The sequence below is a fragment of the Ascidiella aspersa genome, chromosome 8, assembly GCF_963924565.1.
Source record: "Ascidiella aspersa chromosome 8, kaAscAspe10.2, whole genome shotgun sequence".
Classification (NCBI taxonomy): domain Eukaryota; kingdom Metazoa; phylum Chordata; class Ascidiacea; order Phlebobranchia; family Ascidiidae; genus Ascidiella; species Ascidiella aspersa.
The window spans coordinates 18,794,919-18,855,866 of NC_139454.1; the positions used below are offsets into that span (position 1 = coordinate 18,794,919).

Genomic DNA, 60,948 nt, shown 5'->3' on the forward strand with positions numbered 1-60,948 from the left:
GGAAAACTCGGTTGGAAGATCATTAATGATGCTTGCCGTGCTCAAAGTATGGATTTATGTGTGCCCTCTAGTACATTGTTGTAGTGACTTAAGTCACTGTTTTTAAATGATCTGACTTGAACATGATTTTAGTCGTGTCACCAAAAAGACTTGACTTGGAGGTCAGTCATTTTGTCAAATAATTCAGGTTAAAATTAAGCGTTTTCATTCAATATTTGGAAATAAAATGGGGTTATTTGTCCTTTTTTTTGTACGTGAAACAATTTTAATGCAGTATACGGTATAGGCTATAGGGTTTTTGTTATTTTTAGTGGAATTATTGCTCAAATAATCGGACGAATTTGCCAATTAATAGTTTAACATTTTCTTTTTAAGTCAGTGTCTTGATTTGAAGTTTACTCCCCCCTGACTGGGACTTGACTTGGAATAGCATATGGTTGTCCATTTTTATAAAATTCGTTTTAACCCAAAGGCGTTATACGCTCTATGGCAACATCTAAAAAAATAATTTGGGCTTGAACGCGATGTAAAGGCTTTGGGCGCTTTGCGCGATTCATAATTTGTATTAAAAGTAAAACCTTTCCAATCTTTAACAAACTTAACGAACTGTGCGGCGTTTATAAGGTTACTTTTTACAACTTCAGGTTTAGATGTAAGTTTGTTACGTCACGGTACGACGCAACTTTGTGACGTCATCTCTGAATAACAATTGTCTTGGCTCTCCCCCCCCCAAAAAAAAATTCCTTGATACGAGCCTGATTGTTGGATTTTGTGTTTAGATGATCGTCGTAACCTACGAAATCGTAGAATTTCGACGCGGAAAAAAGGATAATGAATCGCCGAGTAAATGTGCTTTCGGCGTTCTTTCGCTTGAAAAGGAACCTAGCACTTTTGACCTAATTTGCTACATGACCCAACCCTTTGGCCTCTTTACAGGTGAAACTATAAAATTTCTTAAATATATTACGACATTTATTTTTTCACATACTTGAGGCTGACTTGGGCTAATTTACAAATTACATATATGTGATTCAAAAGTTTTTAAAATCACAATTTTTCAACACTACTTATCATTATTGAAGACCGATAATAATATACCGGATTGACGCTGATACCCTATGTCAAATGTTAGTATCGGTTCTCGTCCGATACTAGAGTGTTATCGGTGCCGATCTGATACGAAATTCATATATGTATGTTAGTCCTGATTTGTTACCCAAAGTAGCAATTGTCACCTTGTTATATCCAACAAAAATTATAGGAAAACAACTGATGGTAATTAAATTTGTTAGAACCACAGAAAATCTAGACGTCACAACCTGAAAAAAAAACGTTTTAATTTTAACTATTTTATTTGTTTAAGCATAGGTATGACGTCATTGGTATCAGATCGGATCGCGATTCTTCGTGTTTAAAATATCAATATAGGATTGAAACGTATGTGTTACACAAAATCTTACACTTTTTTTGAAAAAAAGAAGATTAGGTTGAAAATAAGCTAAATGACCTAAATAGTCGATATGCTCAAGTCTTGTTGCATATTCGGAAATTTTTAGATCATTATTGCGAACATCAAAACCTAGAAGACATTTCAAAAGTGCTATTTATCTGACGGAATATAATCGGCTATAATTTTAACTTTGAATAATTTAAAGCAGTTCACTTTGTTGTTGTAATGAAATTCAATGAATAAACCATATTTTACAGGTAGTTAAATCGTTGTTTTTTTAATTTTTAAATTAAGTACTAGCGCATTTTAAAATATATTCAAATCAAAGCGTTTTTTGCTGTAAAAATTTATATAGTTTTTTGTTTTAATTTTACAAAAAAAAAAATTATTTAAAAAAATTAAGGGTATTTTTCGAAATTTTAAGTTTGTGATAAAATTAAAAGTGTTAAAAGATTAGTAAAAAAAAACATTTTTGTTCGATTTTTTGACAGTAACAAAAGTCAGATCGGTATCGGATTGAAATGTTAAGTATCGGACATTATTATCTATTATCATAAGCCGTTACGTATTTCTGCAGGGCCTATTTGCAAGTATAGGACGTACAGCGACATGCTGAAACAGCAGAACTACGCACCACTGGGAAAGCGCGCCATAAACTGCCTGTTAAAGTTTCTGTTAATTTTGATGACCTTTCTCTACCTAATGCAGTACCGGACATACTTTACCAGCCAGCGTTTCTTCACCGATCCACTTTTAACCAGGTGACTGACTATAGGGCACAAGTACATCTGATAGCCGTGTTGTGTGTGGACAGGGCTGTTAAGTCGGTTAAAAATAACCGAGTCCAGATTCCGACTCCCAAAAATTTGCGATTTCGTCGTGTCCCGAGTCCGGCTCCGACTCTGCAGCCTGTATTCCACCTATTTACGTAACGAAAAAAACGGACTCGGGACTCGGGTAGTTTTACGCAGTCTTACTCGATTCCCGAGTCCAACTCCAGCAAAACAAACCGACTCCGTCGATGTTAGAGTTCGACTGCGAGCCCCTGGCCGTGAACAATTATTTTTTGAAATGACTTGAGTTACAGTACAGGTCATTGCTAAAGCAAGTCAATTCCAAATTAAATCAGAGATACTGTATCTAAAAACAATGTTGGGATAGTAAAAGCAGTAAAATCTTTCTAAAGACTATTTTGCCTGGCAAACACGTATTAGTTTCCCCTGTAGTCGAACTTAAATAGATAGCCAAAAAAAATAAAAATAAAAGTTTAAATTGGGCCAAGAATTAGTTATGCTTAAAGCGCTCATTAACTATATCTTGGAATTATCTTAGAAGTTTTTTACCGAGGGAACATAATACCTAACCTGTAAGAATAAGTCAAAAACAAGAAAAGAACAAAACCTAAATGGCCTAACAAAACACCAAAAACTGGTAGGTAGAGGGCATGCGACGATTGGGGGCCGTTTGTCTGGCACCGGCAGTTTCGCTACCTGAGGCACTGTTGTTTTGACCCCGGACGGGTTTGCTTGCCTCTGCGTTGGGTTAGGTTTAGGGGTTTGTAGGCCTAATGTGTGGGCTAGAATTTTTTTTTGTCATATCTTCTGGCCGTTTAGGTCCCTTTATTTATTATTGCTAATCCGCTGCTCCGGACCTTATCGCGCATGATTTTTCTTGCGTGAACAGAAAATAAACAATACTCGTTTACTTTTTCAGACTACTCTACGTTTATCTGGTTGGTCTTCATTACCAAACTTTGTTTGCCACTGCCTGGCTTTTCTCTGAACTCATATGCACCGTTATTGGTCTGGGGACGTATCCGGCAAGCAGCAATCCACAGCCTATGCAAGGACCAACTGTGGAATTCAGGTAGTATGACAAACCCTTTCTCTTAAATGCAAGTTTGGTATACTCGTTTATGGAAATTCGCGTTGTGTTTTCTGTGCCCATAACTGTTCCCACTTTTGTTGTAGTTTCAGGCACAAACTAAGCTGATAACCAAAGTAGAACACGACTTAAATCGTCAATAAATCTTGCATTTGTAAAAGAGTCTTTACCGCTATTTACAGACAAAGCTGTTGATAAAAATGAAATGAAAAACTTGGCTTGTTAAGTATATGTAGTGACTCCATTACTCGCAAGTAATTACTCTATAGAAGAGAGTTATAGGCTACTACAAAAACCTTGATCGCAGTTTTTAAATGACTTGATTTGGTAAACTTATTCGACTATAATCAGTAATCCAACTAAAAATAACACAAAACGCAACGTATAGCAAGCAAATTGTTTTATATGCAAACTTAAGCTAAATAACCCAACTTTATTATAAAAAATGCTTAGACTGGAACTTGTATTTCCATTTTTGAAACGACTTGACTTGACTGGGGTTTTACAACACTGAAGTATGAAGAAGATATTGGAATATTAACAAATTGTCGTAGATTCGCACTTTAATCATAAGTGCCACTTGTTTCTTTTTCTCAAACACAGAAAGCCGAAGCAAAATGAAAGCCTTTGTGATAGCGAAGAAGAAATGGATTTCACGACGGTGAGAAACATCGAACCGATGGAATTGCTTAACCCTTCGTTTAGCCGCTCTATCCAGTACTGGAACATGTGTGTGCAATGGTGGCTGGTACATTTCGTCTACAGAAGTGACCTGATTCCTAGACGCATGAAACTTTTGAGGTATTGTGAAACGGGCAAAAAGTTGTTAACCCTCAACCAGGGGTCAGCAATTTTTTTCACAAAGGGTAGCATAACTGTAAGGTCTGGCCACCGCGGGCCGGATAAATATAAGGTATGACCATCTCGGGCCGGATAACTGCAAGGTCTGGCCACCGCGGACCGGATAACTACTGTAAGATCTGACCATCTCGGGACGGATAACAACTATAAGGTATGACCATCGCGGGCCGGATGACTGTAAGGTCTGGCCACCGCGGGCCGGATAAATATAAGGTATGACCATCTCGGGCCGGATAACAACTATAAGGTATGACCATCGCGGGCCGGATGACTGTAAGGTCTGGCCACCGCGGGCCGGATAAATATAAGAGGTATGACCATCTCGGGCCGGATAACTGTAAGATCTGACCATCTCGGGCCGGATAACAACTATAAGGTATGACCATCGCGGGCCGGATGACTGTAAGGTCTGGCCACCGCGGGCCGGATAAATATAAGGTATGACCATCTCGGGCCGGATAACTGTAAGATCTGACCATCTCGGGCCGGATAACAACTATAAGGTATGACCATCGCGGGCCGGATGACTGTAAGGTCTGGCCACCGCGGGCCGGATAAATTTAAGGTATGACCATCTCGGGCCGGATAACAACTATAAGGTATGACCATCGCGGGCCGGATAACTGTAAGATCTGACCATCTCGGGCCGGATAACAACTATAAGATCTGACCATCGCGGGCCGGATGACTGTAAGGTCTGGCCACCGCGGGCCGCATAAATATAAGGTATAACCATCTCGGGCCGGATAACTGTAAGATCTGACCATCTCGGGCCGGATAACAACTATAAGGTATGACCATCGCCGGATAACTGTAAGATCTGGCCACCGCGGGCCGGATAACAACTATAAGGTATGACCATCGCGGGCCGGATGACTGTAAGGTCTGGCCACCGCGGGCCGGATAAATATAAGGTATGACCATCTCGGGCCGGATAACAACTATAAGGTATGACCATCGCGGGCCGGATGACTGTAAGGTCTGGCCACCGCGGGCCGGATAAATATAAGGTATGACCATATCGGGCTAGATAACTATAAGGTCAGGCAATTGCGGACGGGATAAGTGTAAGGATTTACAATTGCGGGCTGGATATTAAAATTTGTGTCTAAATTTACTAGCATAATTAACGCTATACGAAGGAAATTAAAAAAACATGCAGTGATAAATGTGGTGAGCATTAATAAATTGTCGTACAGTTTACAATTTCATCAAAATTTAGTTTAAAACAACATTTTAAATATACTTCATGTTAATTAAGGGAATATGTCGCGGTATTTGACCCAGCTGGCCGTAGTTTGGTGACCACTTTCGGAAACTATTACATTACTGTTTTTTATCCGGTTGTTTTTCTCATTTTTATAATGTAAAAGTTCGTCAAAATTTATATCGAGCTCTTATGAAATTGCCGTTATGTTATTTTTTCAGAACTTAACTTAGTTTTGTATTCAACAAACGATTTGCCTGTTAACATATAAACAACTGAATATTAGGATCACATAAAGCCGGAAGAATTAAACCGTTGGGACGTAATTTGTTGGTTTCTGGTATAAACCTTAACAATATTATTTTTAAAGTGAAAATAAGTTATTCTGGTATTTATTTGTTTACCGACGTGTCGGCTACCTATATCCAGGATGCCTTTATCTATGTATATAACAACACCACACAAAATAAAACGACACAAATGTTGTTACATTCCCTGATGAAGGCATCCTGGATAGGTTGCTGAAACGCCAGTCAAACAAATGCTTACCGGAAGAACTCCTTTACAGTATGCACTATGCTAGGCCTACCATATGTCCTCTTTTTTAGACGGATTTGTCCTCTTTTCTCAAGAAAACTGAATGGTCCTCCGAGGACGCTCAAAAATGCCCGAATGCCCTCTTTTTTTCGCATTTCAAATTAGTTGCTTATACTTTTAACAAGACTTTTAGGCGAGACGTTGTACTTATTTCCAAAAAATACTGTAGCCATGAAACATGCCGAATAGCTGGTTTAAAACTAGTAAAAAAATGCTCTACCAGCTCTACCTTCTTGATTGTTATTATAAAAGTGCGACCGAAAAATGGCAACAGAACCTCACATTTAAAAAGGCCCAATAATAATAAAGCATGGTGTGTTTTGTAGGCTTAGCCTACTATCAGTGTTACTGTACGACAGGCTATGTTCTTATTTTTTACAGAAGCTAGTCTAGTTAGTCTATAGCAGAGGTTCTCAACAGGGGGCGCCCCACAATTGTACTTTTGTTTTACTTGCAGGCAAAAAATGTCCTTAAATTTGGGTGCTGAAAATATTGTAGCCCTATCTAAGCCTCGTAAAGCAATATCACAATTAATATTTTTATCTTGTGGTTTAGATTTTTGTTGGTGTTTTTTGTGAGCGCCCTTTGGCACGGTCTAACCCCTGGATTCTTTTGGGTGATGTTGCAGTTGCCATTCGTAATGGCAATGGACGAAGCTTGCATATCTGTGCAGCAAAACTGCATCTCTGGATACTGGAAGAAACGACTGTACTTGGCGTAAGTGTTCTAGACTAGTGTTATGCCTTATGTTGAGGGGGACTATAATAAGATCTTTGAGACTCCTTATAAATGATTTTATCTATCAGAGCTTGCTAAAGTCGTTAAAACACTACTTGATTATGTCCCCGGTTTAAATAACACTCAAAGCCGCACCTTGAAACATGGCTGGACTTGTCTGTGACTTAGCGGCAAAGATTAGCGCCAATTTGTGAAATCATACGCCAAAAAAAGATATCAGTTAGGCCAGTGGTCTCCAAACTGTTGGCCACAAGACTTTTTTAAGTGGGCCATACAGCTCTTGAAAATATTGCGACTATATATGTTGTCTTACTAAATTAGTCGTTGGCATTTATAAAATGTCTTGTTAGTATCATATCGATACTACTAGGAAACTGGGAGGTATTAGCGCAGACTCGAAGGTAAACAGACTTGAACATTGCAACCATGGTTTGCGATCTAATGTATAGTTTTCTGCTTTCAAAGAAGAATTTTACAGAAATATTTACATTAAAGGAGATAAGTAAGCTTAAGAACGTAAATATACTTTAACCTTATGAAGCACGGTTGTGCGAAAGTTTTTCAAGAATTCAATACAATTTGTTTGTATACAGTGCCAGCTGATTCCTTTATTTAAAATTATACAAATACGTCCATTTACAACTGGGGTGACGAACACGTGGCCCGCAAAAGAATTTTTTGTGGCCCGCGAAGCATTCCGGTGAGAAGCCAGTCTTAAAGTTTCTTTGACCCGCTTCTACTCTTTGCGATGTGATATCAAAAGCCGATAGCCGAATAACGCGTATATCATGCACTGTTGTTTAAATCCATACAGTAACCATCACTTCATTCAGGATTCAACTGTTTATTCATTGTTGTGTCATAAAATATACTATTTTAACACAATGAGCCTGTTGCTGCTTCAATACAATGTAGTGGTAACTAGTTGAGTGTAAGTAAGCTTAGCTTGCCTTACAGGTATTGAATACACAAGCTTGCAGTTTTATTTAAAGGTTTTATAAGATGTTATTCGTCATTCTGTTTTTTTAAGCAAAAATTGCCGTTTATTTCGATGTCTTCAGCAAAGAAAAGAAAGATTGTAGATAAAAGAAGGTTATTTCAAAAAGAATGGACAGACATGTTTTTCTTTATCGAGAAAGCAGGAAAGCCGTGCTGTTTAAAGTGCAAAAGGTCGCTAGAGTTATGAAAAAAGAACATTTAAAGCGTCACTACGAGACCAACCATCCTGAGCTTAAAAACTTCGATGGAGATATCAGAAAAATGAAAATAGATGAATTAAAAAACGGTTTGTACGCACCACAAAATGTCACGACTTCCTTTTGCAGTACAAATGACGATGTTCTCACTGTGAGCTATGAAGTGTCTGAATTGATCGCTAAAAAGCTTAAGCCGTATGAAGATGGGGCATGGGCCAAGGAAATACTTGTTAAAGCTGCTGAAAAGTTGGCTCCCAAGTCAGTTCATTTGTACCAGAAGCTGAGTTTTTCCCGACCCACTATTTGTTTACGCATAAAAGAAATGGGTCAAGACATCGAAGATAATCTCAAAAAATGAGATGAGAATTTCGTAAACTTCTCCGTCTGTCTCGATGAAACAACGGACACCAAGAATACTGCGCAGGTGGCAATATATTTTCGAGGCATTACATCAGATTTTCAAATTGATGAAAACTTGCTGTCTCTTGAATCAATGCACGAAACTACTCGCGGAGAAGATGTGCTTCAAAAACTCCTTCAAGCCCTAAACAAGTTCAATCTGCCGTTAGATAAGCTGTATGGTGTTGCTACTGATGGCGCACCAGCTATGGTCGGAAAACATAAACGGATGGTATCTTTGTTGAAGAAGGAAGTGGATGCAAGAGGAATTAGTAATGATAAGTTGGTATTTTTTCATTGTATTGATCACCAGCAAAGCCTCTGTGCAAAATCTGTGAAGTTTGATCATGTAATATCGGTGGTTACAGGCTGTATTAACTATACTAAAAAAAGAGACCTAAACCACCGCATATTCAAGCAAGTTCTCAAAGACTTTGACGCTGATTATGATGATGATCTTCTTTACTTCTGTGCTGTTCGTTGGACAATTTGTGGGAATATGCTTGGACGCTTTCATTCTCTTTTGCCAGAAATTATTGAGTTTAGAAGTTTGAAGAAATGTCCTTTGACTGAGCTTGGAGATAAAAACTGGTTGTGCGACTTAGGATTTATGGTAGATATCACAAAATATTTAAACGACTTGGACCAGATCAACTACTGCACTTGATGTTTTCTAAGATCAAATCTTTCACGTCAATGCTGAGCCTCTGGGGAAATCAGTTGAAAGACAACGATTGCACTCATTTTCCCACCTTGAAAAAATACGATCCAACCTCTTATGCCCAATTTGCTTTGGAATGTTCTATTCTATTGGAAAGCTTTAATGCTAGATTTCAGGATATCAAAAGCAAACAGTTAGCACTTGACATCTTTTCTATCCCCTTCAATGTAAAATCTGCTTCTGCACCCTCTGAGCTTCAAATCGAACTCATAAAACTACAAAGTGATGACACGCTGAAGGCTATGTATTTAAACAAGCCGTTGCTTGAATTTTATCGCGTTTATGTGACAAAGGAAGAGTTTCCAAACTTAAGAGCTAGCGCACTCAAATTAAGAGCTAGCGCACTCAAATGGTCATCTGTTTTTGGAAGCAAATATCTATGCGAACAATTTTTTTCTAAAATGAACTTCACAAAAAGTCGTTACAGGTCAAGGCTAACAGACGAAAATCTTAGTATGCAGTTGAGAGTTGCCACATCGACAGTTCGTCCTAATATCAAGCGCTTAGTAAAGCAAAAATGTTTCCAAATTTCTCATTGAGCAAACAATTCCATTAAATGTTTATTTGTTGTTTTTTATTATTTCATCTTTCAATATTGCGCTAAATAATGTCAGCTGTATGGTTCGCATGGGTTTTGATTAGTTTCGTTTAATAAACAATTGTTTATGATTTTAACAGGTTTTATAGTATGAGTGAAAAGTTGTGTGGCCCGCTTACTGCACGGTAACTGACAAAGTGGCCCGCGACAGCAAATAGGTTCGTCACCCCTGATTTACAAAGAACGTAAAAAAGTAAGCTTAAAGAACATAAAATGTAGACAAAAAACAAGAAAATCAATACCATTGCACCTATTAATTATAACAATCTTTGTTAGTTGGCAATGGTAATGACGTCATTTGTGTCGTATCGCAGTACATTTTGTACTAAAAAAAAGACTTCCTTATGTCAGTAGTGGTCAATGCAGATGTTTTTTTAAACTTAAATTAAATGTTAAATATAATTAGGTCTCGTATTTTCAGCTTTCACTTGATTTTCTTCAAGACGTTCGGCCACCATTACTTCATATCAGCTTTCCTATTGGTGAGAGTGGACGACCAAAGCGTGTGGAACTTCTTCCGTCTAACGTACTTTGCCGGGATCCTTGTTCCCTTGGCCATTACGCTCATGTGCGGCGTTATTCGACTTTTCAGCCCCCGTCGGAATTAGAACGTGAACTAAGTGCAATGCAGTCCCTAAGCCAGGGATGTCCAACCTTTTAGCAGAATGGGCCGCATTGCCACTTTAAAAATTTCGATGGTCCGCAAAACCTCTCAAATTAAAAGGTGACGTCATAAAACAACCTAACTTATAAGCACCCGCTCTTCGAGAGTAAACTCGTGCGCAAATATGCAAGTAATCTCGACCTTATTTGATTTAATTTGAGTTTTCACATGTTTGGGCTGACATATTTCCTTAAAACGGTCCGGAAAAAACACACATTTAGAAAAAGTAAAATTTGTAAAAATCTTAATGAAACCACTTCATTTTAACCCGAGCCATTTCTCCAAAAGACTTGCCTAAAAGATTAAGTCAAGTAAAGTAATTTTCCCAAAAGACTTAAGTCAAGTCATTTAAAAACAGTATCTTAAGTGATCGCTTCACTGACGTGCGCCCTGTACCGTGCGAATAAAAAAAACTTAAGAACTTTTTTTTCAAGCGAGTCGCAAACGAATATTGTGTTTGTGATTATTCCGTGTTTTTCTTGTGTTTTTCCTTTATGCGTTTAAAATACGTGTGAAGATTAATGTTCAACAATATTAACGAATTTGCTTTTGTCATGCCTTGGTATTAAAATTGGTCACGATGAAAAAAAATGGTTTAAAATGTAATGTTAAATGTTATAACTTTTTATTTGTGGCTTCTTTTAAATAAGACTCCCATATAAAACTGCTGTTCTTATATAGAATGTTCGTCTTTTATGTGGGATGTAAGTCGTAACGCCAGTATGACGCCTGCAAAGTTTAACTGTAGCCCTGCTATGGTTGAATATTTATAAATAGGTCACAAGCCTCGGCATCTTTAAGTATCCTACTTTTAATACCAACCAACGCGTTTTAACGTTGTAAAAACAACAATCCTTGTCTTTACGTATTTAATCCGACTATTATCTCAATTAAAGTTTTTTTCCATTCAACTCTATGTTTTTCATATAACTGTAACTTTTGTTCGTTTTAGAAGTTATTAGATACGAGCCCGTTCGTTACTGCAGCTAATTGTATGTCTGCCTGTACCGTGCGTTCTTAAAGTTTAGCCGTACAAAATAAAAAAAATACAAATTTGATTCACGATAATATACTTATAATCAGGGCCTTTTTTACAATGTTTAGAATTTCTTGTATTTTTGTATCGTGTTGAAGCGTGTTGTCACATAATTTAATTGCAGCCTTTAGTGTAAAGTATTCAAGTGATGTCAATTTATGTGAAAACCAGCAGTCTCATAAACTTTTAACTTGTGGAGTTCTGATCGCGTACGTTATGGAGGTGAATTATAATTGAAGGTATCGTAAGGACTTGTAAGTACTGATTGGTGTTCGTTTATTTGCGATAAATATTATTTCATTGTGGTCATAAGCAGGGCTTTGGAGCAGTCGTAAATGTTAAACGGCTCCCTCCAGCTCCATTTAAATTTCACGTAGAGCTCCGGCTCCAAAGCCCTGGTCATAAGCCACACAACCCACTTCTGTATGGGCTTTGTTATTCCTACTACTTCTTACTACAACCTCTAACCATTATGCTCCAACGATGGACTATAGTTTCAGTACTTTCGGATCCCCTTAAAATATTGTCAACCCTTTTGCTCTGGCTCAAAGCAGTCCATAATACCCCTTATAATTGGGTCTCAAACCAAAACAAAAAATCCATCGTAGGAACAAAAAGGATTTAAGAAATGGAAGTTCCGCTTATGCATAAAATAAGCGTTCTTATAAGTAGCCACCGAACATTTTAAAGTATAACTTTAGAAAATGTATTTAGCAACAGGGTGGCGAAAATGCCCTAATTTATGAAACATAAACGGTAATATTTTGCTTCAGTTTGGAGTGATACAAAAAGCACTCGGTGTATAGTTTGATTCCGAGAGGCAGACAATGTAATACAAGCTCTGCTTAAAGCATTGAACGTTTTATCTGACACTGGTTCCCGAAAACACTTTAGGAGCAGAACAAATTAATAACTGTAATGTTAATTATTTTCAGGGTAACTCTAAAAGGAAACGACAAACGTATACCATTAGGAATGACAAATATAACCATAAATACTATTGCGAATAATAATTTATGATTTAAACATGTTGTCAAAAGTTAAGTAGTAAAATCCATTGCCCCAAACTATTGAAACTTTTTAGTGTGAAAGCACCAAGCAATTGACCTTTTCAATTACTAGCTTTTCTTATTAAAGTGGAATCATGTATTGTAGGTGAACACGGTACCTTTTTAACCAATAATTATTGATAATCTTTCTCCTGAATCTCAGGCAATCCCACGCAAACGACTTCCCTGACATTAGCCCCTTCAACAACTGGTGGATCTTCACAAATACAAGTGACTTGGACGGCTGTTACCGGTGTGACGGGTTACAGGGTAAACTGGAATGATGGTAGTGCTCAGCAAAGAGACGTTAACTCTAGTACAACTACAACCACCATCCCTCTGCTTACATTTTCGGAAATAACGTCGTTAAATGTCACTACGGAAGTTTTTGCTTTTTAAAATGGGAGCAAGAAGTTTTTTAGATGATGCATTCGGAATGTAGTACACCAGACTCACCGTTTCGGTTTGACCTTCATTGGCATAAGTAAAATTTATGATTTGATTCTATACCAAATGATTTTTATGGTATTAAACCGAATTAATTTTAAAATAAGCCTATTTATGTTCAATGTTCAGTGTAACATTTTCCATAAAATTTACCATTGAAACTCTGCGTTAGATCACAAAACATGGCTGCAATGTACAAAATACGGTATCGGATCAGAACCGATACTATCATTTGACATCGGGAAACGGCTCCAATCCGATCCGATATTACCATACATTTCTAATATATAATATATTAATTTGTTTCCATACCTGATTAGGTTAAAAATATTGTTCCGCTTTGCCACTTGAAGTCGTTTCCATCACGTTCCCCACCGATAAAAGCGTCTGGTAAAGCAAAAATAAAAAGTATATTTAGCTTTAAAAATATTCAACCAGTTACGTCACAGTGACGTTTCCATATACTTACAAATTGTCAATTTCATTTAAATTTATTTTAGCACATTGCTGTTTTCTGATACTTACAGACGTTTAGACCTCCAGTCCACCCGTTTCCAACCTTGCTATAGTTGCGAGAGTGCTGAGGTGGTTTTGTGTTGCTTCGTCAGGAATACTTGCCAAGTTACCACCTCCATTAATTCAAGCTGACTTGGCTATAGCTTGATTTACCTTGGTGCTTGAAAGCACGAAGTTTCTTCCTCGGCATAATGCAGCGTCTACCAATAGGTAAAGAAGTCTATTTTCACTTTGTCTACAAATTATTTTTGTCACAAAACATGGCGTCAACGTTTTCTATGGTAAATAATAACACAAAAAAGCCTAGGTTGTGGGTAATTTTTATTTTAAATTAATATGGAAGTATTTTTCAAAATCGTATATCCAGAAAACCATAAGTGGCGGGTATGGGATACTATGGGTGATTCAGACCTAGCCGAGCTTCAAAAACTGTATTAGGAAGCTGTGGACATATGTTTTATGGATAATAATATTTTCAAACAACGAGTATCTCTGGGCGTCTATTTTGGGTGACCTATTTAAAGCTCTTTAACAAAGACGAATCCAAGAAGGGGTCACATCGCCAACCCCCAAAAGTGTATTTTTGTCTGTTTAACTTAGTAAAAAAATTGCAAAATATTTTCGCCCTAGGTGCGAATCTAATTATGTTGCTAAAATATCTTACTTGAATTTGATACAATCAATTTAATACCCAACGGCGTCATGCGTCTCATCGCAACATCAATAATAAGAGTTTTAACAAAAAAACAAATAAAACGATATAAAGGCGTTGTTCGCTTTGCGCGAATCGATTACATCTCTGTAACTTTTGCATTGAAATAACACTACTCCAATCTACAACTAACCAAATAAACGAACTGTGTGATGTTTCAAAAAGGAACTTTAACGACGTAACCTTTAGATGTAACTTTGTGACGTCACATGATGACGTATGACGTAATTTTGTAACGTCATCGCTAAAAAATTGCCTTCCCCCAAAAAAATTACCAGATCCCAGCTTACTCTTCAACTCTTCCGTCGTTTCTGGCCCGTTCAAGCGTCATTTAAACTGGCCAAAAATTTTTGATGTTGTCAAATTCGTTGCAGAGAAAATCGGCTTTGGACTTGTCCCCCCTGGGGGTTAGGACACTTTTATGAGAGATTGCGTCACATAATCGCTTCGTACGGTAACGTCACAACAAAAAACAACAAAGGAGCAAATTTTTAACAATCGGGATAAATAGCGGACTTTTAAGATAAAATGTTTTACAAAAACATTTAATTTCAACCCAAGCTATTTAACTCAATGACTCATATTCAAGTCAAGTTATTTGACCCTATAGAATTAAGTCAAGTTAATTCAATTTACGGAAGGACTGAGGTAAAGTAAATTCATTTGAAAACGGCCAGGTCATTGCCAAGTCACTACAACATTAGTTGTCAACCCCGGTTATATAGCTTATTAGTTAATAGGCGTTTGTCTTACAAATTTATGGAAAAGTTGTTTCTGTTGTCTAAAATTGACATACAACAAAGACAACAAAACTACGAATCTAAACATTTAGCTTTGCTTAACCGCCACTATACGATTAAACAGTTTAAATGCGCCAACTTGTAAAACTAATGTGGTCGAACAAAAGTACAGTTAAGGTATAAAGTATACAGTGGCCACATAAAGATTATAGCTGAGTAAGGAAGTCGGCAGTGGTGGGATATGTTTGTGTTATTCTAGACTCATGCCCACCATATTTGGAATTACACAAACACAGCAAGTTAAAAACATACACGGCTTGTATCCCATACTTTTATGTATAGGGGCCAAGATTGTTGTTTGGGTGGCCATGAAAATGTTGAGAGGTGGGATTAAAAGTTATATTCCAACGTGACGTCATAACACTAGAAAGTACAATTATTATCAAAAAACTCTAGCGCATATATGCAATGTAGGTTTAGTCGCATAAAGCGTGAAAAAAAAATAGTTGCGCTTATTTGCTCGAAATTGGCAACTTGTTTATTTAAAATCCGACTTCAGCTTTCAATTAAAAAGAGAACATTTTTTAATGTAATAGCAAAACTCTTCTTGCTTGAACGAAAGTTTGAATTCGTCTGACTTATTTCACCTTCACAAAAGCACCTACTGTTATATTAATATGAGGGTTCTACGACGTCAGAAGGACAGATTTGCTCAGTTGACTAATAAACGGTACGTTTGGCTTGCAATTAACCCGATGGTGGGTTAAAGTAAAAGTTGAGTATGACTTTATTTTCTAGAATAGAGTTTAACTTAAGAGTCGGACTCGACTTTATTTTCCAAACAAGAGTTGACTTGAAAGTCGGACTCGACTTTATTTTTCTAATAAAGAATCTGACTTAAGATTCGGACTAGACTTTATTATTTAGAATAGAGTCTGGCTTGAAAGTCGGACTCGTCTTTATTTTTCTAATAAAGAGTCTGTGACTTAAGAATCGGACAAGACTTTATTATTTAGAAAAGAGTCTGGCTTCAAAGTCGGACTCGACTTTATTTTCTAAACAAGAGTTCGATTTAAGATTCGAACTCGACTTTATTATTTAGAAAAGAGCCTGGCTTGAAAGTCGGACTCGACTTTAGTTTCTAAACAAGAGTTCGATTTAAGATTCGAACTCGACTTTATTATTTAGAAAAGAGTCTGGCTTGAAAGTCGGACTCGACTTTATTTTTCTAGTAAAGAGTCTGACTTGAAAGTCGGACTCGACTTTATTATTTAGAAAAGAGTCTGGCTTGAAAGTCGGACGCGTCTTTATTTTCTAAACAAGAGTTTGACTTGAAAGTCGGACTCGACTTTAGTTTCTAGAATAGAGTCTGGCTTGAAAGTCGGACTCGACTTTATTTTTCTAGTAAAGAGTCTGACTTAAGATTCGGACAAGACTTTATTATTTAGAAAAGAGTCTGGCTTGAAAGTCGGACTCGACTTTATTTTCTAAACAAAGTTCTATTTAAGATTCGGACTAGACTTTATTATTTAGAAAAGAGTCTGGCTTGAAAGTCGGACTCGACTTTATTATTTAGAAAAGAGTCTGGCTTGAAAGTCGGACGCGTCTTTATTTTCTAAACAAGAGTTTGACTTGAAAGTCGGACTCGACTTTAGTTTCTAGAATAGAGTCTGGCTTGAAAGTCGGACTCGACTTTATTTTTCTAGTAAAGAGTCTGACTTAAGATTCGGACAAGACTTTATTATTTAGAAAAGAGTCTGGCTTGAAAGTCGGACTCGACTTTATTTTCTAAACAAGAGTTCGATTTAAGATTCGGACTAGACTTTATTATTTAGAAAAGAGTCTGGCTTGAAAGTCGGACTCGACTTTAGTTTCTAGAATAGAGTCTGGCTTGAAAGTCGGACTCGACTTTATTTTTCTAGTAAAGAGTCTGACTTAAGATTCGGACAAGACTTTATTATTTAGAAAAGAGTCTGGCTTGAAAGTCGGACTCGACTTTATTTTTCTAGTAAAGAGTCTGTCTGACTTGAAAGTCGGACTTGACTTTATTTTTCTAGTAAAGAGTCTGGCTTAAAAGTCGGACTCGACTTTATTTTTCTAGTAAAGAGTCTGACTTAAGATTCGGACAAGACTTTATTATTTAGAAAAGAGTCTGGCTTGAAAGTCGGACTCGACTTTATTTTTCTAGTAAAGAGTCTGACTTAAGATTCGGACTAGACTTTATTGTTTAGAAAAGAGTCAAGTTATAAAGCGTGTCAAAATGAAGCGCCAACCAAATTTTGTCACTGTTTTATTTTCAGTTAATACAGTCTTTTAAATGTTGTGAAATCTTGTCAAACCTCGTGTAAAATGTTAAAATTTATGCAAAGTGCATACCTTTTAATGTTGGAACATATTTATCGCTTACTTTGTCCAGTTAACTTGTGGTGTTGGGAAGCCGCAGGATGTGCAGTTGATTTGTTGCTCTGTTCACCGTCTGTGAGGGAAATTGTTGCGGACGAACGAGAATTAATAACAAGGATCGCAATCGTGTTCCATTGGGTTTTCTCTTGTTTGGCTGCTATATATATTTATTTGCCCTGTCCAAGTTCAAAAAGTTTTCAAAAGAATCTATAATACACATAACTTTATAACGCTAAAAAACATCGATGTAAAATGCAATACAAATACTTACATAAAACTTGGTTTGACAAAACAAGTGGCACAGTAGACTAATCGTGTGTTTTAAGTTAACAAGCAAGTTTGATAAAACACGGTTGTGCGAAAGCTGGTCAACAGTAACATACAATTTGTCTACAGTGCCACTAAAAATATTTATTTAGTTCGCCCAATCAATAAAAATACGTCGCTTACGTTTACCGTAATCCTCTTAAAATAACCAACAATACTAAGTTTAAAGCAGCAGTTAAACAAAACTGTTACATCTTGTTCTGTACTAAACGTGTGTTTTTAGTCTACCAATGGCAGAAAAACGTTTAATGCTTAAAGCTAGTGGTCATAAAACTTTTTTTATCGCCACCCTTTTTTATCGAAAGTACTCATTTCAGAGCAATTGAAGGTCCACTACGAAAAAGTGGCGGGTTCAGTTGAGCTTTGGCGTGGTCCACTAGAACATGGAAAATTCCATCCCACCATGGTAATAAGCAATCCTAACGATGGGAATTCAAGGCATGGAATTTTCCATCTTATATGCTTTCCACCTTTAACGATGGGTTTGGCCAACCCCCTTTTTTGATAGTGATATGCGTGGAATTTAACTTTTTCATCTTTGTCAATCGATTTTGGCTGTCACTCCTGTTTGATATTCCCACGCATATAATAATACCGCTGTGATGTTTATTGAAAGAAAAAGTTAAAAAGAGTAGGCTACAGTATGAAAAACGAATAGCAATTTCAGGTGACAATAAATAGGTAGTTTTTAGAGGTGAAAAAGCAAAAGACAAATGTACGATGAAGAAATAAATGCAAACATGTAAATATACTGTATATACTTCACAAAATTATATATTTTATACAGTCATATCTTTGTTTTTTAAGTAAATTACTTAACTACGACAAAGGAAACTGATACCAAACGACAATATAGCATCATATAACTTTGGTTGCGTAATGTGCAGAGCCAACAGCTTGGCTTGTAAACTGAAGTAAGAAAGTACCAGGTGTCACATGTGTCATCACTGAGTGTGTACCCTGAAAAACATTTAAACACAATTTAATAAAATTTGCCAACAAAGGGAATCTTGGCCTTCTCATTTACATTAATATATAGGTGGTACTGGATACTAATAAACAAAAATTTAAAATCATGATTAGTATTTAATGCCAGTGGTTCCCAAAGTTGTATTGCATATCTAAATCTTAACATAATTTTCAGTAGTTTAAGATGTTTAAAAAAACTGTAGCTGTACTCCTCTTTTAAACAGTTTAACCAGTTAAAAGGAAAATTACATGCCTGTAAATTGTTTTACAACGGTTCTGGTGTTTAAATTTGGTTACAAAGTTTTAGAACTTTTAGTATATACATATTGGAAAGTTTGGCCTGCGTTGCATACTCATCCGAAAAGTGAAATCAGCAAATGCACAAAAATTTTAGCCATTGCTTACAGTTTTTTGGTATTTATAGAGCAATGCAAATTAACTTTATTACAACAGCACAATTTAAGACTGCTTTAAAGATTTCTCTTGTGCAATTAAGTTTCTAATCTAACCAGTATAAACATTTTAAAATAATTTTATTTTTTATAATATAAAAATAATAATAGTTAACAAAATCAACACAAAATAAATAAAGGTTTAAAAAACATACGTTTGTGATAGAAGGCTCTTTTTTTCAAGTCAAAATTGCAGAAGCTAAACTGATGCTTGATGAAACTCAAAAAAAAAATATACTTTTAAATTCTGATTAAATATATAGCACATTGATTTTTTTTGGTTCTTGCGACCTCCTTTTCATTTTTCTAAAATTTGCGCGACCCCCCAATTTTGTGTATGATACCTATAATCTAGAGTCAATTGAAATTCAAATCAAACTTTTTATTATTAGTTTTATTAGATCAGTGTATTCCAACGACCACAGGACAGGTTGGAATGCACTGATCTAATTAAGCCTCAATTTTCAATATTTAATAGAAGTAAAACAAAATGCAAAACAAGACGCTTATAATTATTCAACCGAGCGAAGAATTGCTTTAAAAAAGTCATGGATGTTGTTTACCTGCTATCAGTGACGTGCGGTGACGTTCCTAGATGGTGAGGCACTAATTTTTTCAAGCCACGCTTTTCTTTAACAATCACAAAAACGGTATCGTACTAACAAAGATAAAAAAATTAGCGGCATGCTTTTGTGGGGCGCAGCCACAATGCTTAAATTCTTTCTTTAATGTTTACATTCTTTCATTGTGGCTGCGCCCCACACTTTTTACGTTTATTATATAAATGAAAATAAGAAACAGGGAAAGACAAAAGGCGATATTTTTAAAGCACAGCCACCAGTAGCGTAGCCAGCCAAAAATTTAGGAAGGTGGGGTCTGGGCAAAAAAGCTTTTGCCATTGTATGAACTGCGTATCGAACACAAATAAATACGCGAGCAAACCGTTTCGAGCAGCAACTTACCGAGTTTTAGCGCAATACTAAAAAATCATTCACAGAGCAAAAACAAAATGACTAAAAAGTAAAACTACACCAATAAGTAACCTATAGCGAATTTAATAATAACTAAATCGTTTATGACGTAACAGTGCATGACAATTGAAGTTCTGGCATGCCTGTGATCGACTTTTGTGGTACTGCAAAACAAATATTATTTAGAGTTAACAACAGTGACGTGCGGTGACGTTCCTAGATGGTGAGGCACTATTTTTTTCAAGCCACGCTTTTCTTTAATAATCACAAAAACGGTATCGTGCTAATAAAGATAAAAAAAATAGCGGCATGCTTTCACGTTTATTACAAAAATGAAACAAGAAACAGGGAAAGTATAAAAGGCGATTTTTTTTGAAGGACCACCAGTAGCGTAGTCAGCCAAAAATTTAGGGAGGTGGGGTCTGGGCAAAAAGTTTAAACTTTTGTTGTTTAGTTTTTGCCTTTGTATGAACTGCGTATCGAACACAAATAAATACGCTAGCAAACCGTTTCGAGCAGCAACTTACTGAGTTTTAACGCAATACCAAAAAATCATTCAGAGAGCAAAAACAAAATGACTAAAAAGTAAAACTACATCAATAAGTAGCCTATAGCGAATTTAATAATAACTAAATCGTTTATGACGTAACAGTGCATGACAATTGAAGTTCTGGCATGCCGGTGATCGACTTTTGTGATACTGCAAAACAAATGTTATTAAGAGTACACAATATTTATAAATTTTTAGTCATGTCTTCTGTGGCCCCCTGGCTGAGCCTATGACCGTCACATCCACTCCTTTTTTTTACCAATCTCTTTGAAAGTTGCGTGTTATTTTTTTGTCCAGTCGTTTGATGCAAACCTTTTAAATGGGAAACAGAATTGCTTTTATATATGACTCTAACTTTAGATTGATTGAAAGTGTAAATTTTCCTCCATTTTAGTTAAATTTTATAAAAAAAAACAATCCTTTACACTGCAAGAAGTCCATGTAGAAATGTTTCATAGCTGGTACGTCACATTTGAGGCATGCCTCAAATCCTAGCTAAATCGTTTATCATGTTTTCCGAGAGAATTGGGCAAGAAAAAGGCAGTGTTGTAATCACTTAAGTCAATGACTTCACTTAAGTCACTGTTTTCAAATGACTTGACTTAAGTCATTTGGACAAATGACTTCGGTTAAAATGAAGCGTTTTTTTCAAGTATTTTTTTATAAAATTGAGCTATTTATCCGAATCTTATTTTTAAAGGACATGACTTGAAGTTGACTTGACTTGCGCAACTGATGACTTGGACTGGGACTTGTTATTTATTTAAAAACACTTGACTTGGACTTGTTTACAACACTGGAAAAAGGCACGCATAATGCAGTAGATAGAACTTTTGTGATCAGAAGAGAGAAGCTTGGACGTCACATTTCAATCGTTTATCATGTTTTCCTAGAGAATTGGGAAAGAAAAAAGGCACGCATAATGCAGTACATAGAACTTTTTTGTGATCTGAAGAGAGGCACGGCTTGGCACTGCCTCACTTCGCGTATTCAATGATTTTGAACGCTTGATATGAATAACGAAACAGAAATTGGAAACAATAACGCTTTAGGTATAGAAGTGTAAAGGATTAAAGCACCCAAAAACAAGCAATGTGTACTGTACTTTAGCAAATAATATATATTCTGTGATAAACATCTCGGCACTGCTTCACCTGCCTCCCCTGACCGCACGTCCCTGCCTGCTATAGAAAGCAGACTGGCCTTTTTTTTTATTTCGTTTTAAAATAACTAGGCTGGTGATATTTAGGTAAACTTTAGCTGCAAAAAAATTACCACATTTTCGTACTGGGGTTTATATTGCTAGTTAACATTATTTGGGTAGGGTGCGAGTTTGGATTAGGGTGCATCTTTATTTATTTATTGGAATTGCATTTTAGACAACCTGTTTCATTACTGTAAAAAGGTAGGATTCTAGACCAGCGCCCTAAGCTGCCCTAACTTTCTTCAAACGGCGCTCTTTTTAGTAACCCTATTTTTCACTTTCTCTTGGAAAAAATTAGAAACAAGTGTTTCTCAATGGATTTGTATTAGTTCGGGTCTACATATCAACCAAAAAAAGTTCCAGCTTCCCCATTTTGGATTTTCAAAATTGCCGCCATAAAATACAAGTTTTTGCTCATATATCAGCTTCTACATCATCTATGAAAGAGATTATCGTGTTAAAGTATATGTTTTGAGGGTTAAGGAACCGAAAAGAGCATTAAGAAGTACACTTAGTGGTCGCCATTGTGTTTTTCACGTTTTTCAACATTTCTGCTATTTATTTTAAGGGGTGTAAGAATTACAAATACAACATTTCCAAAAAAATATTTCCACAAACGGTCAAGCAGTCGCTGGATTAATATTATACAGCATCGACAATTTAGAGTAATTTCTAAATTACGGTCAACTAACACCAAAGGGTAATACACTCACTAATAAACAAAGCCTTAAAGCCAGTTAATTTTACAATTATATTAAGTCCGATCAACTGAACAATCCTCATCACTCTCGTAGGTCTCTTTACTGATGGAACAGTTACCACTGCAATATAGCCACATACAGTAACGCATGGTAGTATTTTCTGCAATTAAATTTGTTATGGCTGCATTGGTTTCCTGCTTTGCATTTACAGCATGTTGATTTTAATAGGGCTACCATATTTTCAGCACCCCCAAAGAGGATATTTTGCGAAGAAGAGAGTTATAAGTGACGATTTAAAATCCTAAGTTTTAAAGTGAATAGTCATACTACACGCTTTAATAATTTGCCTTTTTAAATGTGAGGTTCGGTTGCAATTTTTGCAACAACAATCAAGAAGGTAGAACTTATAAGGGTCTATCCACACAGCGCAAACGCCAGCGCAATGCGCCAGGCTAATTTTTTTTTCTGTGTGGACGCGATCTAAATTTATGCGCTGGCGAACTAAAGCAGGGGATTAACCGCTTTGTGTTTACAGAAGCTAAACGAACGTTGCATCCAACTTGTTTGGTTAAAAGTTTAAGAAAACATACTTACAATGTAGCCCAATTTAGTTCATAAAATTTGTTAATTAGGTGACATGTTTGATAGACAAATTGTACTCAGAAACTTCACAAGCTGTCGCAAAACCGTGTTTCACCAGAAAAGAAGTTTTGATTTTCTTTAGTCAACTTTCAACACTATTTGTACAAAAGCTCGACATCTTAGACCGCATTTTGTCTTTTAACAGCCGTGTATGACGTACAGTATTATAAGATGGTGAGTCACTGCAATAAGAAAAAAGCGCTGTTGCTGCTTCTTTTGTTAAAGAAAAAGAATACTAGCTTCTCAGAGTCAGAAAAACTCTAAAAAAAAAATTTTTTTCATTTTTTACAATTAACCAATCCTTATAGGTTTCTATCAACTGGTGATACATACTTCAACATTGCTAGCTCCTACCGCATGAGCAAGCAGGTTGTTAGCACAATTATCACGGAAACCTGCCAGGCTATATGGGAAGTTTTTCAAGAAAAATATATGCCCTTTCCAGATAAAGAAAATTGGAAAATAATTTCAAAACAATTCAAGGACATTTGGAATTTTCCAAACTGTCTGGGAGCTATTGATGGTAGTAGGTTAATTGAATATTTATGTAACCAATTCAACCTTATATATAGTATAGTATGATTCTAAATCCTAAATGTTGGTATTAATATAACTGTTTAGGTAAGCGCTGTATCATCAACGCACCAGCACGTTCTGGGTCTTTGTATTATAACTACAAAAAGTCATTCAGCATTGTCCTCCTTGCCATTGCTGATGCAAAATACAAATTTATAATGGTGGATGTTGGCAGTTATGGTCGAATTGGAGATGCAAGTATCTTTCGAAACTCAAGTTTTGGTAGAATGTTGCTAGACAACAAGCTTGATTTACCGAAGGACGAGCCACTTGAGGGAACAGAGGGGCCACAAATGCCGTACTGTGTTGTTGGAGACGCAGCATTTGGTTTGTCTAAACATATGGTGGAAACAATAGATCATACTCCCAAAAAGTTTATGATTACAGGTAGGCAAATATGTAAAAGAATTAATAAATTAATTTAACTGAAAATTAAGTTACAAATTTTACCTAATTAATATGCAATTAATGTGTCTTTGAACTTATTCTATAGGCACTCCAGAGCTAGAGGAAGAGTTGAGAATGCATTTGGAATTCTTGTTCAGAGATTTGCTGTTCTTAAGCAGCCCCTTAGAATGTTACCAAAAAATGCAGATAAGGTTATTAAGGCAACCTGCATTTTACATAACATTTTGTGTGAAGAACAAGGAGGGAACCCAGTCAAATACAGATCAACCATTAATAGAGGCGAGCCAGTCGCAAAATACTAGAATGCTGCCACTTCAAAGTGTGCGAGGCAGGGGAGTTTCAGATGCAGTTAACATCCGACATGCCTTTACTGAGTATTTTCTAACTGAGCATGGTGCACTTCCATGGCAAGACAGCTGTGTCTCTCGTATTTGCTAATTTGTGCCAGTTAATCAAATAAATATAACACCAATATGTGAAAAGTTTTTTATTTTATAAAAGTATAGATAATTAATTAATCAATTGCTAGTCATTAGTAGGTGTGCACGTGGTGTGCGACCTTGTAGTGCATCACATAGTAGAACTTGAATATTGGCCTTAAGTACAGTTCTTTCTGTTTAGGTAGTGAATCAATATCTTCTGCTAAAGATAGCAGGAATAAATTTGTTGCACTTTTTTCTACTTTCATCTGTTACTAAAATATTCACATGAAAATATCTTCATAAATTTGCAAAAACGAACAAGAATCTATACCTTATATTTTAGTGTTACCTCAAAATGATTAATTATATTATTTGGAAGTCAGCTAAATGCAGAAAATAAGCACTTGGTGTTAAACAACAACAAAGAAAAAGGTAATCAAATAATGGCATCTTCAGTTTCTGTTCTATGCACAAAGTAAGCAGCAGAAAGCAGTGAGATTTTAATAGAAATATTGAACAAGTTACCTTCTTCATTGTTACACAAAGCATCACATGTTTTCAATATAGCCTCATCTATGTTGGGTACCCTTTTTCTCTTTCTGCTTTCTGTTTAAGTGAAATAGACAAGACTGCAATTCAAATAATTAAGACAGAAAACCTTTTAGGTGATAAATTATTAATAAGTAAACCTATTTCTAAACTTTGTCTTAATTTATAATTCTCACTAGATGTACTAGGAACATCAAAAATTTCTGGTTCTACAGATTCTTGGTCTGAATTACTCTTTTCTGAGTGGTGGCTATTCTCATCAATTGACAAGTCAGTAGCCAAAAAATTTGAAGTTGTTCTAAAAAAACAGATTTTAGATTTACAATTAGTCTAATAAAGTATTTATATGCAAGTTTAGGAAGACCAAATGTACTTTTGTACAGAAACAATAATAGCTACAGCCACATGGTAACTACTTACACTCTGTTCTTAAAATATGGATCTATAACTCTGCATTGTTTTAAAATGAGGCCAAAATGTTTCTTTTGTTGCTGAACTTCCCGATTTAAATTTTCCCTCCGATTTTCCCTTTTCTCTCTTATATTTTTCTTTTAATCGTTTCCACAATTCCTTTGCTGACTTTCTTGTTGAAATTTCTAAAAATAAATATCGTAATAACAAATATTCCATGGTTTTTAGAGGTGAAATACAGCTATAAACAGATGTAAGCTATTGAAACTAATAAATAATGGTTAAATGAATTTTCAAATTTAGCCTCAAACATTTTGGCGCAAATTATACTGGTACCTGGAAATCTGCAATCTTCTAAAATTGTATCCCACGCATTATATCCACAATATCGATGCGATAATGGTTGGGATGGCCAGCATCGTAGATTATAGCATTTTGCTGAACGGCACATATAAAATGCTGCAAATCTTCAATATTTATTTTATTCATTGTTTAGATCTTATTGAAAACTAGTCGGGAATTGAAAATAACTGTGTTATTAATCGTATTTTGACACCCAACATTTCACAAAGGCGGCTATCTAGTTTCAGTAGCATTCTGTAAAACCTGTTCAGAAACAAAACAAATCCTGGGCGCCTCAATTGTTTGCGCTTACGCCTGGAACGGAGAACTTTTCGCAAGCGTAGGCGCAGGCGTACGCGCAAGATTTACGCTGCGTACATAGGACCTAAGGCAATTTTAGCATGTTTCGTGGCTACAGTATTTTTTTGGAAATAAATACCAAGTCTCGCCTAAAAGTCTTGTTGAAGGTATAAGCCACTAACTTCAAACATTTTAGGCATTTTTAAGCGTCCTCGGAGGACCATTTACTTTTCTTGAGAAAAGAGGACAAATTCAGATAGTTTAAGAAAGGCAACAAGCGGCGGCAACGGTTGATCGCGTTTCTTCCGCGCAATGTTTGACGCAAAAACGGCGTTCACACCACTGATCTCTATGAAACCTGGACAGCGCAACTAGTGGTTGAAAATTGAAGCCAATTAGAAGGCTTCTACGCCATCTTGAAAGGTTCCAAAACTGCGTAAATTTATATTCTTTATTTAATAAAAAAACTCACCCACCCAAACACCCAAATAATGTTTCGTTGTGGTAGAATTCTAGACCAGCACCGGTTTAGTCCTCCGCACTGTGACTGTTCATAGGTTTAGTCAAATAATTTTGATTGCAGGAACACGCCTAGATTTTTTGAACTGGAATTCATCACTAAACCATTTAAGTAAAGCCTGCAAGTAATTCCACTTAAACTGCATGAGTATAGTTATTTTTTAATAAATATCAGAATTTCAACAATAGTTTATTTTTTGCATGTAACTAGTTTGATATTAAACTAACAATATAATTGTTGTTGCTGATTTGAGTATCTAATATCACTTAGATTTAATAATATAGTAACTAACCTGTAAATATTTCCTAAAGACTTTTGTACTGTGAAAAATAAAAAAAAACTTGGAATATAAAAGTACAAAAAAGCATATAAAAATACAAGACACAACAATACATTGCACCAAAATGTTTGATACAGGATAGAAAAAGAGAATAGAAAGAGGTAAAACTAAACACCAGGAGCATATGAAATTGAAAACAACTAGACTGTACAAAAGTGCAAGACACTACTATACATTAAAAAAAATTGCTTTTTACTGCGAACTTAATCGTTGTTTTCGCAGATGGTTTGTTGCTCTGTATTTGCTGCTCGAATTTCCCCTCTGATTTCTCTCATGGTTGCTGTATTGCGGCAAAGCATGTTGTAAACGTTTTCCTCAAACAATATAAAACAGGTTACTAAGAGTATGTACATTTTTTTTACATACACCTACATTCATATTTCCGCTTGATCAGAACGTTTCCTTTTTTGGATGGTTTTGATGTGGTGGGCATAGATACTTGATGGAGTGGCTGCACCGGATCCCTCCCAACTCCTCAAGTGTTATCACTTCTGTAAAATATAACCAAAGTATATGTTAAGTTGAATTGATTGAAACCAAACAAATATAAAAATACCATCTTGTGGTGTAGCTTCATCTTGTGTGAAATCAATAATTGGACTGGAGGTTTGGGGAAAGTTGCCAACAGTCCTATGAGAAACCACAGTTGTTAACAGAGCACATTTAAAAAAATTCTATTAGTTTTAGAAATCACTCACACTTTATGCCTCAAATGCTCTTGCAAAAATTTAAGAGCCTCATAGTGCTCCCAAACTGGTAGATTTGCAGCAGCAGCAACACTTTTTTGTGCATTTTCATTCTTCCTCTTTTCTTTAGCAAAGCGATCTCTCAAACTCTTAAAAATTTATCTAAACAAAAGTCTACAACAGAACACCAAAATAATTAAATCAAACCAACATTATTGCATCTTTCAATCTTTTTGCGACACTTCTTCAAAAAAAAATATTAGGGAAAGACAAACTCCATCCTTACCATAAATCAATATTACATAAACCTTCTATCAAGTAAACTAACTTAAAACTACGAAATTGTCCCGTTGCAACAAGTTCTGCACACAGCTCTTCAGTCTGCAAGTAGTGCGGCTGACGGCAAAGTTAAATCAGATTTAACTTTTCTGTTTCAAGCGAAAAAATCACGCCGTCACGTCATGACGCCGTCTGGTGTGAATACCCCGTCGCTTGCCGTCGAACGCAAAAACGCGCCACTTGCCGCCAACCGCGTCTGGTGTGAATCTTGCTTTTTTAAGAATGTTTATAAAAATCGCTGTACTGCTACTATAGAACACATGTGACAAAATAAGATTGGTCTCCCACTCACCTAATTAAGAAATTTACAACGAAATGACTTTTTCGAAGCCTAATATTTGTCAAAAAATGTAGGCTATTTTTACTCGTATAGTGAAGAATTCAAGGGCAATTTTGAAATTTATCCTCTCTGAGGAATCTGTGCTGCTACTGTAGAACACATGAAACAAAATAAGATTGATCTCCCACTCACCTAATTAAGAAATTTACATCGAAATGATTTTTTCGAAGCCTAATATTTGTCAAAAAAGTGAAGTAGGCTATTTTTACTCGTATAGTGAAGAATTCAAGGGCGATTTTGAAAACCATTCCACCTGAGGAAGTTCATAAAAATCGCTGTACTGCTACTATAGAACACATGTGACAAAATAAGATTGGTCTCCCACTCACCAAATTAAGAAATTTACAATGAAATGACTTTTTCGAAGCCTAATATTCGTCAAAAAATAGCAGTATTTTTACTCGTATAGTAAAGAATTCAAGGGCGATTTTGAAAACTATCCTCTCTGAGGAAGTTTATGAAAATCGCTGTACTGCTACTATAGAACACATGTGACAAAATAAGATTGGTCTCCCACTCACCTAATAAAGAAATTTACAACGAAATGACTTTTTCGAAGCCTTATGAACGTCAAAAATGGAAGTAGGCTATTTTTACTCGTACCGGTATAGTGAAGAATTCAAGGGCGATTTTGAAAACTATCCTCTCTGAGGATATTTGAAAAAAAGCAAAAAAATTACAAAAAATTATTTCGCCGAAATGACAATGGTGTTTTACTGTCTGCGATCCAAGTGTTGCTGAAGACGAAGATGAATGTTGTTTTCAGAATGTCTCGTTTTCAGATATTTCGAATACCGAATCTATTCAATTGGCATACTTTAGTATTTTTGTAATTAATTTGTTAATACAACCACCACCAATGTTCAGAATTAGTAATATTAATAATTATGTTTTTGATTCGTGTTGTTTTTTTACCAATTGGCAATCAGACGAATAAGTTTCAAAAAGTCCTGTAAATAGCTTTTGTAAAACTCATTTGCTGCAAACCTATTTCTGTAAATAAGTACTTTCATATGAATGGGTTTAACCGAAAACTTGTATTTTTCGTTTAATATAGTCCATGGAGCGGGAATTGTTATTTAGGATGCTCCTTTGCGACTTTTATGATGTCTAATCATCCTATCGTTCGATAGTTTTGTTGAATAATCGCCACCTTGACGTTTATTATTTTTCGGAATAAAAAAAATCTCGTTGCTCCTTGGGCGCGCGATCGACATGTCGTAAAACTCATAGCGCATTTTCCTGCGTGGACATAAAATCAAATAATATTTATTGCCTTAAAAAATCAATTTTGATGTTCCTAACTTAAGACTTTTATGTTTAAAGATTTCCTAAAGCCTCTTACCGCGCAAAATTTAGGTAAAAGTGGTAAAATATCGAATAAACGAGATTTTACTTACGTTGGACAAGCATGGTACCGAAATATGCATTTGCTGAAATATTACGCAGTGGTTGTTGCTACATATTAAGGTACGTTTGTCATTTTTTAAATGCAATTTGGCAATATTCAAAACAAACTTACAATATTTCGAATTGAAAATATCTTAAACTTATTTTCTCAACTTTTTTAAAATCTGTTCTTTTGAAAGTTCAGGCATTGTAACTATTGTAGGAGCCAGAGCAGTGCACACGCCAGCTTTAATTTTCGAATGGCCGAGCGAATGACCGCTCGGCACTAGCACGATAGAATAGGCGTGTCGCGTAACGCAAATAATGAAAGGATGCGCTACAAAACCCCCCACCATTATTGCGTAAGTCACGTTCGGTAACGAGCCGAATGGGAACAGAGGGTTGCGGATGGAATATCGGGACGTTGCGGTAAACATTTGGCTAAAAGTGGGGCGAGTATTTTCCATGTTTAATAAATCATTATCAGTGTAAGCCGGTTTAAGTCGGTCAATCGAAACATATCTCTACACGGCCATTAGCATTAATTTTGAAAAATTTACTGTTTCTTTCTATAACGTTGAACGGGCCGTCGTAAAGACACTGTAAGGGCGATCTCTGACAGTCACGACGCACGAAAACAAATTTACACGTTTGAAGTATACGCGGTTACACTTACTATGCGATTGTCTGTGTCGTGATGTCGCAATTGATTTCCGGAAGTTGGACAGGAATGTTGTTACCTCCGCTGGGGTTGTAGAGGTGCCGTGTGACGGTGGTTAGAAAAACTCCCCTGGTAATCGCAGTGGCACCCGTACACCAGCTCTGCGGCAGAACAACCGATGTCTTCCTTCGGGGCCGTGCGAATTTCGAGCATGACTGCAGGAAGTTGGTCCACACAGTGGTTGTTGTCCAACCGGGCTTTGAGTGCTGCTTTTGCCGATGGAGCCTTTCCACTATTCCATTGGATTGCTAGTGAAACGATCTATAGAAGTAAATATGTAAGAGTAACCCTGCGACATCGGAAGCGGTCCGACTTAGTCGGGGAGCGAAAATGAACCAAGCTGTGACACTGTATGGCGGTGAATTTTCGCGCGCTGGCATTGTAAACACACCTGCGAGCCCACAGCCCACATCTTTGTTTAAGCTATGCCAAATGAAACGGGAAACTAGCCGCGCGAATACCTGGATGTAAAAGGTTGTGTAGTACGGCAAAGAAAATGCGCTTAAATGCTAGTGGCACAACGGGTCTATAGGGTGGTTTTTCAAAACGTCGCATAAAAAATAGTATCGCTGAGCGGAAGGTCCTGAAATTTAAGTGACGTTACAGCTGTTCGGTATGCACGAATGTCACGATTACCTTTTTGTGCTGCAGCCAAAGCGGCAAAATCTATCGCAGGAGACATCGTTGAATCTATAGCAACGCGAGATAGTGCATCTGCGGAAGAATTGTGAGTGCCATTAATATGTCGAATATCCGTTGTAAACTCTCAAATGAAAGACAAGTGACGAACCTGGCGTGAAGAATTTTCTGTCGAACGCAATGGCTTTTGGTCAGTGAGCACTGAAAATTGTCGTCCTTCTACAAAGTATCTAAAATGCCGAATGGCCAAATATACTGCGAGAAGTTCGCGGTCGAACGCACTGTACCTGGTTTCGGCGGGTAAAGAAATGCAATCGGTTGCCACTTGCCATCGAGGTATTGTTCGAGAGATGCGCCCACAGCAACTGCAGAAGCATCTGTTGTTATCGTGTTGCCGCATCAGGTTTGGGATGTACCAGCATCGTTGCTTTGGCAAGTGTGTGTTTTGATGCTAGAAAAGCAGTTGTACAGAGTCGTTGTTCCATACGAAATCCACCCAGGGCAAGGTGGAGAATTATTGCTGCTCCTGGGATGAACCTATGGTAAAAGTTTAAGAGCCCCGAAACTCACGAAGGCCTTTCTTGGATGTCGGTTGCGGGAAATTCTTAACAGCTTCAAATCTTCCGGCAAGTGGCGCGATTCTTTCAGTTGAAATGCGGTGTCCTAGAAATTCAAGCTCCGAATTGCCGAACTCGCACACTTGTCTGGATTCACGACTAAAGGACTATACCGAATTTCGCAAGCCTTTGAAACAATTGACGCAAGTGCCGTCGGTGTGCACTTTTGGTCGGACTGAATACAAGATAGTCATCTAGAGATAAAATCAAGCCCAAACTTGAAATGTCTGGGCTGCATTAACAACCCGAATGGCATAATAACGGCGTTTTTGGTACATCTTCTGCTGCTACTGGAATGTGGTGATAGGCACGGACGAGGTCTATTTAAGTTAGTAGATGAGTCCTGTATAAGAGGAATCGGATATCGATCAGGAATAGTTCGACTGTTTAGATTCCTATAATCGCCACATGCATGGCCTTTGCCGGACTTTTTGCAAACCATGTGCAAGGGCGAAGCCCGTGTACTACTAGACGAACGGCGCACGATTCATAAGTCTAGAAGATTTTGGAATTCCGCTTTAGCGATTTTCATCTTTTCAGGGTGCCTTTGTATGTACTGGGGGACCATGGTTACGATGCGATGCTTAATATTGTGTTTCAAAGAAACGTCATTGTAAACCGGCGCTTTGAATAGAAGGAAACTCTTTAAACAGTTTTCCAAACTCTTATGTCGAAAAAAATCTGCGCCGAGAATCGGTTGCGTGACTTCGGCTATAATAAAAGACCATACATACTTTTTGCTGAGCCCGATGTCTAAGTTGATCGACCGCGTACCAAATGTTGCGATGGTGCTTCCGTTTGCTGCAACGAGCTCCAGCTTTCTTTTGCAACTGTTGCGATCCGGCATGGACAATATTGATCGCAGCACCGGAGTCCACGAGGTACCTTTGTCCAGTGGTGAGGTTATTAACGTGGAGAAGGCGGCGAGAACAACCAGCGGCACTAGCCGCCATTAGTGGCTGGTTGAGGCGTTTTCCTTGTACTCGCATGGAGAAACGCACTTTTGTGTTTTAGGACCGAATCACCTGTGGTACCTGCACAGTCGTTGAGCGTCGCGCAGGTTTCTTGTTTGCGGCGTATTGCGATTCATAATTTCAATGGCTTTTTGCAGTTGATTGACTTGAGCCAAAACGGGTGACGTGTCCATCAGATCAACCTGCGCCAAAGCTACTCGCAAATTGCCTGGTAATCGTTGAAGAAAAAGTTCGCGAATCAAATTTTTCATATCTTCTTCGCCCATAAGATGTTGCATTTCTAAAGGCTTGCGATCGCCCAGGTCTTCATGTCGAAGAAGTTTCTGTAAGCGTTGACTTTGTTTTCGATAGTGTCACGCCTTTCACACTGTATTGTGCTTCTACTTGTAAAAAACATCTTGTGGCCATAATGGCGGAATTTTTACAGCAACGGCTGCGACATTTTCTTCGTCCATCAAAGAATTAGATGTGAAGTGCGTTAAACATAAGCTAGCCTACAACCTAGCAATGTGTTTGTGGTATTGGTTGAAAGCCTTTGCACCTCGTCAAGGTTCCAGTCAGTTGCAATGGTGTTTTTCAGAAAAAAAACATTACACAAAAAAGTTACTATATATAATAACATCTCTCTTTTCTGATGAAATCAAAAAACAAATTTAGCTCAGTGGGATATTTAAGTTGGCAAATATCTCGTTAAAAAAACTATGTTTAAACAATAGAAACATTCAGAACTATTAACTGTTTTATGATTATGCATTTAAGCAAAATATTCTGTCATGGTTTCTAGGGTGTTTGAAATGTATTATTAGGAAAAAATATAAACAATTATTCAGGTATTCAAGTACAGCCAAAAGACGAAGTATTACTTAACTCAATTTAGTATTTTTCCAAATATTACGGGATGATAACCTAAAAAACTTTTTAGTTTTCAACAAAACATCAGCAGAATAAAAGAAAAACATAATATTTTTCTGCTAGAATTTTAATGCGAAGAGTTCTAAATTTATTTGTTGTTAAGAAAACTCCCAGATACTTAGGTGGAAATATAATCTTATGTAGCAAAGAAGGTAAGTAGTAGCTGAGGCGTAGCGAGGGTATTTTGCGCCCGGGGGCAAACTATACTCCTTGATGTTTGATCACATTTTTTTCGTGTCCCCCTTGGTACCCATGCCTTGCGCCCCCCTCTCTCTACGAAAAGCACTTCGGCATTTTTAATTAAATATCACTGAGACAACTTGAAAATAGTGAAGTTTGTCGTCGGTCGCGCAAAATGCGAAAAAAAATTGGGTTTGATTGGCGCTAAACTGTAAATTCAGGAGGATTTTAGCATTGGACACACAATAAATTGCTCGTGTACGTACGAGATGATTTGGACAAATGTGTCGTGAGGGCATTCACTCCACAGTTGCAAGGCTGCGCGATATCAGCGCAAAAATTGAACTTTGCGCTATCGTGTTTCAAAAGATGTGAACAAATATTGCAAAAACATTATCGATTCGCGCGAAAAAGTTTGAGTCCTCTGTTGCTAGCCTTTGTTATCCAATTAAATAAAACATGGATAAAAAATAGTTCGAACGGTGGATCAATTTTATCGTTTATCTATAAGTTAGCAAATTTTTAAATATATCCGTTATACCTTCAATGATATATGAGAACATGCAATGGCACTCAAAGAGACTTTGTGCTAAAAAAAGTTAACATCTAAGTAGAAAAGATTCGCGCAGAGCGCGAACATTTTTTGCCGTTTTAATGTTAAAATTGGCAAAAACAGAGTTTGTACAGCGCTGTAGGAATGGTGTACACAACACAGCGAAAAAACATTGGAATCATTGCAAAAATTAAATATTAACTTAGAGCTAGCCCCCAAAAAAGTATGAGCAACTAACTCGAAATGCGAAAAAAGAGGACACATTTGGAGATTTTTGAGCGTCCTGATTCAGTTTACTTGAGAAAAGAGGACATAAGGTAGAGACCTACTGTAGAGTCAGAGCTGGACTCGGGACTCGACATGGCCGGAGTCGGACTCTGTTTTTTTTTAACCGACTCCGCAGCCCGCCCTGTTTTATACGGAAACAGTTAAGAAGCGTTTTGGTTACAAACTACACGATGACTCATAATCACTGTAGCAAACTGGTCAATCACGTCATCGAAATCTGTTGTTTCCAATGTTTCTCTTTCAACTCTAAGAATAGCAACATCTTTGAGACGATCCTGTTCGATTGATGCACGTGACGTTGCACGCAGATACGACAAAATAAGTTTCAATTTGTAAAACCAACAAACTCTAAAGGAGTTTTTGGTAGAGCTTCAGTTTGGTTACTAAGCAGCATTCGGCAATCACCAATTTCAATAAAAGGATCGTTGCCAATGATGTTCGTGTCCTAGAAATTCGCAAAATCTGCACAATTTCCACGCGTTGCATCCTCATCTGTGTCAGATAGAAGAGTCTTTGACGTCCAGAAAATATCCAAATTTATATTGTTCAGGTCTTTAGCCGTGAAAAACCGTGTTGACTTCTCATATTGAAGCCGATTAAATACATTAAGTCCAGCATCTCTTGACAGTTCTCCGGCTCAAGCACCAGATCGAGTATTTTGTTTTTGGCCTATTATACAGCAGCTTGGCTTAAACCATCACGAAATAAGTCTTGGCTTTTATAGTGATTCTGATGGTTTAGTTTGGTGTTCATTCTGTTTTTTTATGATGTCCTGTACTGTAACTGAAGAAGTAAGCCATAGTTCATGGTTTTGCGATTTGCGAGTTTTACTACTAATTTTTATTAGTTTTTCAGTTGCTGGACTATAATTGCTACTTTTACGACCGATTAGGGCTATGTTTAGTCGGAACAATTATACGGTATAGTTGTGCAGTTGGGTTGGGCACCACTATTACGACTGTGCAAACTTTTTTGCCCAACTCAACGATTGAAACTTCTTGTTTTTTTTTCTGTTTTGTTGACAGTTGTATTTAGCACAGTGTGACTACCATTGCATGTTTTTCAAAGAAAAACGGTCCTATGTAAATTATAGTTTGGCTAACTTATAGATAAACGATAAAAGTTATCATCCCTTTTAGGACTATTTCATATATGATAACAAGCTAGAAACACGGAGACACGAACCCTTTTTTAACAAATAAACAGAACTTTTTCGCGCTACGTGCGACCAACGATTACACTTTCGGTTTAATAAAGGTTAAGAACACTAAGCTAGACGAAACCAACTGCACGCAGAATCAGTATCTTGGCTGCTGTGATGGCCGGTAACAGCATCAGTCTGGGTGTGGGTTACGTATCAGATGACGTCTGTCACAGCCCATCTTGCTTGTGACGCTTTATGCCCTTGTTGTGAAAAATTGGCTTAGCTACGCCTCTGAGTAGTAGTACCAATATAATTAGGTGAAAAAATAGTTATGCCAGAATACTTAAAATGGGGGCGCTTACAGCCACTCATTAGCAGTGGAGCTCATGTTGGCAGGTCGTTTGTTTACTAATTAGAAAGACGGAGCACAAACAACCGGTTTAAAATTAAATAATCTTTGGTAAGGGGTATATCTGTACACGGTACACCAACCAAAAATTAAAAAAGCTATGTACTGTTGAATGTTTGCTTACAATTGTTCGTAAATCTTTACAGTGTCCCAAATTCCAAATGGAAAGAGCTATTTACGTCAAGTTTTAAACTTTGATTATGTTTAAAATTTGCCAAATAGATGGAGAACTATTTTGCAAATGTATAATATTACACAATGCTTGATATTAAAAAAGGCGCTAAAAATCACTACCTTTAAAAAACTTTAGGCTCACCCTTGGCATATAGCTAAAATTGCCATTGTAGAGAGACAAAGAATGTTAATAACTTCACATATTTATGGATTAGTAATAGGGTTTAAACATGACAAAAAAGAAAACTTGAGTATGTAGCAATATTTAGTACTCATTTAATTGTCTTTTGTGTATCATCAATCTCACGACTACAATGTAGATACTGCATTCAAATCGAATTGTTCATTGTCGACTGCTTCTAACATACGAGCACTTCAATTGGTTACTTGAGTAACAGACAAGACTTTATTCGATACTGATCTTCATAATAGCGAATTATAATAATTCCCAATATGGCTAAAACAAAAGCACTTCGATTGACAAAGCCACGAAAGGGCCAAACGCATGTCCGTTAAATCACAAAATTTCATTACGATATAACTTTTACTCGAGTTGTTTGCAGGGCGTATCAAAATTATTAAAGTTCTGCCTTGAATCAGAATCAAGATTTCACATAATAGTTATCATTTTTTCTAAATTATTTTCATCTAGCTTAAATGTAAGAAGATATGCCATCTAGATTAAACGCGTTAAAATAGTTATTAAATGCGATTATATTTGTTGTGATCCTTGACCCACCCAAACGCTAACCCGCACCCTAACCCAAATAAGATGGTGCGTTGTGGTAGTATTCAATTGCTCAACGCACATTATTTGGGTTAGGGAACAAATATAATCGCACTCAATAATTGTTTTGACGCGTTCTGGTGATATTCTCGCCAAGTGGTTCTTAACCTTGCTGCACCCCTTTTACAATTGCCTAAATAACAAAACCATTGTAATTTTATTCGTATACGAGTAACTACTGATAACACAATACTTTTGAGAAAAGAAATAAGTTACAGTAATACCCCGCGTTCCCTGGTTAAAAAACCCTGTTCAAGAACAACGCAAAAAACTTCAATAAATAGTCATGTTTAATGAAATAGAAAATGCTAGATCTAAATCACCAAGCAAGACCCTGGTGCAACAACTTTATACTCATTATGCTTTACAAAAGTTATAGTACAAATTTTTTTTTTAAATATAGATAAATATAATTATTGTAATTATAAATGGTTACTGTTAGAAAAACATGGCAACTTTGATAGTTGTTTAGGCGTGGCTTAGTTGTTTTTTTAGATGTCATTAAAATTTATTATTTATCATTATAACAGCACTGATATTGTCAAAAATTAGTATGTCTGACGAATTCAAAGAGCATATAACTGAAGCTGTTAATGAGCTTGCTGCTGTAATTAAGAAATCAATTCAGCAAACTTCGCAAGAATTAACTCAAAAATGTGTGAGTAATCATTATCTTTATCAAAATGTTAGCAATATGCTACCTAGTACCAAACGCATTTTAGTTGGGCCAAAAACAGATGTGCTTCACAATCCAACACTGCACTTTAGTGCAACTAAATATGAAAAACATTCCTTGATCCAAAATCAAACCATATATCAAAGATATGTTAGCGACATAAAAGTAAAAAAAAAAAAAAAAGTCTGTGTAAAGTTAGTTAACCTGGTGTGGTGCTCATAGAAAAGCCTGTTAAATCAGGACCGATCATTCACTGCAACTGTGCAGTTTAGTCATCCAAGTCGACAACCCTCTGCTTCATTCTACAGTTATAAATATTGACAATTTTGCTATACGTTTAACAGGTTGGCAACTTCAAAACAAAATTGATAAAAAAGAATAAATATTTTTTCATCTTAACACCTTTATCAATTTGTTAATATGTCAGTGTATTGTGACCTAACATGAAATATATGATGCGTTTTGTAACCTTTTGCATATTTTCAAGATTCCGGAAAATAAAAGTATTGTTTTTAAAGATGAACTTAAACCTGTAACGGAGTGTTGCATTAAACACTCCAGCAGTATATAAAACCTGTAAGTTATTTTTGTTTTATAATTTATCGAGGGTACCTTATGTTACATAAACCATAATTAGTGGCAAAACTACTCCTAGGGCCAACAATAAACTAAATACTTCTTAAGAACATAAAAAATAGTTTGTTCGTACGTAAAATAAATTTTATATGCATATTAGTGTTAATGCCATTTCAAAAAATATTGAACTTTCATCAACCATATAATTATTTTTTTGACAGTGTATATTATGCAGGATGAGGATTTTAAATCAGTAGGAGATTTTGTTGGATTTATTTTGTATTTAGCTAAATGTTTTTTGGTGTGGTAAAAGTGTTTTATAGTACAAACTGCATTTTATTTGTAATAAAAAGTACTTAGTCTGTTTAATTTTACATTTGTATTGCCAGAATAATAAATGTTGTATTTAGGAATATAAGCATTCTCTACCTTCATGCTTCAAGGACAGCGATTTGTGCCAACTGCAATTAATGGAGGGCGGAAAAAGCCCAGAAATTTGCAAAAATTTTGTAGCCGTACTGTGATTTGTATTCCACCAGAATCCATATATTTTGAAAGCAGTACTTTAAAAATTGAGCAAATTAAAATTCCCCGTGGAAAGGGTCGTCACAATCTTGGTGAGATGGGTCTTATAGGTAAAATTTCTATATGTCAGCAAAATGAAATTTCAAGCCTTTTCAAGGAAATGTTTTCATTTCCTGCTACTTCTAATGGAATTTTAAAATTCGATTACCTTGGAAACTTACCTGGAATGAAAATCTTAAAGTTAATCAATCATTTCGGTGGGATGCAGCTGCTGTTTTATCTTTAGGCAGGACATAATATATATACATACTTGTTAATCAAGATCACGATTTTATTGGAAACGGTGTACCAAAAAAGGGTAAATGTTTAATTGATTTTGAAGTATAATTTTTCATCAAGTATTTAGTTGGTCTTACTAAACAACTTTAAACTAATCATAAGGGCCATTTTTATATGACCTTAAAAAATCAATAATATGACTTTATGTGAAAATCGTGTATTTTTACATTCGAACAACGTCACTCACGGAACTAAAGAGTAAAACATACGCAACATAACAGTAATACACATCCATTTTTATTTTAAACCACTGTTGTAGTACAGGTGGAATGTTAGAGTTTTTGAAGTTACGATTTGGACGTACAAATGACTTTAGTAAGGAAAATGAGCGCTACACAGACGCTGATGTGGGTTGACACTTCTGCAGTTTCGCATAAATCGCTGGTGAAATGTCTTCTTGTCTTTGTAGCTCCATAATTTGTTTCACATCGTTTTTGTCCAATCGCTTCTTAATGTAATTTTTGAGCTCAGGATCTACATACAACTTTCCATTTTGAGTATTAAGTTTGAAATATTGTTGTAGTGGAGGCATATTTCTGTTAACTGACTAGTCAACTTTGGATCGTTGACTAACTCCTTCACCTTCCCATGCATTGACTATTTCTTTCACTTGTGGAAGTCTCTCGGCATAATATTGAGCAGCCCTCAACCAGCTACCCCAACGAGTAAGGTGGTATGTCACATGAATCGAAATCGACAGCTCTGCTTCTGTTCTTGGAGATATACTTGCTTTCTCACTTTTGCAATCAAATTGTCTACTTCGGGGTAGGAGGCTTTTATTTTCAAGGCGCAATTGTGCAGTATTGATAGATGCGCAACACATGTTACATGAGTTTAGGATATACCTCTTTTAAGACTTTTCCAGCGCAGCACATGTAAGCTTGCTGCGTCAGATATCAATAAATTTACTTGCTCTCTGTTAATTTTGAGTTCTTTCACCACATCGTCAAGTTCATGTATTATCTTCTGACTATTTGGCGATCTGTCTAGCACAGAGCATTTAACTAGAAAATAAGATTCAGGCTTGTCCAGTGTACCACAAAGCGTGTGCAGAATTGTTTTGCCTCTTTGTGACCTCATATTGCAATGTGTGACCTCATAAAATATAGGTCTGTAAGTGTTATGTAGGCTAATCCTACAGTTTGAACTCAGAAATTGCCTTACTTTCTTAGTGCTTAATTGCTTTCACCGCTTAAATATTTAAAGTATACAACGATATGACTTTATAACTCAAAAAGCTGATTTATGACCTAACCAGGAAAATATGACTTCATAACTTTCTTAATATACCTCATAGCGATGCGGTTTTTGCGTTAAAATTGATTTCACGACTTACTGATGCATAGAAAAAAATATGACTTTAAATGGCCCTACTAATCATATTGCAATGGTTAATATGACTAAAAATGCAGTTTTGCCAAACTAATGAGGGGAACATTTATTTACAGAATCCTTTGTAAATGTGGTGTATTAGTGACTATCCCTAGTTGTCTCTGTATATTCATCCGACTTATGTTTTTAAATTAAATCGGACAACTTTTCATTCCGATTTAAGCTAAATCGGACAAAAAAGTTGTCCGTAGAAGCGTATTTGTTTTTTTCCAAACCGCGCCCCATAAAAAAATACCGAATTGTTGACAATATTGTCAATAGCGAATCTGTCACTAATTTAGAATGGCAACTATGGGTGAAGGAGGTAATTTCACTTTTGAAATAATTTAAATTTGAACCGAAGAAAAGTGTATACTTATTTTGAAACCTAGAATAAAGATTATCTTGTTGTATATATGCCTAAATATATTTTGTACGTATATATTATGATGCAAGAAAACTGTTGGTAACACGATCGCGTCACAACTGTTTTCATCAGTCCAACTTTACTGGTCTGGCCGATAAGACGAGCCCTTAAAAAAGCGGTAATTCTCCTACTGAATCATATTACATATGCCCTTATACTTTATGAACTCTACTAATTAGCACCAATTCATATACTTTTTACCATACACAACACATACGGTACTACAACAGCACATAACTTCAATATAATTTTAACGCACAGCATCAAATTATTTTAATCTCTACATTGCATATTTTTCTACTCTCAACAAAACCGACAGAAACTTAGACTTCGGTCGAAATCGATCCGGGAAGTATATTGCATGAGAGTTGGACGTGGATAACTTATATTCATGAAAGTTTTACAATTTCAAGGTAAAATTGAATAAGTTGCAGGAATTTACGTAATAAGTTCAAAGCCCATACAGAAGTAGGTATCATTTTGAACATTTCGAATAACTAATGAACAAAGAGTTATTCGAAACGTTCAAAATGATACCTATCTTCTGTGTGGGCTTTGATATACTTATTACGTCTTACAACAACTCCAACCATTGTGCTCCAAAGTTGATAGGAGTTTGTTGTTCTTATAAAAATATATTGGCTGAAATAATATTATGTACCGGTATTTAATACATTATTACCGAAAATCAAACAAGATAACATTCCAGGATTTGCACAAATTACAGGATCTCCATTAGTCCCGTAGGCCGAATAGTTTTGTAATTAATAATTGTAAACATAACGTTTTACTTTATCAATGTACTTAGTTGTGGAATATTCCCCGACACCTGTTTTCCACCAATATGATATTCATTTACTGTTAAAAATAGGATTGAAATTAATACCGGTGGCATAAACCACACATAAAGGTGTTGCTGAACACCCGAACAAAAAATCTAGGTGGTATTTCTCCACCTTTCTTTTGATTTCCCTTTTTTTCCCTTTTGGATTTACAACATAAGCGGTGATAACTGCATCGAAAAAATGTCGCCTGACAACACCATGCATCACATTGACAACTATGAGGTTGATACATTAAGCTTGTACGACTACTGGGCTATATCATCAGATGAATTCGCTGCACTCTTGTCACTTACTAAATTTTATTCCGCCGTTCGGGCCGCTTTATTAATTCAGTTGACTCTACCAGCAACCACATGCACTGCAGAAAGATCATTTGGTGCAGGGGTCGGGAACCTTTTTAGCTAAGGAAGCCATATAAGCCAAATATCATTGGTTGTTTTACAATGAGAGCCAGTAAATCGAGCAGGGCCGGTTGTTTTGTTCTCGTTTAAAGGACAGAACACGCTATGCACCAAAAATAAATTAGCTGAGTTTGCGCAACTTTGATTACGTATTTCAGTTGAAAGAATAGGGCCCTTTGGATATTAAGAGATTTCTTCAAACGAGAAGATGACAGTCTCGAAACATAAATAGGATTCGCGCATATCGTCGAAAAATTTATGTGTGTTAATAAAAGGAAAACTAGATTAAAGTTAGGAAAGCAGTCGTGGTCGCGTGCAGTTTTATTTGAGATCTATGTCAGATGCTTATGGTATGCTGAGCGTGCATCGTGACAAACTCAACACATAGAAACAGACAAATATGGAAGAGACACCAGAAGACTAAATTTACTATTTAAATAAACATTGTCTAAATTTATTTCGTTATCTAAATAAACATTGTCTAAAGTTAATTAGTAAATTTAATTACTTAGAATGTTTTTTTGTGCTTTTGAAATTACTACATATTCAGTGCGCTAAATCAGTTTTATCAAGTAAATAATGGAATAAAGTCGATTTGTATATAAATTTATTCTGATATTTCTGCGGGCGCCCCTGGGACCACTCAACAAAAAACCTACAAGGTATGTTTTATTGCGTTGCACTATGATGGAAAAACACAATTGCGGAAAGAAAAAAATTGCATATAAAACTTATCGCAAATATTAATAAAAAGATTGCATTGTAGGTATTTCAAAGGACGACGTGATTAGCGTTCCCTCATTATCATAGCGTAGTGATGAGGGGAGTAAACAGGGCCAGGGGCTCCTTTCATTTTCGGAGAGTCTTCGTCGGGATTTGGATGAACACTGAAACTCTGTAGGATTCCAACTACGAACAAAAACACCTCCATCCGCGCTAAATTCTCTCCCAAGCAATTTCGCGGGCCTATCGAAAAGGGGATTATCTTTTCCGACTTGACGAACTTTCCGTCTTTGTTCAGGTGTCTGCTTGGCTTGAATTGTCTCGGGTTCGGCCAAGTCTGTGGGTCGTTGTGCACTCCCCACAGATTCGGTATAATCTGCAATTATTGTAATCCCATAATTTAGGAAAGTGTCAAGTTTGTATTTTTGTTTTGAGCAAGCTCTTTTATATTCATTCCACAGATTCGGTAAAATCTCATTTATGGTAATCCCCAGGTATAAAGCTATCAAGTTGGCATTCATGTTTTGTGCAAACTCTATATACTCATAGGTTTTCTGTCGCCAATATTGTAGCGTGGTTTATAATCATCCAAACCCCGCAGTTTTGACAATATTTTTTATTATGTTATAATATATTTTATTTAAGTTTCCCAATGAGCTTATTTACTGCATATTTTGTAATATGTTAACCTATAGTAACCCTGAGTGTAAAATGCTATATTCCTCTCATCTAAGTTGCAATACCAACGGAGCACATTTTCTCAATAATCTTATAACTAAGTAATATCCTTAAATAGTCCTCAACACTCACCTGAGTGTCTTTAGGTATTAGATATCCCATGAACCTAGTGTCTTCGGTTGTGCTTCTAGGGACACTAATCGGGATCGGCGTTTCAATTCGATAAATCTCCTGGATTACAGCTTTGGTGTAGGGCAAGTCGGCATCGAATCGTACTTTGCCAGTCTTTCCTGCATTAAGTATATACTAAGTTTTTTTTATGGTATGTCATTTATGATGCTAAGGATAATGTACCAAGTATTTGCAAGGACTCGTTAAACCGTTTGGCAACCAAGCAAGGGGCCGGCGGGAAATGTGTTTCACAGCCATCAAAGATGAGTAAAACTAAACACGTTTCAATTTTAACCAGGGCGGCAAAGTTTGTTTTTATCTTTAAATTTTGCCTGTCTTTAATTTATTATTTTCTCGAACACTATTTTCTGATGTTTTTTTTCTTGTTAGTAGGAATCTTTTAAAATGAATTCGTCAAGCAGTTTTTACTTGTATACTTTCACACTGTGAGTTTGTAATACAATCATTAACTGTAGGATCGACTAGTATTCACCTATTACTTGGTCTATTTCCTCGTGTATTTTTCTTTGGATTTCAGGATTCTTGATTACATAAAAAAGTAACCACCGGATAGCTCCAGAGGACGTCTCCGTACCGGCCGCCAAAAGCTCTCTAAGGTATAGAGACAACTGTGATTTCTGGAAAGTAAACGACAAACAAGGTAATAGCTTTTTGTTCATAAATTTGTCAGTGTGCACACTCAATTTGTGTTCTATAAATGTATTTGGTTAGTTCGTACGACGCCGGACGCCATTCTGTTCGTATAGCAAAACAAAAGGCAGACGAATGACAACGATATAGTAATATGTCCTGAATACGCAAAAAAAAAACTAATTTACTCAAGCGCACTGAAGCTGTCCAATTGTCAAACTGATTTTTACTTGCAAACGGTTAGAGGCCACTAGAACACGCGGATTGACCTTACTTACTTTGAAATGGTACAATATGTAATAGTGATTACGTTACACTATGTTTACCGATGCAATATTTATGAAAAATTTGTAACAAAATCGCGTTTTGCAGCAAGTTGTCCTTATATTGGACGCCGTTGGGACCCGGGATTACGTGTGTGCCCACATCTCACGTAAGACAAATAATTACTGCATAAAGGCAACATGATTCCGATGCATTAAGGTCAAACTTTTGTTTACCCTTTTTACGTTTACTCAAAGCTTATACACCCCAGTCCACGCAATACACCGAATCTGTAGTAATTCTAATCGAAATAAGAATAAGCAGGGCTACAAGTATAGGAAATCTGTAGCACATCTTTATAAAAATACAAACTTTTTTCAGTCAGTTTTTCGAACCGAGGCAGTAGCCTTTTTTCGAGTGCTCCTCTCATAAGCGTATCAACTGTTTTTTGGTTTTAATTTGGTTTTAAGAAAATTTTGTCGCAGTATGTCGTGCGCATGCCTACAAATATGGAAATCGCTAATTTTTTAAACTGTATAAAACTCTGCATTTTGAAACAAATATGATCGGTAGTTCAATAAGTTCACGTATTAAGTAGCCCAAGTTACTCTTCCAAATGCGGCCCGCGGAACCAAAATATGTGGCCGCGGCGGCGCGGCGTGCTTTGGTTTGACGCGCACCACAAAACATTTAGTTGCAGGCTTTTGTAATTTTTACTCAGGGCATTATAAGTTTTGTAACCATATTTTGCTCTAACTATAGTGCGTCACAAACTTTTAATTCAGGTATCTTAAGTTAGGCCTACTATCGTTTACAGCAAAAACTACAGATGCCTACCACAAAGTCACGTCAAAACAAAAGGTTAACAGGTCATAATAAAAAGATTAACTCACAATGGTCGGTAAGAGACAGAAAAGTAACGCAACTGCTCTGCTATCAGATAGCTAGTCATCGGCGTATTGTCATGCGTTATCTGGTACACCCCTGTACACCCCATCAAAGTGGTACACCCTTAAAAAATTATGGTACAGCCTGGGGTGTACGATACACCCGGTTGAAAAGCACCGCGTTAAGGTTTTTCTGGTATTGTGGGCAAGTATTGTCAACCCACTTTACACAAAACCAATTGCATACAGTACAGGGACGACCAGCGCGTTTGCCGCGTAGGCTAAATGTTTGTCGATCATCGAAATGAAACAAAAAAACATCAATGATATAATATTTCTCTTTACTGATAGTTTAGCGCCGAGTAGTCTGTTCACGTTTAGATCAAAAGGAAAGTTATGCCATTTGAAACAATATGTTCGCATTATCTATCCCTGATTATTTATCCTTACGGTTTGTATAGAGTTCTTGAGCCTTTAGCAACTAATTTATGGGTATGTTCCACAAGATATGCAACAGCCCACAGCTTAATGGACTGTTTCATTTCGTTGAACTACTACAATTCAGTTTTTTTAGAAAAGTATCGCATTTACTGCGGTGTTGCACTGAATATGTGAATAATAGAAATCACCTTGACCCTTGCAAGATAAATGTCGACCTTAATTCCTGATCAGTTTACTGCGGTGGTAATTACATTTACAACACCGGGACAACAGCTTGACTTAGTATTAAACTGTTAAATACCCTAACAGGGCAACAGGACGGGTATTTCGGCAATCGTGTTAAATAAAATACGTACGAAACCCTATAGGACAACAAAGAAAATGGATTTAGAACAACATTTGATATGTTTCGTTTCGTTCTTGTCTATTTTTTGTCAGTGACTCTGTTAGTCTACCCTTTTAATATGGTAAAGTACGACAAGCAGAATTTTAAAACACAAGAAACAATACAATCGGTTTTATTCCTTTTTTAAATTTTACTTTTTCAAACGAAGGGGTTTTCTTTTTGCGTTCCACAAGAAATCTGTCAAGAAAGTTGTTCGGGTGATCAATATCCAATTCCTTCTCGTTCTCGGTAATAAAGCCGTTGAACATTCTTGAAAGCATTCAACGTCTAAAGTAGCGGTTCAGACTCCGTGCAGCAGTTTCAGAGGGTACGTAAGGAGAATTATTCTTTAGGTTTTTAATTAGTCTATGTTTTAAACATTATCTGTCATCATTCTTAGTCTTTAGTTATGATTTATTATTCAATCATGAAGCATATATTATGTTGTACTACCTGCTATCAGCTAATTTTTCTTTTTAGTTAGAAAAGTTACTTTAGTTACTTTAGAAAGAATCGTGATTGCACCAAGAAACATGGATGAGCTGACCCTTGAATTTTTGTAGGGGAGCGAAATATCAAAATCATTGCAAAGGGTCCACCAGGCGAAAGTTTTATAAAAGGTGAACTAAAACCAATCGAAAATTAATATTTAAATAACACTACTGGTTTAATCGAACATAGGCTTCTTAGAAGAAATAATTTTCGATATGCTAATAATCTTATATTAGATTTGTTTGAATTAGATTATAAAAAAATAATACGCCTTTTTTGTTTATTTAGTTTTTCGTACGAGTATTCATTATTCCATAAGCGACTTCAAGTATTGTTAAACTAGGCAAAACGCAGTTTGACTGGTAACAAGCGTGCACTCACCTTCTGCCCAGGCTATTTTTTCTCTCATATGCTTTAAGGCATAACTGAAAGGTGGAAAAAGAGATTTTTTTTTTCAGTAACGATAAAAAATATTTTGTATAATTTACGTTTGATTCACTCTCAAAACATTTACTGTAACTTGCCCCGACCGATAATTAAAATAAAAAGACAAGCCGAATCAAAACACGCAAACCACTGCACTGTTTGTGAACTGTATGACTTACCCCTGTACGACGTATGCTACGTATTCGCGCAAATCTTCGCCACCTTTTTCTGTGCAACTTCTCTGCATTGTGATCGAGTTAATCACGTTCGCAATATGTTCAGTCAACCGTGTCTGAAACGAAACGCCTTGCTCTTAACGCTTAACTGAGTATATAAAGGGTTACTATTTAATCAAAAAAGTGTAGCAGCACGGTTACCGTACGTGCCTTATATCATTTGCTGTAAAAACGTTGCTTTGTTTAATCCAATGGTTTTTAACCTGGGGGTCGCGAAGACGACAATCACAAATACAAATCACTATTGCTAGAATGCGAATTAATTAGCTTAAAAAATTAACTTGTAATGATAGCGAAAGTTTAAACAGAGCAGCCAGGAAGAAAGTTGCGAGATAGAATATTGTTTTAACAATGTAGGCTTACTATTGATTTCCCGCTTCCCGGTATCAATCATAGGTAGCCTAGGCAGTGCTTTTGGAACAGTACACATTTAAGTTTACTAACGAACTTAAAGCGAAAACTTAAACGCACGATGTTTATTTATCTTCAGACACATTGAAGACAGAAATCACAAGCAAAAAACTATTAACCGTTGTGACAAGAACCATATTTATTACATCACAATAACGATTAAACTAAAGTCTAGTCAAATAGTGTTATCAAATGAAAATCGTAATGCGGCGATTCGGGGCTTAAACCGTATCTTTATAAGCTAGTACGTATACTTTTTTCGTTAATTCGTATAGTTTAACCAAATTTACAACAATCGGTCGAGAAATGTGATCGTTTTACCAATTTAAATGTGACTCTAATTTACTTAGGTCAATGTATCATTAATTCAAAATTGAGGGGTCGAAAACTGGAAAAGGGGTCGCGACAACAAAAAGGTTAGGAACCACTGGTTTAGATGATATCACTGTCGCTACAGCGAATACATTCAACCAAGCAACTAAATGTGAAAATTATATTATAGCCAACGAAGGCCGTCGTTGCCCAAGTTATTAGTTAACTTTCGCGGAAAACATATAAATTACCCGGATTGGGGGCATTTGAATAAAATGCGCGGCACAAATATTTTACCCCAAATGTATTGGGAAGGTCTAGATCAGGGTTCTCCCCAGGGGGGCCACGGGCATCTCTAGCTAGTTATGCGAAAACTAAATGGTCAATTTTTTTTAATTTACCAGTTAACCTAATTTTGTGTTTTTTATTATGACTGTAAACCTTTCTTGTAACGTTTTTGTAACCAATTTTTTTCTGACATGTGCTTTGACTCGTCAGTAGTGATGTAGAATATTGGATCATTTTTATTTGTTTTATCGCGGAAAGTTACGTCTAATTGGTCGTTCGCGAGGGCAAGTTTGGTTTAAGGCCTACCGCTGCGGCGAAACAATTACTGTTGTGCTTTATACGTAGCCATCCAGAGCGGCGTCAGCGATTTTGGAGGCGGCCAATTATTACTCTCCGATACCCTTGCCTAATCATTAAGTGTCCTACAAATGTTGTTAGAGCAACTAATATGCAATGCCAGGCGCAACGGCTTCACAAATTCCTTTAAGGCTGTTCAGTTGAAAAATAAACATTTCATCGTAAAACGCATATACGCTTCAGGGTTATTCAAATATTTAAGGTCATTTTTAGGCTAACATTCATCGGTTCATGCACAGGTTATTTGTCAAGTAGGCTAATAGTAACGCATTAATAAAACAACAATCGGGAAATCATCTCGACCAATGTAGTGACATCGCTCGGCTCAGTACAAAAGAGAGCCGAATATAAAAAATACCTTGGCGGCGTCGAAGAACTTTGTAATGAAAAACTAAGTTAATTTAAATCAAAATGACTAATTTGTACAAAGTATGTGCATTTATTCGTTGATTAATGGCTGTATTTGTTATTAACGCGAAGAAGTAAAACAAGTAAATTACGTTAAACACAATGCTTGGTATTTTTATAAGAAGGGGGCCACGAGGGTTGAGAACCACTGGTTTAATCTATAATACTTTATACACAATGTTCCTACACAAAGCGAAAAGTTCTGCACTGTAGCCTCATCTAGTTTATAGTTGAACTTAAATTAAAATATTACAGTTTTTCATTTTTTGTTGGCGAATATTTAAAAAAAAAGTCAAACTTTTGTCAAAATTTACACGTTAGGTCGAAATTTGTCAATTTTTTTTAAGTCGAAATAGAATAAAATTGCACATAAATCGCTTACAAAATTAAAGAAAAATAAAGTCAGCTTTTTGAAATTGGTCGTTCGGTTATTTTGAAATTTATCTTTCATTTAATCAAAAAAAATTAGTTTTGATATAAGTTCAAAGTCATTTTGACCGTATTATATCTTTATTAGAGCAATACATACAGTATAAAAAACGTGTGATAATGACGCTTAGGTTATTTTAATCAATGTATTTCTAACAGGTCAAAATTTTTCAAAATTTTAATTTTTCAGGTCAAAATTTCCTATTTTTTTGGTCAAAAGATATTCGCACTAATAATTACCCAAACTACAAAACTCGTTTAATAAAAATCGCTCCAAACGTTAAAAATTCTTGCAATATTTAAATATAATTGCAAATGACGTCATAAAGTACAAGCAGTTTAAATTTTTCGATCATGAACAAATTCCAACCTCAAGGACAAACGGTTGCTCGTTTTTCGTCTTGATGAAGTCGCAAAGGAGTTCTACTTCGTCCAACACTCTTGTCTCCAGACTTTTGCCGTGTAAGTTAGCGCTATTTTGTCAAAAATATTAAAAGTAACAAAAACACAGCCTTTTAGGTTTGATTTTCTTTATTAAAATGTGAAAGCTTTTCATGTAGTATGTTGTTTGTTTGTTTGCTATTTTTTAGTTTTTTAACTCTAAAGTGTATTTAAATAATTTCGTGTGTATTTAACATTTATGAATTCTCTCAAATTTACCTGGATAGGGCCTTTAGTCCAAATCTTCTTTGTGGTTTCCAAATTTCTTGATTATTTTGCAAAATAAGTCCGTTGCCCTCCTGCGCAATCAAACGCGTAAAACTCGTCTGCGGTCTGCCGTTAAATTGTGTGCTTTGGTGGACAAACGCCTGCCAATAAAGTAGGAAATCGGTGTTTAAGTTCACTATAGTTACCATCTTAAATACATCACTGTGACGTCATCTTTTAAAAAGAAAATTAATCTACTCTTTTAACCCATACCTTTACCGTGTACTGTTCACATATTCACACAGACCGCTAAAGTAAGTTCGGTTATTGATTAACTAACCACTAGATGTACACTAGACGCTACACGCGCTATGCTGCAAAATGTATGCTTACAATACCTGCTCGATTGCTTCATAGCTGTTCAACACGACGGTGTTATGCGGACCGAGCTTCACATATATCACCGGGCCGTATTTCTTTGACCATTCGCTGAATTGAATTTCCGGGTGAGTTCCCAAGAACGGGAGACAACCGACAAAAGGGAAATTGAAGGGACCCGGGGGTAAGTTTGAACGGCGCCGAAAGAAGGCCAGATGAAGAACCAAACATGCGATAACTCCCGTCAAAGCATAACTGCAATTGACTTGTTCAAAAAGTGAGAAGGCTGTTAAAGTCATTTTTTGCCTTGTGAGTTATGCTGCTAACATCAATTCTATTTTCCCTAAACATTAAATATGCAAAGCGTCACAAAATCGCCCTTACAACAGCCATGCGACTACCCCATAATGGTCTCCTGTCTGAAGCGGAAAAAACGAATAAATTTTTTCCTATCTAATAAGTTATAAACCTATTTACTGGAAACCAGGCCTGGTTGTAAAATTAAAACGATCAAAAATATATACTGCAGATAAACACGCTGAAAACATTGATCTAATTAACTTTTTCCCAAATTGATTTTCATGACAGCATTAATCTAATTAAAACTAATCCGTATGGGCATTTTTTATGTATATTGTTGTTGCTTACTATATTGTACTAAATATCACCACCTGCAGTTACCTCATCATCTTTCACCTAGAAGCAATCCACGAACTAACAAGCGCATTAACGGCTGCAAGGTCTTAAAAGCAGAATGTAAATTTGTTTTGCCGTTTCTGGTAGAATGCCCGAACGAGTGATCAAACACATACTTCAAATATATTTTATAAATTGGAAATTACAAACAATGTTTGGCGATGTTTTAGGAAACATATAGATTACAAATGCAAACTATATAAAATTATTAGAATACACAATTGACAATTTGACAACCGCAACAATAGGCAGACAAATTTTATACGTAAGTGGCAGATGGAAGAATAAATATCACACCACTGACAGTTACACATACTTCTTTGCTCGCCTAGTTCAATGGTAAGCGTCGCACGCCACTAAGAATGAGAAATGCATAAATGAATTTATATTGATGATTGTTACAGCGAAGAACATGATTTAGTTTCTATGTATGACGCAACAATGTAACTGTTTCCAACAATGTAACAGGAAAAATCACATATATGGCGCTAGTTCTTGACTTTCAGTTCCTAGCTATAAATTGGTTATTTCTGTGCTAGTTATTTGTGTTGATTAGTCGTATTAAGTTTAGAATTTGTAAGGAGTTATTAATATTATGCTTATTGTTTGTTTAAGTCATTTGTTGATCAAATTTAAAGCGAAACTGAAAATTAGCTGTACATGATTATATCCTATGTATGTCATCCTGGATCCCTAACGAGTTGGTACGTACATTTCTTGTGGCTATGTTCCCTTGTCGCTAATGTAAAAAAAAATGCGATTTGTTAAAAAATTGTATTTGTTTATGCTTAATTGTGAATATGTATTTTTGGTAATCTAAGAATGTAAATGCTCGTCTGCCGTAGCTGTGTATGACGCCATAATTCGATTTCGTTATGTTGATTTTTCTTACTGTTTAACAGAGAACCGTCATCATTGAAAGATTCGTGAATTCTGTGTGAAAATTACAAATGCAGTGCAGGTGCAAGAGAACGGGGACGCGATCCAACTAGGAAAACACCCGTGCAACCCTTGATGTAGGTCAGGTTACAGTTGCATAAAAGGTGGATTTAAATCACGATCGTTCCCCCATAATCATGGCGTAGTGGTTGGGCGAGTAGACAACATCCTATAGCTTCTTCATTTTCGGAGAGAGTTCATCTGGATTGAGATGACCACTGACCCTTTATTTTATCTGGCACTAATACACTCAGTACTAGTTTAAGCTCCGAGTCGTTTTATTGGTGTAAAGTCCTTGGTGTGGCACTTTTTTTTTAATTCGAATGGGGATAACACAAGAAGGGCACGAGCATTTATATAGGCGAGTAGTCGCGTAATTTACATTGCGATACAATTAACGTACAACACAAGCAATGATTACAAAACACGTGACTAGAGCACGCGGCTCAGGGGCCGCGGGCAACCTCTCGCAGGAGAACCACGTGAACACTCCATGACACCATTAATAGAGACTATACTTTGAAAAAAGCACTTGTGTTAGGAAAAAATGAAATTGCATTTCCTTCAACGTCGACCTAAACTTAATACCTTTTGTTAAACAAATATAGCCCAACAAAAAGTGTGATCTACAAACGGACAACCCTGGCGAAAGTTTAAACGATAAAACTTAACGAAACTTGTCTTTGCGGTAACATGTTTTATTGCATTGCTCAAGGATGGCAAAAGCACAAATAGTGGACAAAAAATTATTAAATTAAACCTTATCGCAATGGGTAATAGAAAGATTGCATTGCAGGTGCTTTGAATAACAATGTGATTAGCGTTCCCTCAAAATCATTGCGTAGTGGTTAGGGGAGTAAGCAGGGCCAGGCGAGCCTTCCATATTTGCAGAAGGTTCGTCAGGATTGGGATGAACACTGAACCTCTGTAGGATGCCAACTACAAACAAGAACACCTCCATCCGCGCTAGGTTTTCTCCCAAACAATTTCGCGGACCAATAGAGAAAGGGATAACCTTTTCCAACTTGACGAACTTTCCGTCTTCGTCCAGGTGTCTGCTTGGCTTGAATTGTCTCGGGTTTGGCCAGATTTCAGGGTCGTTGTGCACATTCCACAGATTCGGTAAAACCTGCATTTATTTTAAGCCAAGAATTTAAGACAAAAAAGCATTAAATTTGCTTTTTTCTCTTAGAAGTTTTAGTGCTATCAATATTGTGTTGTGGTTTATAAGTTTCTCAAGCTCACATATAAGCCGAAAGCCGACTGTTTGGTATAGGTTGGGTTACAGACAATGCTTAGCTTATTAAAATGCACTTAAGTTTCTCGACGAACTTCTTTATATACGGTATTTTTCAGTATGTCAACCTGCGATATTTCTCGCATTAAGTTGCAAAAGTAACAGAGCAATGGTCGACCAACTTAACCAACATTGTTGTACCGGTATTTGTTTTTCTTAGACCTTGGTTGTGTTTTTCCAAAAAAAAATCACCTGAGTGTTTTTAGGTATGAGATATCCCATAAACTTAGTATCTTCGGTTGTGCTTCTTGGAACTCCTATCGGGGTCATCGTCTCTATCCGGTAAATTTCCTGGATCACAGCTTTGGTGTAGGGCAAGTCAGCATCAAATCGTAGTTTGCCAGTCTTTCCTGCGTTAAACAATACTGAGTAATTTTTTATGCTGTGGCATTTTATTTATTTTGGTTAAATATCACACGTATACCTTTCAAAGCTAAAGAATCCGGAAAATGTTGTTTCTTTAAATATTGACTGTAGTGGTTTCAATTTAAACATTTTTTAAAATTAACAGCGTGAGATTGTATTTTAAGCATTGACTGAAGGCCTACAATAGTAGTATTCACCTATTACTTGATCTATTTCCTCATGTATATTCTTTTGGATTTCAGGATTCCTGATCATATAGAGAAGTAACCAACGGATGGTGCTAGAGGACGTCTCCGTACCGGCCGCCAAAAGATCTTTAAGGTATAGACACAACTGTGTTTTCTGAAACGAGATGGCAAATTAGTTAAAAGCATATCATCAGACAGTTTGTCAATTAGACAAGTTTTACGGTCACGCTTGCTAACTAGCTAAGTTTGTACGCCGGGCGGGCATTCATGAATGTTAAAAAGAGAGACTCCTCCCAAATATGTGGTATACGTTTGACGTGCTTAGCCTTGCAAAGGGCGCTGTTACAGTCTATTGGATTAGTTCAGGGGTTATTAAACTACGGCTGCGAGCCAAATCCGGCCCGCGGTATATTTTCTTAATGTGCCAAAATATGGTTATAAACAGAAAACTTTTTCGAATGCAAAATTAAGCAAAGTTGTGATGAAAATTTCACTAAACGAAAATTTCACAAAGATATTTATATATTTTAGTAAACATTTAGTAGATAATCGCGTAGAGCCGTAGAGTCGTATAAGTCTTACATTTCCAAACGAAAAAGTATTCTTTTTGCGTTCCACAAGAAATCTGTCAAGAAAGTTGTTCGGGTGATCAACATCCAATTCCTTCTCGCTCTCGGTGATAAATCCGTTGAACAATCCTAAAACGTTTAAAAAACCCATTCAACAAACTTGCGAGTTAAACTAAAAGTATTGGCCCTGTTGACTTCCATATGAGCTTGCACACTTGCGGCCGAAATAGGCGTAACGATAATAAGTGGTATTAACAGCACACGTACCGTTTGCCCAGGCTACTTTTTGTGTCATCATGTTCACAGCCTGACGGAAGGGTGGAATGTGACGCACCCAGGGTGCCACAGTCAGCAGAATGTACAAAAGCCCGTCTTTGCGAAACCTGGACATCAATGAAAACTCTAGCTTGAAACAAAATCCTAAACGAGGGTTTTGTAATCAGAAATGACAGAGTTGTATGAGAAAAGAAAATAGCGATACTTTCTCGGTGAATCGGGGATCAAGAAAAACTGGCGAATTTGTTCTTTCCGTTTAAAATGCCATAGGTTGCTGATTAAGTAGTACAGTTTGTGTACTACACCGCATCCGTTATGTTGCCTAACGCTTTATAGTTTTCTGAGTTAAACATTTTCGTTGTTTTGTATACAATAGAATATAATAATTAAGTCTCGTACGATTCAGGCTAATTCATGTGTTTTAAAATATTCCTTCGGTTTAGGTCAGTGGTTCTCAAACTGGGGTCCGCGAGACAATTTTCGGGGACCGCGAAGCACCTAACAAAAAATTAACACGACGCCCCTGATGAAGAAAACTTTTTGTACAATAAAATTGTCAGGCAACTTACTTTTCAAGACAAAGCTGAATATAGTTGTTCATTAAAGTTATTGTACACTTCGAGTTGAATTGTCCATTGTGACGTCATAATGTTGCGTTGTGCTAATGAGAATTGCGTTTTCACAGCTTGCTGCGATGACACTGTGGGCTGTACGGTCAGTCACGGTTTTAAGACTGTTCGTGATTGCTTTACTCAAATAAAGTGATTCGTTAGAGGTTAACATAGCCGAGCTGAAAGCAAAGAAGCAAGTTTACCCGTCCCATTTATACCATCAAAAACAAATGTCATTTTGTGTATATTTTTGAGGGACCGTGAGCAGTTTAAAAAGTTGCTGAGGGGCCGTTGCGTAATTTTTTTGAAGAAGTTTGAGAACCACTGGTTTAGGTGTACACAATCTTATATTTTTTACAACTATCAAAATAATAATGATTCCTTTATTTGACCGAGTCTTAAAAATAAAAAAGGCAAACCTAATGCCGATTTAACGTACACAGACTGGACTCAGTGAACTGGTTGCGAACTGTAACATATTACCCTTGAACGACGTGTGACACGTATTCGCGTAAATCTTCGCTCCCTTTTTCTGTGCAGGTTCTTTGCATTGTGATCGAGTTGATCACGTTTGAAGTATGTTCCGTCAACGGAGTCTGAAAAAGAAACACACGTGTTGGAAAACATTTTAAAGCTTCAACATGGTTAAACTATGTAGGGCTTACACTCTTTTACACAAAAAATTATCATAGAATTAGGCTCATATGTTTTATTAAGTTAGGAATATATATTGGAAAACTGTCTGCTATTAGCATCAGTGGCATGAAAAACTTTAATATAACAGTTTTCTTGTGTTTTTTGATAGATGAAGAAGCAATAGACTTTTATACAAACTAAAAAAAAATCACTTTCGGTAATAAATGGTTCTGAACATAAAATATTGCGAATAAACTTTTAAATGCCTTCTACTTCTTAAGATTTAACGAATTGAATACGTAAGAAACGTATTCAATTCGTTAAATTTTTAAAATACGTTATTGAAACATCCCTCAACCTCAAGTACAAAGGGTTGTTCGTTTTTCGACTTAATGACGTCACAGAGGAGTTCGACTTCGTCCAAAACTCTTGTCTCCAGACTTTTGCCTTGTAAGTTGGCACTGTGTTGTCAAAATAGTGAAAATGTAAGTTTTCATTTTTCCTTCTGAAAAAGGTCGGGATTTTATATAGGTGATTTATTTTTCTATACGGAGTATAATTAGGTGCATATTTTTTACGAGAGTTTATTTAAAAAGATCTAACAATTATTCGACTTCATTTTCCCATGTATCCAGCATAGAAAAAGTCCAACCCCAAAAACTCACCCGGTCAAAGCCTTGAGGCCAAATCTTCTTTGTGGTTTCCAAATTTCTTGGTTGTTTTGCAAAACAATTCCGTGGCCGCCATCCGTAACCAAACGTGTAAAAAACGACTCGGGTCTACCGTTGAACTCTGCACTTTGATTGACAAAAGCCTGCGAATGAAAGAAAGTTTTATAATAAAGTCGAAATTTAAGCTAATCAAAATAAAAAGTAAGTATTATCTTAAATATAACATAGAGTTTCTTCGTTAGGTTAACCTAACTCAGTCATTCTACAAGGATTGCAAACAGGGAAATGGTTCTTCCGTGATGACATTCGAACTAGCGACCTCAAATATTATGAGGCCGTCATAGACTCGTAGCCAAATTCTTGACGGTCGAGTGATTTGTTTACGAGGCAACCCGTTTTTTGTTGTAAAACATGTCTGCGTATGCATTGCGACCCACAGAGACTAATTCCAACTATAAATAACTTAAATAAGCCGTATTTACTTAATAACAACAATTCATGATTGTAAAGTACAATATGTTATTTTTATTATGTCAATTTGTATTCATGTCCAACTATAGATCAGATTATGATAAACATCGTCGACCTTAGACCTACAATCAAGTACTGTTAGCACATTCATATGGCCGATACTAGTAACACTTGTTTGCTCTGTTACTGATTAACTAACAGTAAGCGCTATGCCGCAAACTTAATGCATACCTGTTCGATTGCTTCATAGCTGTTCAAAACTACCGTATGCTGCGGACCGAGCTTTACATACATCACCGGGCCGTATTTCTTTGACCATTCGCTGAATTGAATCGCCGGGTGAGCTCCCAAGAACGGGAGACAACCGACATAAGGGAAATTAAAGGGACCCGGCGGTAAGTTTGAACGGCGGCGACGAAAAACATACATAACCAAGGCTGTGATTATTCCGATTAAAACATAGCTGAAGTTGATTTGCTCAAGAAGTGAGCCAATTAATGTCATTTTACCACTGATAGTTATCCTGCTCAAGAACAACTTTTCTGAAATGTTGCAAATTTAATGTAATAGATACTTTTTAAGGTTTTATGAATGCTGTATGGAAATTAATTTAGAAAGAGTTTTTAGTACTTCATTTAATATTTTTTGGCTATATATACATTAGGAAAACCTGTTGCGATATTAAGATTGAAATGTTACGATTGAAACATAAAACATGAGCATCAACAACCTGAGCACAAATGTATTTAACATTTACTAAAATTATTGACAGCATTTAACCAAGGAATTCCAATAAAATATTAGCCTTTTTTGTTTTTATCTAGCTGTAAGCACATACTAATCTCCTAGTCTCAACGACACCTCACCTTTTACCTACTAGCAGGCGCAACGACGCTTGCATGACTGCATACGAGGAATGTTAAATGTGTTTGCCGTTTCGGGAAAATGCCGCTTACCTCTTGGTGTGAAGGTTGCGCATTAATTCGTCTGACAGTATAAACAAGCGATCTCTGCCCGTGAAATAATTCTCAACAATTACAAAGCGTTATGATTCAATAAAAAGGATTGTACCTACCGAATGAATTGAATATAGGCATATCACAGCTGGAAATTACGGATAAATTTTGCTGAGGATGTAATGTAATAAAGTGCTTTATTGAACTTCGGCACACTTCACTCGTTTCTTTGTAGATATATTTATCATTTGCCTCAGACATTCCGATAGTTCTGCTTCGAATAAATTGTATCACGACTGGTCGACTATCCTATATCTGGGTGAAGGGCGTGAACCTAATTTCTTACTTCCACTTACTGTGTTAACTGTAAGGGGGTCACTGTGAATATGTATAACGATTTTTTCCCTACTTATTCACATGCTTTTGCTCGCCTAGTTAAAACACATAATATTGCACACTACCAATAATGACGAGGCTTTATAACAAGCAATTGATGTATTTGATAAATGAATGGAATGCATTTCACTGTAAAAATAATGTAATAAATTGATATTGTTAAGTAATAATTGGCGACCTAAGCATATGTGGAATGTGAACTTTAAACCCTCAATTCTTTAAACAAATACAGTATAAAAACATGGGAGCATGGGTTCGCAAGCCTTCTAGTTTTATTCTATCCCCTTACATTGAAGTAGCAAATTATTGAACTTACTAGTGACCAACTCTGGAATGTTGGACGAATAATTATTTAATATTTTAGCCAGCCCTAAATTAAAAGTATTTGAACCAATTCTGCAAGGCAGATTAATCTGAACTACACTAAAACAAACTGACATTGCATTTTAAAATGCATACTGTCAGTTCGCTTATCAGTTTATTGTACATTCAAAAAATCCAGCATAACTCCGCTTTTATTAAAACAGATTACAGCGCAGTAAACGAGTCTCGCAAGTAAGGCGTACATTTCTTTGTGCCTTGCAGTAGAATTCCAATACAACTAACGTTGCAGACTTTTCGAGAGCACGCGCAAAACGAGAACGGTAAATAACAAAAAAGTAGCTCGCTCTCTAAACGCTTTTGTAAAGTCGTATATGAAAAGGTACAAATATGCTGTGGGGTTTTAAAATCACAAGCGTTCTTTGATAATCATTGCAGATAGCTTCTTCCATTTTCGGGGAGGGTTGGTTTTTCAGGTTTCGATGAACGCTGGACCTCTGCGAGATGCTCACTGTTTACAAGAACAGCTCCATAACCTTGTCCGACTTGACGAACTTGCGTCTTTGTCCAGGTGACTAATTGGCTTGAATTGTTTCCGGTTCGGCCAATTTTCCGGGTCATTGTGCACATTCAACAGGTTGGCTATTTTTATACGCAATGAAAACGAAAAAACAAACAACGAAATTTAAAAATAATATTCTGATGTTATGTTTGGTGTGAGGTACAAAGCCAAAGCCGTACCCACATTTATTTTCGGATACTGCCCTGCTGTAGCTGTCTTTATTGATGTTGTTAAACTAATAATATGAAAGTTTTTGGAGTAAATGTTTTAACAAGTATATTTTAGGCTATCAAATAGAAAGGTGGTATTAAATTGTTAAGACTACTAATATGTGGTTCACGTACCACTAGTGAACAAAGGTAATTCAGTTAGTACACTATAGCAGTTATGTATTTTATTACAGCTAACATAATTTATATTGTATCTTATTAAGTGAACCTACAACGCAAGATCGGAAAAAACGTCTTTTATTTGTGAGAAAAATAAATACATATATATATTTATATGAAAACATTTCAATGAAATATGATGAGAGATACTCAATCAACAACAAGCAGTTTATTGTTATAGTTTTGATTCTGGCCTTTTTATGATCTTGATTTTAGGATTATTCTCATTAATTTCTGATTCTATGAAGAAACATCATCAGATTTTTTCTATAAAAGTCAAGTTTTATCAGAAAACTTAATTCATGATAAAGAGCGGCACACTTGGGTGTCATTTTCTAATGCTCAAGGGTCTTTAAGAATCTGATTTTTGCTCAACTCTAACAGCTTTTTGTGTAAGGTTTAGAGTGGAATAAATTCGATTATGGCTTCCTACGTTGTGTAGAGTTGATGTGTGTTTTCCAAGTTCCTTTGGATATTCTAGTGAATTACCTCCGGTAAAATCTTGCAGGGGTGTCGCAATCTATTTATATCTTCTAATACCGCCCTGTCCAATCTTGGCCGTTATTTTAAGTTGCGGTCCAAGCTAACCCAGTTTCGACCGGTGAAACAAGCGCGGGCCGATAATGATGTTACAGAGAATTCGGGTCAATGAGTATTGGTCAGCAAGTCAAGTCAAACTGTTTGGGCTTCCCGAAACATATGTGAGTTTTATCACTAGTTGATCGATAGGGAATATTATGTATAATATACAACATAAACAAGCGTTTAAATATTCCATGGTTGTTAGAAACCACAGCAATATTGA

At 36.3% G+C, this 60,948-nt stretch overlaps 3 protein-coding genes across 3 annotated transcripts in view; 1 reads left to right on the forward strand and 2 right to left on the reverse strand.

The window, feature by feature from the left end:
* The window catches only part of LOC146136699 (membrane-bound acylglycerophosphatidylinositol O-acyltransferase mboat7-like), a 14,353-nt gene extending 1,669 nt beyond the window's left edge, over positions 1-12,684 (forward strand). The window contains exons 2-9 of the mRNA XM_083396233.1: positions 1-46; positions 780-936; positions 2,028-2,211; positions 3,164-3,316; positions 3,938-4,135; positions 6,555-6,716; positions 8,063-8,191; positions 12,564-12,684. The exon at positions 1-46 is cut by the window's left edge and continues 84 nt beyond it. Of these exons, the coding sequence (XP_083252359.1) occupies positions 1-46; positions 780-936; positions 2,028-2,211; positions 3,164-3,316; positions 3,938-4,135; positions 6,555-6,716; positions 8,063-8,191; positions 12,564-12,684 (1,150 nt within the window). The remainder of the gene's footprint in view (positions 47-779; positions 937-2,027; positions 2,212-3,163; positions 3,317-3,937; positions 4,136-6,554; positions 6,717-8,062; positions 8,192-12,563) is intronic.
* A 30,317-nt stretch (positions 12,685-43,001) lies between these two features.
* LOC146136700 (cytochrome P450 2J5-like) lies at positions 43,002-51,098 on the reverse strand. Its single transcript, XM_083396234.1, has 8 exons — positions 50,820-51,098; positions 50,434-50,513; positions 50,144-50,246; positions 47,512-47,624; positions 46,570-46,684; positions 44,280-44,424; positions 43,748-43,905; positions 43,002-43,313 (listed from the first exon to the last, which is right to left on the reverse strand). Exons 1-8 carry the CDS (start codon positions 51,096-51,098, stop codon positions 43,002-43,004), a joined length of 1,305 nt encoding a protein of 434 aa, XP_083252360.1.
* A 2,083-nt stretch (positions 51,099-53,181) lies between these two features.
* LOC146136701 (cytochrome P450 2U1-like) lies at positions 53,182-58,055 on the reverse strand. The gene is made up of 9 exons (XM_083395783.1): positions 57,751-58,055; positions 57,043-57,191; positions 56,736-56,838; positions 56,225-56,337; positions 55,122-55,237; positions 54,868-54,983; positions 54,295-54,439; positions 53,924-54,081; positions 53,182-53,563 (listed from the first exon to the last, which is right to left on the reverse strand). The coding sequence occupies exons 1-9, from the start codon at positions 58,021-58,023 to the stop codon at positions 53,252-53,254; spliced, it is 1,485 nt and encodes a 494-aa protein (XP_083251909.1). The 5' UTR covers positions 58,024-58,055; the 3' UTR covers positions 53,182-53,251.
* Between the last annotated feature and the right edge of the window lie 2,893 nt (positions 58,056-60,948).

Excerpts from the sequence above, each read along its gene's own strand:
- LOC146136700 (XM_083396234.1), bottom strand. The coding sequence starts at position 51,098 with ATGACTTTAACAGCCTTCTCACTTTTTGAACAAGTCAATTGCAGTTAT. Across the intron at positions 47,625-50,143 it reads AGCAACCGTTTGTCCTTGAG|ACACGGTTGACTGAACATAT; the intron begins GTTGGAATTTGT and ends GTTTCGTTTCAG. Across the intron at positions 43,314-43,747 it reads TAATACCTAAAGACACTCAG|ATTATACCGAATCTGTGGGG; the intron begins GTGAGTGTTGAG and ends CAATAATTGCAG.
- LOC146136701 (XM_083395783.1), bottom strand. The coding sequence starts at position 58,023 with ATGACATTAATTGGCTCACTTCTTGAGCAAATCAACTTCAGCTATGTT. Across the intron at positions 54,440-54,867 it reads ATACTTTTTCGTTTGGAAAT|AAAACACAGTTGTGTCTATA; the intron begins GTAAGACTTATA and ends ATCTCGTTTCAG. Across the intron at positions 53,564-53,923 it reads TCATACCTAAAAACACTCAG|GTTTTACCGAATCTGTGGAA; the intron begins GTGATTTTTTTT and ends AAATAAATGCAG.